The 71,062-nt window shown below is 35.5% G+C and overlaps 6 protein-coding genes and 1 long non-coding RNA gene across 17 annotated transcripts; 1 reads left to right on the top strand and 6 right to left on the bottom strand.

Annotated features, from left to right (window-relative positions):
• Positions 1-11,008: 11,008 nt before the first annotated feature.
• Positions 11,009-15,148, top strand: LOC110804191 (exocyst complex component EXO70A1). Of its 3 annotated transcripts, XM_056828819.1 has the most exons (3): positions 11,009-13,646; positions 14,146-14,190; positions 14,834-15,148. In XM_056828819.1, exon 1 carries the CDS (start codon positions 11,455-11,457, stop codon positions 13,429-13,431), a length of 1,977 nt encoding a protein of 658 aa, XP_056684797.1. In that variant the 5' UTR covers positions 11,009-11,454; the 3' UTR covers positions 13,432-13,646; positions 14,146-14,190; positions 14,834-15,148. The 3 variants fall into 3 exon arrangements, with proteins under 3 accessions (XP_056684797.1, XP_056684792.1, XP_056684795.1); XM_056828814.1 differs by lacking the exon at positions 14,146-14,190; XM_056828817.1 differs by lacking the exon at positions 14,146-14,190 and having other exon boundaries at positions 14,742-15,148.
• A 4,904-nt stretch (positions 15,149-20,052) lies between these two features.
• LOC110804183 (uncharacterized) lies at positions 20,053-25,026 on the bottom strand. The gene is made up of 5 exons (XM_022009748.2): positions 24,662-25,026; positions 22,866-23,781; positions 21,663-21,758; positions 21,401-21,537; positions 20,053-20,584 (listed from the first exon to the last, which is right to left on the bottom strand). The coding sequence occupies exons 1-5, from the start codon at positions 24,847-24,849 to the stop codon at positions 20,404-20,406; spliced, it is 1,518 nt and encodes a 505-aa protein (XP_021865440.2). The 5' UTR covers positions 24,850-25,026; the 3' UTR covers positions 20,053-20,403.
• Positions 25,027-26,557: 1,531 nt separating this feature from the next.
• On the bottom strand, positions 26,558-33,821 carry LOC110804175 (sm-like protein LSM1B). Its single transcript, XM_022009742.2, has 5 exons — positions 33,535-33,821; positions 28,181-28,249; positions 27,972-28,087; positions 27,816-27,878; positions 26,558-26,960 (listed from the first exon to the last, which is right to left on the bottom strand). The coding sequence occupies exons 1-5, from the start codon at positions 33,593-33,595 to the stop codon at positions 26,883-26,885; spliced, it is 387 nt and encodes a 128-aa protein (XP_021865434.1). The 5' UTR covers positions 33,596-33,821; the 3' UTR covers positions 26,558-26,882.
• On the bottom strand, positions 28,510-33,528 carry LOC130460968 (uncharacterized). Its single transcript, XR_008921216.1, has 2 exons — positions 32,727-33,528; positions 28,510-29,169 (listed from the first exon to the last, which is right to left on the bottom strand). It is a non-coding gene; the product is annotated as an uncharacterized lncRNA (long non-coding RNA).
• A 2,289-nt stretch (positions 33,822-36,110) lies between the features above and the next one.
• Positions 36,111-51,636, bottom strand: LOC110804132 (protein DEEPER ROOTING 1). 3 transcript variants are annotated; one of them, XM_022009700.2, is made up of 7 exons: positions 51,601-51,636; positions 47,166-47,238; positions 39,886-39,958; positions 37,237-37,790; positions 36,961-37,135; positions 36,808-36,866; positions 36,112-36,720 (listed from the first exon to the last, which is right to left on the bottom strand). In XM_022009700.2, the coding sequence occupies exons 2-6, from the start codon at positions 47,187-47,189 to the stop codon at positions 36,847-36,849; spliced, it is 846 nt and encodes a 281-aa protein (XP_021865392.1). In that variant the 5' UTR covers positions 47,190-47,238; positions 51,601-51,636; the 3' UTR covers positions 36,112-36,720; positions 36,808-36,846. The 3 variants fall into 3 exon arrangements, with proteins under 3 accessions (XP_021865398.1, XP_021865392.1, XP_056684773.1); XM_056828795.1 differs by lacking the exon at positions 51,601-51,636 and adding an exon at positions 48,728-48,887; XM_022009706.2 differs by lacking the exons at positions 47,166-47,238; positions 51,601-51,636 and adding an exon at positions 40,065-42,708 and having other exon boundaries at positions 36,111-36,720.
• LOC110804147 (probable nucleoside diphosphate kinase 5) lies at positions 42,858-55,716 on the bottom strand. 5 transcript variants are annotated; one of them, XM_056828807.1, is made up of 7 exons: positions 55,447-55,716; positions 53,428-53,652; positions 52,716-52,823; positions 52,431-52,525; positions 51,601-51,634; positions 50,054-50,099; positions 42,858-47,238 (listed from the first exon to the last, which is right to left on the bottom strand). In XM_056828807.1, the coding sequence occupies exons 1-5, from the start codon at positions 55,509-55,511 to the stop codon at positions 51,603-51,605; spliced, it is 525 nt and encodes a 174-aa protein (XP_056684785.1). In that variant the 5' UTR covers positions 55,512-55,716; the 3' UTR covers positions 42,858-47,238; positions 50,054-50,099; positions 51,601-51,602. The 5 variants fall into 5 exon arrangements, with proteins under 5 accessions (XP_056684785.1, XP_021865409.1, XP_021865422.1 ...); XM_022009717.2 differs by lacking the exon at positions 50,054-50,099 and having other exon boundaries at positions 46,759-47,238; positions 55,447-55,715; XM_022009730.2 differs by lacking the exon at positions 42,858-47,238 and having other exon boundaries at positions 49,628-50,099.
• Positions 55,717-58,808: 3,092 nt separating this feature from the next.
• LOC110804122 (uncharacterized) lies at positions 58,809-70,314 on the bottom strand. 3 transcript variants are annotated; one of them, XM_022009693.2, is made up of 13 exons: positions 69,764-70,314; positions 66,996-67,148; positions 65,990-66,199; positions 65,817-65,906; positions 65,557-65,673; positions 65,093-65,362; positions 64,350-64,509; positions 63,039-63,116; positions 61,805-61,905; positions 60,856-61,026; positions 60,505-60,579; positions 60,274-60,381; positions 58,809-59,635 (listed from the first exon to the last, which is right to left on the bottom strand). In XM_022009693.2, the coding sequence occupies exons 1-13, from the start codon at positions 70,157-70,159 to the stop codon at positions 59,297-59,299; spliced, it is 2,268 nt and encodes a 755-aa protein (XP_021865385.1). In that variant the 5' UTR covers positions 70,160-70,314; the 3' UTR covers positions 58,809-59,296. The 3 variants fall into 3 exon arrangements, with proteins under 3 accessions (XP_021865385.1, XP_056684766.1, XP_056684763.1); XM_056828788.1 differs by lacking the exon at positions 69,764-70,314 and adding an exon at positions 68,816-68,846 and having other exon boundaries at positions 66,996-67,135; XM_056828785.1 differs by lacking the exon at positions 69,764-70,314 and adding an exon at positions 68,047-68,101 and having other exon boundaries at positions 66,996-67,135.
• Positions 70,315-71,062: the final 748 nt, after the last annotated feature.

Below are 71,062 nucleotides of genomic sequence, written 5' to 3'. Positions count from 1 at the left end.
AGAAAAGTGAATAATTCGTAGAAAAGTGAATAATCAAGCAGTGTATGATATGATCAGAAGCAATAGAACAGAAAATAATCAAGGTAGCTAGTGTTCTTGCTTCCATTGTGAATATGTTGCTTCATTTTATGCAGTATGATAGATGTTTGATAATTAAGTGTATGGCTGGTAATGTCAAGAGTGCATATATGCTAAAATTGTATGCTACAGTTATCAGGAATATTTCTGAAATACTGAAGGTACAAACAACAATCATTTAGTTACGAGTGCTACGCGGAATCACAATTAATAAGGCTAAGAAAAAATATAGGTACATTACCACAATTAAGAGGTTGTACTAGGAAAAAGAGGTATAGTCCATAAATCAGAAACTCTAGTAGATTATTACCTACAAAAAGTTACAGGATACATATACTCATTTCACTATGGATTTAGGTAAAATAACATACGGAGTATTCGATTAAGACTTCGAAGAAAATATCATATACTAACTCAACCTATTTCTTTCTTTTAGTCTATAAATCGTCACATTAAGATTTACTTCATCTCCTATACTGTTAGTTTACTGGTCAATTCAATTTTATTTCCAGTGAAAATAATTACATGCGTAAAGGAGAGGAACTGGAGACATCTGACCATAGAGACCAAACACAAAAAGACGGTTAAAAGTGCCTCAAATGGCACAATGTGATACATACAAACATCATAAAACATACTTGTACCAGCTGGTGTGGTATAAAGACCTAAGCCACAAGCAAAAGCCACAAGCAAAAACCATATGAACAAGCAACTTTCAGCTAAACTTTGCAACAGAAACTTTTTTCAACAGAGTAATCAACTTTAGTTTGGATAAGATTAGCTGGTTAAGTTCACACCTGATTTGGATGGAGAGAGTAAATGAAGAAACCTTACAAGAGAAAAGTACCTTATTGCGAACGGACCTAATAACCCACAAACCTAAATCAAGTGAAGTATGTAATCAGTCAGATTCAGTAATTGACGGAATTGGTGGGACATAAGGCGTTACTGGAGTTTGGGAGGTGGTGGGAAAGGATGTGCGTTGTAGTCGGCAGTAAATGGAGGAGGCCGGTGAAACGCGGTTTTTCTTTCACGGGAGTTCTCGATCTCTTCAATTAATCTGCTCTTAGTTTTTTTACATTATTCAGCATCTTAAACTGCAAATCGGGCATTAATTTCACCAATTTTCATTCACATTTTCAACAAAAAACTTCACCATTACCACTCGAGCACACGGTATGACAATGTCAATATATTCAGACTCAGATAGCAACTCAGGGGACTGTCGATTAATAACCAGAGATATACAACGGAAAAACATACAGGATCACAGCCGACAAATTTAGGATCATAGACTTCTAAAATTCACACCAATTTCGGATGATATAATTAATCGTAAATATAAATTAAAACAAATTCAAGAGAAGAACATCAATCAAACATGATAAGTCACATGCAACACAAGAATCGGAAGGTAAATCTATTAAACATAGCTGAAAATTAGATACAGTACCTGCTTTAGTCCTGCCAATACCGCTGTCAATAATTGACAAGGTCTTGTTGGGACTGGAAACCCTAATGAACAACTCCGGTTGCGCATCAAACTTACTCTTATCTGTCAAACTATCAAACCTAATCTTATCCAACGCCTACGAAGATATTTGAACAAAAAATCATCAATCAAAATGCACAAATAAAAAATCAACAGAAAAATAAACCCGAAATGAATAGCAGAATCAGGACATAAATTTGAAGAATTGGGGATGAGTTCACGAAGGAAAATCTCTTTGTTAGAGTAGAAAGTGTTGATGATAAGGCTAAGAAGCTGGTTCATTTGTGCATGGAACTCGAAGGTCTCTGCATCACCCATTGCTATGTCTGCCATTGACGAACCTTCACCAAATAAAACCCTAGAAATATCGCAATTGAGAGAGTGGATAAATTTTGGGGAGTTATTTTGACTTTTGGAGTATATTGCCGCCTAACAAGTGTTTTTAATTGGTTTTTTTTTTTTTTGCATAATTAGGTTTTAATTGAGTGACACTACTAATTTAGGTTTTTTTTGATTATTTAAACATATTTAAGTCCGGATTAAAAAATTGTTATCATAGATAGAGCTTTCTATTTTATTAAGTATTTTAAATTTTATTTTTATTACTATTATTATTATTATTATTATTATTATTATTATTATTATTATTATTATTATTATTATTATTGTAAAGAATACAAGACGGTTATGAAAGTAACCGTACTCTATTATTTTTTCACACAACTGTTATATTAGAAATGCGTACTCTATACTTCTATAAAACGCTTAGAAAACTTAAGCGTTCTATATTCAGCGTTTCTTATTCCAACTTTTGTAGTAGTGAATGTCTTTAATTTGCATGATTCCACGGGAGTAGGTCTTGATTGCATATTAGGGAAGCCATTGATACTCGGGAGAGGTTTATGGTATTATTTAAGGTTAACCTTTCCTCGTGAACATTTATTTAATTAGTTTGGGGTAGGAATTTATCTTTACATTGATTATGCTAGTGGTGATGCTTAACTCTAGGTGTTTTTAATCCTTGATTTTAGTCTTATTATTAATTACGTCATTAGCTAGAATTAGTTTAATTATCTATTCTCAATCGTTGTTTGGTTACTTACTTAGTATTAATTCAAGTCAGTTTAACTAGTTTTTAATACATTAGTCTCTTGGGATTCGACCCTTACTTGCCCGACTACATAGTTAGGAGGTCTAGTTAGGTTATTTTTGATAGGCACGCGACAGCCTTGTCAGTTCTACCTTAGGACATTCTCCAAACTCCTCCTAAGAAGTGCTCTTCCCCACGGGAGAAGCTACGTGTGGGCCTAGGTAGGCCATAGCCCCCCCTAAAATTACAGAATATATAATAAAAGTTGCACTTATGAATAACTTCTTCTCCCTTAGCTGAGTTGGTATGAATTGCTAGCTGCCAAAATGCAGGTTGCATGTTCGATTGTAGTGACTTGTATTTTTTATTTTTTATTTGTAATACTTGATAAATCTATCATTCTTTGTTTACGAAATCCATTGTGAACTTATATTCGTTTCTCAAACTTCTTTTATTGTTTTCATTACATTTTATTGTTTTAGTGCTTTAGATTTCTTATAAAGTATTATTCAATGGAAATAGAGAATAAGTTATGTTTTAATACTTAATTTTAGGGAATTAGATAAGTATTCCCGTAATTTTTTTTAGCCCCCCTTGTAAAAAAGATATGGCTTCGCCAGTTCGCCCCTGCTCTTCCCCCTCCAAATGAACCACTAAATATAAGGTGCTTTCCATATCCTTTTTATACAATATGTACAAGGGGTTATGGACACTCTACACTTCCCTAATTAAAACTTTTTGCCCACAACGTACAAACAAATCCCCAAGACTACATAAGAGCACTCTAAAACATTCCGATGCGCTACTGAATAGAGGAAGTCCTTAATCATAATGGCTTGTGTCCAAAAGTGACACGAGTGAGGACATAGTAGTAATTTTAATAGAGTGGGTATACTATAAAGATGGAGAGAGAAAAAATGACGGAAGAAAAACAAAAAAAGTGACAAAAGTGGCAGAAAAGGGGGGCGGAAGAGAGAGAAGCGGTGCAGCAAGGAATTAGTATACCAACGAAGTTCAATTAGTATACCAGAAATGCAATAAGTATACCAACGAAGTGCAATGGGTACTATAGAGTACCAAGTATATAACCTGCAATACCAACCAGCGTATCCAACAAGTGTGTAATTACTATTATAAAGTGCTGACTATGTAATTTGTAGTACCAACGAAGTGCAATTGGTATACTAACGAAGCTCAATTGTTACCAAATACCCCTATAATGATACATAAAAATACCATTCATCATATATTCTCATTTCTCTCTTCTATGCATCTCTCCCTTCCTTCTCTTTCCTCACTTCGATCTGTTTAGCTACTTTTTCTACATCTCTTCCTTTCACTTTCTTCCCGTGTCCTATCTCTGTCCCAAATCATTTAATATACAAAGAATATATACTCCAACTTCCTATGTTTCTTAATAGATGTACTATATTAACTTTTTCACACTATTTATTTACTAATTTTGACCATCAATATATTTTCCTGCATGTTAATAAAAGTATAAAAAATTAGATATCCCAAGTGCTGGTTTGATGCGCTTAATGAGCTTAATTTCGCTTGCTTTTACCGTGGGCTGCATTTCTCTTTCATTCGTTGGGTTTACTGGCTTAGTTTTAGGCCTTTGGTTGAATTGAGCATATGGGCCGATGGGCTACTCACCAACTACCCTTTCCTTTTGACAACGGACCTACTACCCTTATTAAGCCTTTTGGGTTTTTTTTTACAACACTTTGATTTTCACACTATTCAAACACTCTACTTTGTTTATCTTTGATGTTGTACTTTAGAAAATATATGTTCATGTGCAATTTTGTTGTGCAATGTTGTTATATTCTTCATCAACTTTTATAATGATTACAGTTATGCATTTACAACCGTGAAAGTCAAAGTCCAACAAGCAAAAAGAAATAAAGAAAGTAATTGTCTTATCTGGAAGTAATTGTCTTATCTAGATCTGATTGGAGATAGTGAGAGTTTCTTTTAATTGATTGGGAAAGAGTGCAAGACCCTAATTTTTTATAATGAAAAGAAGGAGGTAACAAAATTAACGAGAGAGATGCGAATAAGATTGCTTATGGACTTGCTGAGATTGGGAGACAGATGAAGTCAGTGAAGGTGTATCATTTCCAGCCGCCCCCAAATTTGGTTAATGATTATGAGATGGAGATGGTTCTGGAGGAAGAAGCTACCACTTAGCTCTTCTGGCTGGTTCAGGAAGCAGTGTATAAAGCAGAATGTCAATGTATCCAACTTCCTTTATCTTGCTTGTCTATATATTAACTTTTGCAAGCCTAGTTCTAACCTGAGCTTTTGTGCCAGTATTAGTTTTTGTGATGGCACATCTGCTACTCTTAAGCTCTTTTGTAAGTTCCAAAACTCTAGAGGTCTAACCCTCACTTGGTTATATATTTCCTTTTCTGCATTAAAAAATAAAATAAAATTAACGAGTTTATATGTGATACAAATGAAGTGTAGCAATTAAGTTGGACAACCAAAATAAAGTAATGATTCTCTTCAATCATTATCCTTATAAGTTATAACTCTCTCACACCAAATAAAAGGATATAGTGTGCTTGGATTCCATTTGCTTCTCGAACACTATCATACACCAAACATTTCAATAAAAAATCAAATATTATACCATAACAAACATTAAAATGGTCGATAATATAAATAATTGTTCATTTGTGAGTTGTAAAATGCTTTAATGCTCAAAATGTTAATTACAATATAATAGAGTACAAGAATAAAACTAATTTCCTTGAATAGTTTTCTCCAAAATGTCAAGTTGTCTCTTGAAGATGAGCAACTAACAACAAACTCGTTGCTTATAATATAAGGTGCCAGAAATTATGATAGAGCATTTTTAGGGATAAACAATCTTTTAGATTCCAAATGTTGCTCACCTTCCCATAATCCACCCGTGCAACCTTGATTTTAAATTAAGCTAGCTAGCGCGCTATTACTACCACCTTCTAGATACATCTTCTTAATTAATTTTGTGTGACACCATTTGCCCGATTTTAAATTTTTAATACAGTAAATAACTACTCCGTAGCATTTAGCATATGTATCACTTAAACTTGAGAAAGCTAGATCGACCACTTATAAAATACAACTGTTATTATTGTCATACGCTCATACTATTTCTGGTGTGTGATCGATCCGATGATTATAGATATACCCAATAAAAGTTACAAAAACACAAATATATCTACTACTTAGTATACATATTTTTTAATTTATACTACCTCTATCTCTGAATTATATGTAGGGTAAGAAAACTGAAAACACACGTGTTCCATTTTGATGGTCGATATACAATTTTCCCCAAGATGTTCAAGTTTAACCAGTGTACTAGCATAATTTTATGTTTGAAACTTGCACCATTTTAGTATTTTACATGCTAGTACTTGTATATCATTATATATACATTGAAAATAAATTAATATTGGTTATAATTCAAAAAATTGGTTGTTCAAAATTAAATGTAATCAACCTATTAAGTAGATATGGGTGTAAAATATATATACATATTTGTATAATCTACGTCGTTTTAAAGAAAATTGTCATACTAAATTTAAAATTTGTACTAATTTTATTGGCTATCAATTTCTTGATATATATTATGAAAGTAAATTCACCGAATTATCTTTTTCTATTCCCTAAAAAAAAAGAAAAAAAAAAAACTTAACTTGTTTTATCGAGTAGTTTTTGTTACTGGGGTTGGGATAGTTCGAGGTTATAGCGTAGTTTCTTTGTACGTTTTGTTCTATAAGAAGTGTTTTACTAGTTTCGAATCCTTATAATTTACCCATTCGAAAGGATGGTGTTAGGTAGTCCGCATGAGGGTTTTTTCCTTATAAAAAAAAATCCAGTAGTTTTTGTTACTTACATAGTAGTACTAGTACTAAGTTAATTATCTGATCGGGAGAGAGAAATTATTGGGGTACGTGCAAAGCATGCATGCATGCACGTGGATGTGGGTATAATTAGGCTGGATATTAGTTGACTTCAATAAATTCATCATTTAGTTTTTGTCATTAAGCTAAGTTGAAGCTCTATATCTCTTCGAGGTAACATATACGTACGTAGTATAAGAAAGATAGAATCGCAACTTAACTCGGTCACATGAAAAATACAGGCTTAGTTAAATCCACATTAGTGGTGTATACATATATAGTAGCATAAGTAGTCAATCGATCGATCGATGCAAACTCGCATACTTCATAAATTTGTATATACTGTCACATGTACACTCACTCAGCAGCCACTCAGGTGCACTCCTACGTATTGTATCGCGTATGCACTATTTCATTATCTTTCTCGTAATAGATTGGTTGTTTGGTTGACATAATTTATAAACAAGCTAGGTCGAACCTGAAGATTTATATAACCATTAATGATTTCTGTATACATAATGTTATGTGTTTTTGTTTGTCAATAACATAACATTGTATACTTACGCACCTCCTACTTATTTGATTGAAACTTATATGAACTTGGAACTTGTTGGACCCAATTAAACCTGATTGAAACTGATAAGATCGACCTTATATATGTTGCAAGAGAATAAATTTATTGGAACTTATTAGCTAGATTTGATTGAAACGTATCTGAACTTAATAATAAGACTCGAAACAAACTTATTTTTTAAGGTAAGAACCCCCTCTTTCTTCTTCAAGGGGGCGTTATCTTCACCTTAAGAAAACTTGGTTTATGTCAAATAAGTTAAATAAGTTGCAATTAGGTCAATAAATTTTATTCAAGTCCAACAAATTTACTTTCTTGCAATCATATTCGATTAAGTCCAATAAATTTCAATCAGAACCACCAAATTCTATTCAGATTTACTCAGTTCGTATAAGTCCAGGTGTCATCTAACGAAAAAAATGCACCATTATACTGCTGTATAATTAAAGCAGTCCCTATACAATACTTCGTATGTAGTATCATGTAATTGTAAATTCATACGGAGTAAAAGCTACTTGGTATATTTCTGCAATAATATTTAGTTTTATACATGTATTATCTAACAACTAGGCAAAGCTAGAATCTTTTCTCATAATTGGAGGGAGATAAATATAATGTTTAAGCACCAAACAGGCCCATAATAAAAATTGATTTGAGCTAGCTTAGGGCTAGCTAGTGTGTAGTGATGAAGTTGTATTTTCTAAATAATGGAGCTTGGGAAATGGCTGGCTCCACAGCAAAATGTAGCTGTCTCAACCCAAATAACCAATGTCGAGGATTTTATATTCTATACTTTAATTATTATTAAATTAACTTGCAATATAGACATTTAGTACATTTTATCATAATTCATACACGCACTACAACATCGATTTGCACCATTATTTGTAGAATGCCCACTATTTTCCCGGTGGATAATATAGTGCATCCCCAAATTTTTGGCTGCATAGCTATGCATGCAATTTTGCATGCATATGAGCTCCAACTGCTTTGTTTTAGCAGTTTCAGCCTTCATTTTTTAGTGCATTTCCTTTTTAAAAAAAATAAAATAAATTTAATTAAAAAATTTAATTAAATTTTTTTTTTCTAAATTTTGTATAACGCTTGTTTTCCCCCAAAAAATCTCATTATTTGAGTAAGCTGCAAGCACACATAAGGAACAAACAAATGGACATTTAAAGTAACTTAATGAACATTCATGTTCAAAAAATGAACTTTATCATCTATTTTTCTATATGCTTTTTCTATTTTAGTTCAATTTCTATATTCTATATGCTTCTAAATTTTCTGCTTCTTTCCTTTCGGGTTCCACTTTTTTCGCTACACCGGTCTTTTTTCTCTTTCTATCTGATTCCTTATTTGCATATTCTTTTCTTGTTTTTTCCTTCAATTCTTGCAGCCTCTCTTAATACCACATCTTCAATTTCGGGTTTTTTCTTTTGTTGGCGCATTCATATTAACCCTTTTCTTCCTGCATGAAAATCATAATGTTATTGAACATAAGACTTGAGAAACTGAACATCACACAAAGTGTTCTTATTCATGAAAATATGATAGTTTTATAAGTTGAATTTAGTTGAACATGATTCGTTATAAGTTGAACACGAGACTTGAGAAACTGAACATCACACAAAACTTTTCTTATTTGTGAACATCATCTTTTATAAATTGAACATCGCCTTTTATAAGTTGAACATGATGAGTTATAAACTGAACATGACAATATTTAGAAAGTGCCAATTTTGATATTTTAGAAAAGAATAATGAACATCTGCTTATTACTGTTGCTACTTGCCTTTTAGTTGAACATGATTTTGTTCATAATTCTTTATAAGTTGAACATGAGATTGAGAAATTGAACATCACACAAAAGTAATTGAACATATTTTAGTTTTATATAAGTTGAATTTAGTTGAACATGAATTTGTATAAGTTGAACATAAGATTTGAAAAATTGAACATCACTCAAAAGTGTTCTTATTTGTGAACAGCATCTTTTATAAATTTAACACCATCTTTTATAAGTTGAACATGATGAGTTATAAACTGAACATGACAATATTTAGAAGGTGCCAATTTTGATATTTTAGTAAAGAATAATGAACACCTGCTTATAAAATATGAACATGATCTTTTAGTAAAGAATAATGAACATCTGTTTTAAAGAATGCTTTTGGCTCGTTGTTTGATGTTGATGCTTTTTTATTATTGTTGATGCTTGCCTTTTAGTTGAACATGATTCTGTATAAGTTGAACATAAGACTAGAGAAACTGGACATCACACAAAGTGTTGAAGATGTCATAGTTTTATAGGTTAAACTTAGTTGTACATAATTCTTTATAAGTTGAACATGAGACTTGAGAAACTGAACATCACACAAAAGTATTGAACATATATTATTTTTATAAGTTAAATTTTATTGAACAACATCACACCAAAGTGTTGAACATATCAGTTTTATAAGTTAAATTTAGTTGAACATGATTATTTAGAAGTTTAACACGAGAGTTGAAAAACTGAACATCATACAAAAGTGTTATTATTTGTGAACATCATCTTTTATAAGTTGAACATGATAAATTATAAACTGAACATAACAAAATCAAAATTAATATTTCACCAATAACTACCACAACCACCACGAACAACAATCCCAACAACAATACCAACAACAACAACAACAACAACACCAACACCAACACAATACTAAGTTACCAAATGTAGTTCATTCTACAATTCTGAACATCGAACTTTATAAATTAAACATGAACAGTGATAGATCTAAAATCGCAGCATAAAATTGTTGTTCAAAAAAAATGAACACCTACATATATTAATTTGAACATCTACATATATTAATTTGAACATCTCCAACCACGAAATTAATTAAACACGAATATGTAAATTAAAGTCACAATCAAATTTGGTGACGAAACTAACAAATTATTAAACACGAATTCGCTGAAAATGAACCTTGAATAAATGCATATTAAAGATCAATTTACAAAGGAAACTCACGAATTTCATACAAATAAACATAGATTGACATAAAGAGAGGAGAGAGATATTCGACAGATCTGATAAAAAATTCACCGGAATCGATGAGATATTCGACATATTCGACCAGAAAATCGACAGATCTGACCAAATTTTGACATATCCGACCAAAAATTCGACAGATCTTACCAGAAATTCGACGAATCCGACTAGAAATTCGCCGGAATCGCATGAGTTACCGTCACTGTGGAATCCATCGGAGTCAAATTGGAGGTTTAAAGAGAGATAAATATGTAATTTGATGAGAGAAAATAGTAGTTTGATGAGAGAGAATGTGGAGGTTTTGATGAAAGAGAAAATGGTGAGAGAAAAATAAAATGGGGTTTGATGAGAGAGAAAATGGGGAAAAGTTAGAGGAGAGAGAAAAATGGGTATGTATAATGTAGTGTGTCAGCTCATATGCATCTAGAGATAGATGCATACCTATGCAACCATTAATTATTAATAGTGCATCCATAACTAATTCACATAAGATATGTAAATATGTAACGTGACACGCAAAATTCAGTTTTGTGTATAATATATAATCTTTTAATGTTTTTCCATATATATTGGTCCGAGAATATAGTTTTTCGAATTTCTCATCATTCTACTTTATCAAATGTTATAAATTGAAAACTAAACTCAAAACGTGAAAGCTGCAGTAGTTATATTCACCATGTATGTTATCACTCCACATAAGTGTTATTTGGATCAAACAAAGCGATTGTTCATTTGCACCATCGATTTAAAAACCCTTATTTAATATCTCAAGTAAGATCTATTCCTCTTGCTACAATTATAAATTCGACCAGCTCCCTTATCATAAAATGACTATATGTCTGGTGCGTTCAAAGTTCACAATAAGCAATTTATTTTACAGACAAATAGAAGATTAAATATCTTGATCGGTAATCTCTAATAAAGATTAAAATAATACAATTAAGGCAGTATAGTGTACTACTCCACCATGAAAACAACAAAATAATAATCCTACCACCCAATTAGAAATATTGGCCGTCAACTTCGCCGGAATATCCTCCCACAAAACTTGTTTATTACCAAAACATTCACTCCTATTATTTCTTGTCAAACTTATTTCCTTTTTCATTTTTTTAAACATTGAAATAATTTGTAGACACCCCATTTTCAACTTCAGACAGAAAACCAACATATCACCATTACTCCATCACACTCCATCTCTCTCCAACTTTCCAAAAATTATTTTGTTTTGTTTTCATCATTTTTATTCAATATTTGATTTGTAGTTGAAGTTTGATAACAATGGACTCTCCGCGGCGAAGCGGGGCTGAAGACGGCGGCAACGGCGAAGAGAGAGTGGTTGAGACGGCGGAGAAAATTATATTGCGATGGGATTCTACCGTGTCTGAAGAAGCTAGAGATAAGATGATATTCTCCGGCGACCGCCACGAAGTTGACCGGTACCTCCGTGCAGTAGATGAGATCCAACGCTCACTTCATTCACTTGCTATTGCATCTCCGTCTTCCGGAAACAGTGACCGAAATCCTAACACTATCCAAATCGCTATGGCGCGGTTGGAGGATGAGTTTCGGAATATACTGATTTCTCACTCTTCTGCTGTGGACTCTGAAACTTTACTGGTTGACACACCTCGGTCTAACTCCTCTTCTTCCCGTGACCAATTCGATCACTTTTCCGCCGCCACTGCTGCCGCCGAAGGTGAGGTGGATGAAGAGGTGGAAGGAGAGATTTTGAGGTTAGATAGTGGTGGCGGCAGCAGCCACGGTAGAAGAGGGTCCACATCCTCGAGAAGGAGTATGAGATCGTCAACCAGTATCCGAGAGGTTGATCTGATACCTTCGGATGCGATCGCCGATCTCCGGAGTATAGCCGAACGGATGATCGCCGCCGGTTATCTCCGGGAGTGTATCCAGGTGTATGGAAGTGTTAGAAAATCCAGTGTTGATGCGAGCTTCCGAAACCTCGGAATCGAGAAGCTCAGCATCGGCGACATCCAACGCCTGGAGTGGGACGCCCTGGAGAATAAGATCCGGCGTTGGATTAAAGCTGCTAAAGTTTGTATTCGCACTCTTTTTGCTTCTGAGAAGCGCCTTAGTGAGCAGATCTTTGAGGGTTTGAGTTCAGCTACTGCTACTTGTTCATCATCATCACCACCTTCTTCAGCAGCTTCGTCTTCGTATTCCGAAGCTTGTTTTCTGGAAACTGTAAAAGGTCCTGCAATGCAATTGTTCAACTTCGCGGAGGCGATTAGTATAAGCAGGAGATCACCGGAGAAGCTGTTTAAAATCCTTGATTTACATGATGCATTGGCTGAACTTCTTCCTGATATTGATGTCGTCTTTGAGTCTAAGACGGCGGAATCAATTAGGGTTCAGGCAGCTGAGATCCTCTCCAGGTTGGCGGAGGCGGCAAGGGGGATTTTATCGGAGTTTGAGAATGCCGTTCTTCGGGAACCTTCCAGGGTTCCGGTTCCGGGTGGGACAATTCATCCATTAACTAGGTATGTGATGAATTACATTAGCTTGATATCTGATTATAAGCAAACTTTGATTGAGTTGATTGTATCAAGACCTTCCTCGAGTGTATCGAGGTATCCCGGAGAATTATCCGTGCCTGAATTCGATTTTTCCGAGTTAGAGGAAGAGAGAACTACTTTAGCCTTGCATTTGATATGGATAATTGTTATTTTGGAATTTAATTTAGAAGGGAAATCACAACATTATAGAGATACATCCTTGGCTCATTTGTTTATGATGAATAATGTTCATTATATTGTGCAAAAGATTAAAGGATCACCTGAATTGAGGGAGTTGATTGGGGATGAATACTTGAAGAAGTTAACTGGTAAATTTAGGCTTGCTGCTACTAGTTATCAAAGGGCTACTTGGGTCAAAGTGTTGCATTGTTTGAGAGATGAAGGTTTACATGTGAGTGGGAGCTTCTCTTCCGGGGTGTCCAAGAGTGTGTTGAGAGACCGGTTTAAGTCATTTAATGCAATATTTGAAGAGGTTCATCGGACTCAAGCCACGTGGTTGGTGCCCGATACACAGCTCCGAGAGGAGCTTAGGATATCGATAGCGGAGAAGGTGCTCCCCGCTTATCGATCTTTTCTTGGTCGGTTTAGGAGCCATATTGAGAGTGGCAGGCATCCGGAGCAGTACATCAGATTTTCATGGGAAGATTTAGATTCAGCTGTGTTGGATTTGTTTGAGGGTAACCCAGTTACACAACATTTAAGAAAAAGGTCACAGGGATAATAATCATTGTTCAACTATGACAATAGAAAGACTAGGAACTCATTCTTTAAATTTTTTTGAGGAGGCCTTTTGGGTGATGGCATTCCTTAATCTTGGGTCGATTCCTGAAGACTCTTTTCCCCTGAAGCAGCGTCTGTTGATTCATCAAGGATCGTAGTAGGAAAAGATCAAAGATTCTTCTCTCCAGGATGCCAGAGTCTGAATGCTTCTATCCTGTAAGCATTTCTGCTGTTTGTATCACCACAATCTAGATTTTTGGTTCATTTTTGTTCATATGGAAACTGTTCAATGTGTGATTTTGTTTTTAATACCTTAATATCTATAAGCATTATTCTTTTATATGTGCTCTATCATCCCTTGGAAATGAAATTGTCTGCTATCCCGTTTTTACAAATCAGAAAAGATTGTTAATCTTTCAGAGATCATCACTAATTCAATATGATTGTAGCTTTGAAGCATTCATAAGATATTGGTGTTTTCCATTTGATAGCATAACTTCAAATTACATACCTAAGGGGACCATCACATGAGTGCATGAGGCCCTGCAGGAAATTGCCGTGATTTGGATGTACTTGAATGTCATATGAGTCATATTTCTTCTAGATTGTTTCAAAGATCATCACTATGATTTATGGTAGCTTTGGAAGCATTCTTAAGTTTTGTTTTTTTCATTCTTTAGCTTGTTTGTAACTATAAATTTTTTGCATCCCTTAGGGGACCATCACACAGAATCTCGCACGAAGTTTCCTCGAAATAATGGTACATAATCTGAATTGTATTCCCTGCCTTTTAAAGTTCAATGCTATATAGATCTCATTAGTGGCTGGTGTGTTCTCCCAAGACAAATAATAACGAAGTAGGATAGCGCGAGTGCAATTGAAGGTACATATTCCCTCCGCCCCCAAATAATAGCCCACATTTCTATCATTGACCACCCCAAATCAAGAAGCCACCTTTTATATAGATCCCAGAACTTGAAGTTTTCCATAATACTCATGATTTACCTTTCACTATAAATTCCAAAGAATGACTTCAGTTGTAAGTTGCAAGTGTAAACATCAGAATAGTGAAGGATATTTGTTTGGTATTTTGATTCAGTCCCTTAAACATGAGGTTACATGACCCTCAACTAATTATTTAGGGACCGAGGAAGTATTACCTTTGACCTTTGTTAAGGTTATAATCCACATGTGAGTATTGTACTAGTTATCCCACATTGAATAAACATAGAGAGATTGAGTAACATATAAGATTGATTGGTTTTAAGATGGAATCCCGTCAGACTTATATGTGGTCAATCTCTTGTCTAGGCTCAGTGAGTTTATCAACCTGTGCTGATTGCCGAGCTACGGGGACTGGGGTTTTATCCATCTTTTTGACTGGTGTTTTTCATCCCTTCCAGATGACTTACCTGGTTGTATATTCTACATTGAAATCCTCTTCGAGTTCTCAGCAGTTGGAAAATAAACATGCTTATGGCACTTCTACAGGTGCTATTAACATCTTTTCGAAACGTCTTGGACTGAAATCTGAAATGGTGTTTGTATATGGTTTCATGTTAACTTCAGAACAGTCTATACTCTATACTCTATACTCTATACATTACACACCTGAATATATAAATTCTTTTCTGTCTGTTTTTATTTGTAATTTGTAAACAGGTTTGATTGCATTCTATCTTGCAGAGTTGTATTTTCATTTTTTATAGATTTCATTACTATGATTGTGTTATCATCCCCCAATTCAGACCGTTACAGTGAATATTGTTGGACAATCGAATTGTTTGTTGGTTCAGTGGTGATTGAGGCCTGAATTTGGTAGGAAGGGCCCGTGTTCGATCCCCCACAACAACAGTTGGGAGGGGACTGAAACTTATCCACCCAGAACTTGCCCCGAATCCGGATTGACCTGACCTTAAGGGTGAACCGGATGCTAACACCAAAAAAAAAAATTGTAGTAACATTCATGGAGTGAGACGTTTTATTGGATGCTCTTTTTTCTCTTCTTGTTTCAATTGCCCATTCCTTGTTAAGGTGTGAAAAAAGCTTAATTGTGATGGTTGGTGATTTGATTTGTGGTGGACTGCCTTGCATTATTGTATGGGTTCCCCTGTTTTTCTTTAACATAATCTATTGGTTGTTGGTTTCTTTTACATCGCTTTCGTTGCTCTACATGATTGCTTTGCCATGCCACCTTTCCATAATTGTATTATGGTTAGGCTTTGTCACTCCGTTTATGAAAACAAATTCGGAATGTGGTTTGCCAGATAAAAAGTAGTAACAGAAATACCCCCCTATGATCATATTTTCATGAATTTTCAATAAATCAATACTCAATTTTCATCCCAAGGGTGAGTAGTGGAGTATGGAGTCAGATTCTTACGATAATATCGTAAAAGACTATAACATGAGGTGAGTTCTAAATTCCAATACTCACAATTCATGTCAAATTCACTTCACTTTTTTTTTTCCAATCAAATCAAATCATGTCAGATCATCACACTTTATCCTACTTAATTATGTTTTTCAGGAGTATAGTAGAGAGAGTTTGTGGATAATATGAGGCGAGTCTGTGGATAATATGTAAAAATAGGGAGAGTTTTATGAGTATGAATAATAATAATAATAAACTAGGTAAAAGATAATAAAAAAGCTGACGTGATACAATCTGGAGTTAGGGGTTGAGTATGAGGGATAAATTCACCGCATACCAAACACTCACTTAAGGAAAAAATAAATCCCGGAGTATATTTTCTGTTTGTTTTATATTCCGGATTAAGTAACACGAGGATAAATTTGGGACATAAAAAATACACACACAAGATATTACGGGATGGTTGGAGTTATGTAATTTTCACTTGATTGAGGAAATTGTGTTACACACTTACACTGCCTGCCTGCCTGCCGTATCTTTTGCCATAAATCATAATGTAATGAATTTAACCTTTGTCGAGTTTGGAGTTTTGAGAAAGAGAAATTTGTCATGTGGGTGGGGTCACCAACTTGATATGAACTTCATGGATTTCAACTCCAATTAAGCAATTAATCATTCATATCCAACATCGCACGCAAATAAAACATTCATATCCAACTTATCTTTCATATCAACTTCATCAAATTTATTATCCCAATTTAACGGCAAAACCTAACTGATTGGAATTTGAATTGCATAAAACTCAATACTTATTCCGGTTTCAATAGAAGCCGATATGGTATCTATGTCTATTGAAAATCACTGAGTCAACTGTCAAGTCGAGTCCAACGTCGGATTTTGTTATAAACCCAATTTGTAATACATGGATTTTTCTACTGTTAGACTCTGTTCTATTGGACTTATTTTGACTGAAGTTATATTATGTGAATTTAAATAAATTTATCTGAACTTATTTTACATGAAAAAAACTTATTTTGTCTGAAATAAACTTATTTGTGTGTGAAAATGTCTGAAAAAACTTATTTTTGCTGAACTTATATTATCTGAACTTAACTGGACTTATTTTGTTTAAAATAAATCAAAATAAGTCGAACAGATAAGAGCCTTAGTCATCTCTTCTCTCCTTTCCCCGTTGGATAATGAGTCCTAACTCACCTGAGATCATTATTCTTACTAGTATCTTGATTTAAAATTTATTGTCCATTTTGTCTAAAAATGAAAGCAGAAGCAAAGAAGTAAAAAAGAAAAAAACTTGTTGGGTTATTCGGGTGCAAAATAAGAAATTGCCACTCGACTTTGGCATTGTCTGGAATCATTTCAACATGGATAATATATTCATATGCAACCGATGATGGGTCAATTTCAAATTATTAATTTTATTTTGTATTATCTACTCCGTATCTTAAATTCTTAACCTTTCTTTTGTTTCAACAGAAATTATTTGTCGTAGAGAATAATTCAAGGAGAAATCGCAATTGCAAAATACGGAGTAGTTTTTGTTTGTTTATTTTCTTACAAAAGTTGTAGAGAAAGGAAATGGAAGTTGTAGAAATGCAAGAAAGTAGGACGAAAAAAGTGACATTTCTCTTTACAAAAGGAAAATATTTTCACCTTTGAATTATTTTTTTTTCTACCTTTGAGAAAATTGTTTTCGTGATGAAAGAAGCAAGAAAGCGTTAACAACTTGTATTTGTGTTGCTTAATGCTTCATGAGTCAGCATTAAACAGCCTAATTGACATGGTGTACTAAGTACCAAAAGCATTGCCAAGAATATGCTCGGACTTTTCACTGGGCTTTACCACTATGAATCAGAGTCTATACACAACCGAGTGTAAAATTATCTTCGTTAGTACACATGGTTAGAACGAGCGATTATAATCCGTACATAGAGTGATGGAGGTATCGTCGGATGAATATTGTGGAACGAATGAGATGAAACTCATATTTGCAACATTTAATTTTGGATGATTGAATTGAATCTCGTATACATTACTGATTCTTTACTTATTAGTGTGAAAAAAAAAATCAGGTCTATTTTTGAATTTTGTGCAATAGTATAAGCAACTAAGCATAACTCAAATTTGTTACGTTAATACACATTTTACATCTTTCATTATATTATTGGTTACTCTTTTTCTGAGGGGTATCATTGGCTAATCTTGTGGTTAGAGTCATAATCTGATTAATTTATTAGGAAGTAAAAAGGATAAGCCAGCTATGCTAGTTAGGCTGCCATCATCAGTGACGTGGATCAACCATTGGCAATACCACTGTACCAGAGAGATACAACTCAGCTTATATGCATGAAGTCTTTAAATTTTAATTTAATATTTTTTTAATTTAATATTCTAAATCTAATATATTATATATATAAAGGAGGCATATTTGCTGAATTATTAGAGCGCCACATAGGATTACTAATGGTTTCGGCCAATGAAAAATAAGATTTCTAATTTATTTTTGAATTAAAAAAATCGATTGCCACGTAGATAATTAATTAGGTGCCACATAGATATTTTAATTAATTAATTACTAATATATACAATTTCATCTAAAATCAAACACTATAATAATTAAAAAAATAAATCTAAAATAAAATTGATCCAAAATTAAACACTAATCTAAAATAAAATAAATAAAATTCAATTTAAAAATCAAACATTAATCCAATAAGCATATTTGCTGAATTGTTAGAGCGCCACGTAGGATTACTAATGGTTTTGGCCAATGAAAAATAAGTTCTACTTTATTTTTGAATTAAAAAAAATCGATTGTCGCGTAGATAATTAAATAGGTGCCACATAGATATTTTAATTAATTAATTACTAATATATACAACTCCATCAAACACTCTAATAATTAAAAAGTAAATCTAAAATAAAATTCGTCAAAAATCAAACACTAATCAGAAATAAAAAATAATTTAAAATCAAATATTAATCCAATATTAGAGCGCCACGTAGGAAATCTAATGGGTTCGATCAATGAAAAATAAAATTTCAAAATTAATTTTGAATTAAAAAAGTCGAGTTCCACGTAGATAAATAATTAAGTGCCACGTAGATATTTTAATTAATTAATTATTAATATTATGCATATACAATTTCATCCAAAAACAAACACTCTCATAATTAAAAAAATAAATCTAAAATAAAATTCAATGCAAAATCAAAAAATATTCTAATCTAATACCAAATATATAAAATTGGTTTTACCAAAAAAAAATAATATGTAAAATTGGTATATAGTTACATAAGACTTTTATTTAAACTTAACCATTTAATAGAAACCGTGCATCGCACGGGCTAAAATCTAGTATTTAATATTTATGAGCCGTAAAATAATCAAAATTAGGACACGAGAATTGCTAATCTTATTTTGGATACCGCCAATGTCAGATGCCTCTTGAATTAAATAAAACTAGTACTAGTTGATAATTATTAGTCTGATTGAGCAATTAATTTGATGCCTTACAAGATAATTAATTGATGATGCTAATTGCTCAGTGGGGAGAATAACAAAAAGGATGAGTAAATATGAAGAAATTGTATGATAGAGATATACTCCTCATATTTTATGTGATTTGTTGTGTTGTGAAATCTTGGTCATTACTGACTCCTCCATTCTAGTCTCCACTCTTGATAACATAGAAATTGCAGATATCTCAATGCTTTGGATGGTTAGTAAGATCCGAAGACTAGCTACAACTTTCAATATTTGTTCTTTTCTTAAGGTTGATCGAGAACAAGTTCAAGAGGCTCACGAGATTGCGAACAAGTGCAGGAAAAATGGAGTGACTTTTAATTCTGTAATTTAATTTATTTGTTTCCTCTTAGCTTTTGTCAAAAAAAAAACCAAGTGGTACTCTCATATATACAGTATACTCGTACACTTTATCCCTTGATTGATATGTGTATAAGTTCGTATTTCCCCTTTAGAAAAAAAAAATCAAGTTAAGTTCTAGCTAATCGGTTTAAAATTTGCAAAAATAATTTTTTCTTCGATTTTGTTTATGATAAAGGTTAAGAAACGAACTATTGAGGCATTTCTCGCAATCAAAATCATAGCTTTCAGTGCTGTTTTTGCCGCTGCAGCCAAACATCCAGTTCGTGCTTAAACTAAAACATCGACAAATTCACACGTTATTCGAGAAAATACAATAGGTTATGAACTGAGACACAATCAAATAAAAGTTGTTAAAATGGAGAAAGAAGGAAAGTCATGAATGGTCACAAAATTTATATGCATAAAAAAGAACAAAGAACTATAACTATAATTAGTAACTACAGACTAAACAAATGCTAAAGTTGACCCTTTATGAATTTTATAGTGGAACAAATAACTACTACTACTATTATAACAGAATAACCCAACAAAAAGGTTGTTTTCCCCTTGCTTCCTTTCAAGGCTTCAATGTCCTCTTGTGTAATTCATTTCTTTTGAGGGCAAACAAGCATCAAGAGGTTAATTGGTATCTTCGAATGTCGAGATGCTGGAAAATGAAGATTTTGTAGTGAAATCTTTGTGGAGTACACAAATTAGGCAGTCTTCTCTTCCTCTGATTCATCGTTAGACATTCCTTTGCTGTCTTGCAACGATCTGTCTTGCAATGGGCGGGAATCAGAGGGGCTTCGGATATCACTTGAAGGGATCGAGGCTGGCTTTATGAGCGTTAAAGTGTCATCTTTATCAAATTCTTCATCTCCTGAGTAAGCATACCTGTGTGGAAGATGCAACTTTTCTATGAGTCCTAAGAGCATGGTCTTTAATACAAGTAGGTGACTTTAACAACTGAAGCAAACTGGTTTTTCATCATGTTCTTCACGAAATAATAGATCCCATGCCACTAAGACACTAATAAGCTAAACAGCTCACTTAACAAGCTAATCAACTAGTTTAATGCACATCTGTTTGACAGAATTCACACAATTTCCTACAATAGAACCGACACAAATCTAGAGAATTACTGCTTTTTTTTAATCACAGAAACAATTCACAACCTCGATAATCTTAGTGCATGTTTGGTATGAATCTAGGAATGGAAATGGATTGGAAACATTAAGAAGGAGAAATGGTAATGTTAAGTGTTATCATTATTCGTTGTTTGGTATACCTAAGGAAAGCAATCCCCTGTATCAAATTAGGGATTGAGGAGGGTAAATTTTGTTACCACAAGGTTAGGAGAGGTAACAAAGTGGTGGTAATGGTTGCCCTTTGGAAATGGAGTGTGTTACCATCTCTCATACCAAACAATAGATAATGGAATTAGTTAATTGATTCCATTTCCAACACTTGTAAAGTTGCTATACCAAACATGCTCTTAATCCTCAAGCAGAATTCAAACTAGAACCACTCAGTAAACTACAAGAGCCTCAAATGGTATAGAACTCCAGGTAGTATCTAGATTAGAATTGCAGGGAATCAAAAGTTCCAGAAACTAACTTGTTTAAACATCAAAGGGAAGCAAGTAAAGCAGTGAAAAAATGGCAGAGGTAGAAGAAATGATAAAGCAAAGCAATAAAAACCATATTTTACCTTGTCGAGTTTTGGGAAGGCGCCCAGAGGATGCAGATCACAGATAGTAAAGAGAAGGAAAGAACTTGCCAGAATGCTGGAACAATCCAAGCATTATGCCAATGCTCATTGTGTGTATCATTTGCCTTGAAATATAACTGCATACAAAATATTAAGGACTTATTTGAAATTTAAACGTAAAAGAAGCAGATAATTTGTGAGAACAGGAAAAGTAACAAAAACATCCAATTTAGCATATATAAAAGTTGCAATTTCTCTGTACCTCATAGCCTATCCAACCAACAGACACAATAACAGCTACTACCAAAGCATTAGTGAACTTCCGGTAGATATCCAATTTAGCCATCATCCGACGAGCCTGAATGAAACACAGCAAAATCATAGACAAATATGATTCAGAGTATCTTACATTATACGGAGTAGATTGCTGAATAAGGAAAACATGTTTAACCCCAAATTCATACAATAAACTTCACAAGGTTCAAACAGGCTATTTGCAATTGCAAGTCATTATTTGGCCATGCATACTCCTAAGACAAGAAAATGTGGCCCCAGATATAATTTTGAAGTTACATTTCTATGTTGTGCAATGATTTCTACTGTTTTGTGTAAGATGTCATCACACAGAAACATATACTTTCGAAGTTGCATTTTTCTGTTGTGCATCTAATACTAATCATTCCCCAAACCAGTATTCATTTTGTGAGCACCTACATAGGAACCGAGCAAATTTTCCGGACAGATTAGTGGTTCTGTTCACTTGTAGTCTGTTTCTCTGTTTGATCTCAAAGCCTTTTGAAAACTGGAAGAAGATTACACTTCAAAGATTACACATACTCCTTTGGTACCTTGTGATCTCACTATCACATACCATGCCAACAGCACTTACAAACCCACAGGTACATAGGGTGAAAGAGCCTAGCTTGATTTGATATTTCAGAGGAGATGGGGACTGGCTTAGGTCATGTAACTTAGAGTCTTTCATCCAGGAGGCAGAATTAGGGAAGGTATTTGTTGTGAAAAAAGTGTGCCTTAAACTTGTCTACTTTGGCAGTGACTTGTGAGGATTGGCAGTGACTTGTGAGGATAGTTGATGACAATATGATTGATATGTACTTGAAAAAACCAAGTTTTCTCTAAAATAGTACTAGGACCACTAACACATGCATCTACTACACTTCAAGTAGAATCAATATTCTATACCCAGATATAAGGTGCATAAAATATGTTATGTAGATTAGACTAAATTACACCATGGTTTCTTTCATCCTTTAAGAATTGAACCATCACATGAAATTAAAAGGACATAGTTTCCAGTGTACACATGTCTAAGATGGGTCTTGATTCTTAAAAAAACCATGCCTTGATCATTTTACTCATCTGGTTAGCGTGTACTTAGTATAGATTAGACCAAACAACGAAATTAACATAAAGTTCAACTACAAACTAAAATAGTAACAAGTACCTGAAGCTTATTTAATGTGGCAGAAAGAGAGTTGAATATCCATAAAATGAAGAAAGCATCCAACAAAGCTACTGGTAGAACCAAAAATAGTCTAGCTTTTCCTGAAAGATCGCTGATGGTACCAACATTTTCCACCAATTCAAGGACCTCAGATGCGAGAAAGAAAGTCGCTCCAAGCATAGTAACTTTGGATGAGATACCACCAAGAGTAGGTCTAACAACTCCGTAGCCCATCGAAACCATTAGGATGAGTAATCGTGAAACAGTACGTTTGATAGTGCCGAACGTTACAGCCCACACAGTGATCCCTATTGGCCGTATCCCACTTTTATTAAACTCAGCATAGTCATAGTACCAGAAGGTCATCTCAAACATGCCCAATGTTATGACTAGTGTTATGCAATTCTGCAAGGGAATAATTTCTTTCCAAGATCTTGCATATTGACTGAACCAATAAATCCCAAGCATCACAAATGCAAGAGACATATACCCGTAGAATTTCATGAATGGAGCCATTCGACCTGGTAGATAACCGGTAGGGTTTTTCCATACGGTTTTCCCCTCTACAACCACATCCAGCAGGCTTGGATCACAATGGATAAAGTATAAGTTGTACATCCCAGGTTTTGTAATCTGAATTGATCTTGATGCAAATGTTGCTTCTAATTCATCAACCTCAAACGAGACACCAAAAACTTGTGGCCAGTCAGGATTTTTGGCAGATTGTCGGTGAATTAAATCACCCTGTTTACAAACACCAAGTTTTGCAAGGTCCAGGGTGCAGCACACAGCTCTTTGGCCTCCATATGCTGAACCACCAATTGTTTCTCTGTCATCTACCTCAAAAACTATGGCATGTACCCTTGAGCTAAAGTTAGAGGACGACTTGGGCCTTTCAAGTGTAATCTTCTCAAATCTGAATCCAGAAACCATTATATCAGTCACTATCTGTCCATGGACACAGACAAAAATGTACCACTAGTCCTCTGAACTCTACTATCAACAAAGAGACAATGTATACACATATTACAACAAAACAGGGGTATATCATGAATTTGCACCAGATACAAGTGAAATTACAGTTCAGTACGAATATTGACGCAGACTCTTAGAAATCCTCGAAGTACTACTTCATTATAATCAATTGAGTCCACTGCTCGAAAAGTGACAGAGTAGTTCGTTTATTCCTAGAAGTTGACATAAGACTGCCTACGGGGGTTCTAGATGGTTAGATCTTACACGGCCGTAACCCCTAACATTGCAGTGAGATAATGTCTAGTTCATCCACAAGATTACCAATCATATAATAACCAGTAATCAATCGTTACTCTACAAAAGCCTTCCCATAATTCTCATATACAATCATACAAAACTTAAACTTCTAATCTAGTATTCTATCTTGGATTATGAATCAAATTTCACAACTCAACAACATAACCTGCATAAAATTACACAATCTCCTCCAGTTTGACTTCCTCAAAACGGTATATACCGACATTTCCATCAAACACGAATTTCTCTCCTCCTAAATGTACTTCATTCACAGCAAAATTACTAATTAAAGAGAAGTAGCTTAAGATTTCGGCAATTCCAAAACCTATTTTGTAGATTTAGAATTAGAACTAGCATATTCTACACCACCAGATCCCACAGTTTTGACAAGTTACACAGCATCGAACTATCATCAATTTGAACAAAAATCAACCAAATCAACAACTAAAGCCGACAAATTCCACATAAATCAGAAGCTAAATTGAGTAAATGAAGAACGCTAAGAAATGAAACGAATTACACACCGAATAAAGGAATCGGTATTGGAAGTAGCGTAGATTCCTTCACTTCCACCATGAACGACGAAGGCATTACCCTTGGAAACGAATTTCTGGCTTCTGTAATCGTGCACCGACGCTTGAATGTCGGTGACCAAACACAAAATGAGCAGAATCGCCATTGATGAAGCTGCCATGAACTTCATCGTCTCCATTGTCGAAGAGAGGAGAGAGAAATTCGAGAAGAAGACAGTAGAAGCCAAGAAGGTGGTGTGGATCTACAGGAGAAGAAGAAGGAAGAAGAGAGCTGTGACAGTAGTAGTACGACTAGTGTCCTCTGAGATTTTTAATTAACAGATACAATTAATTATTGGAAGACATAAAAGAAATTAATTTGGTTTTTAAGGAAGAAAATGAAAAGGAAGGTTTCACGTGGTCAATGAATACCTAATATTATACGCTCTCACTATCACTGGCTCACTGCCCTGGCTGTTTGGCAATAATCCAGAATTTTGTTGATTATATTTTGCAAATTTAATTTGAAACATACGAGTATTTTAAGAAAATACGAAATCAATGACCAAAAAATCTATATATGAATTTTTTAGATTTTTCAGGCATCAATGAGACAATGAGTACTATTTGATAATTTTAAGAAACATGTATGGCTAATCAAACCTCATCTCTAGTGTGACAGTATGTGTGATAAAAAGTTATTTTTATTGGCTTTTGGATTGCCCGACCAACAAGTTGGATTTTAAGCCTAAATGAAAAGACAACTTTTGTGTAAGGCCGCCTTATCGGAAAGATCACTTTAGCTTAACTAATTGATTTCATTGTTAGTTTTAGTGCTTAACTAACTAGTTCTAGTGTTTAACTAAATAGTTTAAGTGTTTAACTAATTAGTTCCAATGTTTAACTAATTGATTTCATTGCTTAACTTATAGGAGAACAATGTGATTTTTTTTGTAAGACCGCCTTATGTAAAAGTTTGTAAAATAAAAAAGCAACTTGGATTAGATTTTGGATCGTGCCTTCTGTCTTTTATAGCTGTTATTAACATTCAACAACTGATTTTACCAAACATGTTTTTTTTTTTTTTTTACTATGTAAAAAATAAAAAGTCAAACAACCAACAAAAAACCAATACAATCAGTCAAACCGGCAAGGTAAATTAGCCAACATCTAACAACAGACTGCCAACGACCAATTGCCAAACAAAGCTAATAACGTTCTAAACCAAACGGCCAAACCCATTTCATTACCTAAAAAAACGATTTAGGGATGAAAAAGTAATGAGAAAAGTCAAATTTATGAAAGGGAGTGTTTGACTTTGGCATTAATTAACCCAACAGTTCATTCATATAATTATCGGACTGTCGTCTGTCGGTGCTATTGCATCTTTCAATATTATTAGCTCATCATTTACTTATCGGTTATCACTACGGAGTTATATAATGTTAAAGGTAACTAGTGTAAACTTCACAGATTTGACTACTATTCAAGATTCAAAATAGACATCAAAAGTTTAAGATAATAAAAACCTACTATTCATGATCACAAATTCTTATTTACAAGGGGTGCACAATAAATATTGTACACCAAAATTAAAGTTGACGTAAAATTCTTAAAAGTTACCCTTATATAGGTAAAACTTATTTATTTTTTATTGATAAATTTTTTCATTTTAATTTAAAATATTTCTTCGAAATCCGATAATGTATAAAATTAATCATTTAACACTTTAAAATGTTTATATATCAACTTTTTTTAATAAAATAAAAATTAGAGAAAACTAAATAAAAGTTTAGAAAACTGGGTAAAAGTTATATTGGTGTATAATAAATTTATCGTACACCTTGTGCATACAAGACCTTGTGATTCATGATTCAAATCAACCAAAACGAGAAAGAAGAGCTTCAATCATCAAAGGTCTTATTATATTAAAGAACGAGAGATCAACACTGGAAAATAAAAGAGATTAAACCCCCTGGGATGTTGTCTAGGACCATAAAAAAACAGGCATCAACTAATAATAGTTAAATCTACACAATCTTGTACAAATTAATCAGCGTCTTAACTTAACGATAATGCTTGACAATACTGTGGCCTGTGGGCACATCATCCATTGCAAAATCTTGGTCTTTAGAATATTCAGACCGACTAGCAGACGATGTGGGCATAAGTATGGTGTTGATAAGGAAAAATAACTCTCTGAACACCAACAACAAACACAATGCATATGTTTTCAGTCCATATCAAGGAACTCCATCCTCTTTCTTATTAACCCTTTAAGATCGGTGGCATCCCTCTCGGCCTTTTGAGCCTGCATGAACAGAAGTCATCACATTCAACATGTTCTTCCACAAGATACAAATTGTTGCACACACTAAGGATCTGTTTGGTGTGGTGTAAAATGTTTTCAGTGATAAATGATTTTACATGAAAAACATTTTCCAAGGGAAAACATAATTTCAAACTAGTTTTCCTTTGTTTGGTTCCTTAAAAGAAAAAGGAAAACGGGAGAAGATGGGTGAAGATTGAGCGAAAGAAGGAAGAGGAAGAAAGGTGGGAAGTGTTTTCCCTTCCTTTCAAATGGAAAAAAAGGTTTTTCACCTTTGAGGGAGTTATGGATCCCCCGTCAAACCAAACAACTAAAATGATTGAAAAGGGGAAAACTGGATGAAAGGGCGATAATAGAATGACCACTTAGCATCTCAAATATGCACATTTTTTTGACATTAAGACTGAATGAGCATTTTGCTAAGGGACTTCAGAAAACTCTGCAGAAAAAACTTCAGTTGTCTGCTTAATCCAAAGTTCCCAATGAAACGAGTAATGTCGATATTTTACAGTCAACAATGTGAGTGGTGTTCTGCAAAAATGTGGTTCGTTCTTGTATGAAGTGAAAAAAGATGTTTGAAACTTTTCAATAGCTATTCAGTTCTATCAATGTTTCAATGGTGATTACACTTTTGTAACCCGTTCCAGAAACGTCGATTCATGTAGAAATTTCAAAGCACCAAAGCTATGAAGTTTACATGAAATTGGAATATGTGGACAGAAAAAGGTAAGATGAAGGGAAAGCAGGATGTAAAGTTCAGGAAAATGCTAGACATGCACAAAAACAAGTTTATTTAGAGAAGAACAACCAGTAAAGTACTTCCCCACCAGCACTCACCTTTCTTATCTCGGCGACTGATACACGTGACATGTGAGGAGGGAGATCCTCTTTTTCCGAATCCTACAAATTCATATACAATATTACAACAAACAGGAAATCGGGTAATAAAAGAGAACACGAGAAGGCATAATGACGGCCAATTGTACAACATACCAGCTCACCAATCAAGACCACGTTCTCCCCACGGATTACGTATAAACCTAATGGGATGTCACAATAAAGGTCACCAACAATGACTCTTTCACATGCACCTTCAAGAACAGCATTCGCTGCAATCAAGTTATAGCACAGTAATCAGCTAGATATCAGGGAATTAACCTGAACTTATTCAGCAATAGAATAAAACTTGGGATGAAAGGTACCGAATTGATCAAATGAACAAAGTGTCCCCAAGAGTTTCCGCCCATCTCGTAGTAAAACAAGAATTTTTCCTGTATAACAAGCAAGAAAAATTAAAAACTAATGCAAAAGCAACTGTAAACAAGGGGTGTACAACCCAAAGAGGCTGATAATTAAAAAGGCAACTAACAATATGTACCAGAGATTTACATTCGATCTGGATAACAAAACTTATTTGAAGGATAACAAAACTTATTCTTGAAAATTGACCAACATTACATAGTGGGCATGGCCAATATCTCTATAGCCCGTACATTTTTTTAAGATAGAATACCAAATGGTAGCCTGGAAGTAAAAATCAGTAGCGTGGACGGCGCATCACCAGATAGGGGTGCAACCGTCTACAGTCCCTGTATTACCCAATTCCTGAAAAAACAAAAATAATACAACAAATGTATCCTCCAAGGTAGGGTACAACGCGAGAATAGCATCAAACGATATTACACCACAAAGAGGAGTTCAGTCCTTGGATAGAGATTGAATAAGGTAAGCCAGAAATCAGAAATAAGAGGGAAGAGTAGTTAATAGCGTCATTCATTCATTCCTTTAGTGGAACTAACAACTAACAACTACGATCAAATCACTGATGGGTACAAAATCTTAATTATGAAACTAAAGATTATCTAGATTTAATTCTACTGATGTGTTGTGTACTTATATGTGCTTAAGAGCAAAGGGTGGTTTTCTTCCTGGTCCTATAAAGGCTAGCAATTCTTGAATATGCAGCAGATTTGACCGAGTTTTTGGAGAAGGTAGTTACAAGTTACAACAGGGAAAACAAGTCACATGATCAGTAATGCCACTTATGCCAGTTGCCAACCGGCGGTTCGGTCTTAAAGAGAGCAATCACAGACCAGGGAAGAACAGGAACACTCATGCTCTATCTAGATTTGCATAACCCACTAAGAAAAAAGATGACTCAGTTCTAACAAATTCAGAATATACCCATGTCCTTCTGTGCAATGCACCAGGGGGACGCTCCTACATTCCAAGTGTATACAAGGAGGAAGAAGAAACAGTCAGCGCTACAGGACAAGGTTGGAGCAGACACTGCAGCTACCACGTCAGAAGGAAGGCACCACCCCACTTAGTGGAGGCACCCCAATTGCAGTCTCTGTCCTGATACTTTTTGTTAATGAGTTTTGTCTTATTATAGTAGTTATCAATTAAATAGGGAGGGGAGGAAATGAGCAGGGTATGTTGAATGTATTTGGTTGAATAGGGAGAGTAGAGGGCCTCTCGAAAGTTCTCAGAATACTTGTAAAATTGCAAGCTTGAAGCTTTATCCTTTAATATAACAACCTTCCTTTATCCTAACTTGAGTGAGTGACTGAGTTCATTACAAACTTACCACCACCACGTAGCCATGAACACTCGATTGTTTTGAAGGAGGGAAGCAATCCGGTCGGGGTCAGACCGTATAGGTACCCCCAGTTTCAAAAGGATGAAATCGAGCGCTTGATCAAAGAAATGCTGACTGCCGGTATCATCAAGCCCTCAACTAGCCCTTTTTCGAGCCCAGTACTTCTCGTGAAGAAAAAAGACGGCTCGTGGCGTTTTTGTGTTGATTACCGAGCTTTGAACCGAGAAACCATTCCAGACAAGTACCCCATCCCAATTATCGATGAGCTTTTGGATGAATTACATGGCGCAACAATATTCTCTAAGCTTGATCTCAAGGCAGGTTACCATCAGATCCGGGTCAGACCCGAAGACACCCCGAAAACGGCATTCCGGACACACGAAGGGCATTATGAATTTTTGGTGATGCCTTTCGGATTGACTAACGCTCCGGCAACTTTTCAATCCCTCATGAATGAAGTCTTTAAACCATATCTACGCAAGTTTGTTTTGGTGTTTTTTGATGATATTTTAATTTACAGTGCAAGTTGGGAGGAGCATGTGGAGCATTTGCGCTTGGTCTTGGGCGTACTCAAAACCCATCAGCTATATGCCAACTATAAGAAATGCGAATTCGGCAGGGATAGAGTGGCCTATTTGGGACATGTTGTATCCGATCAAGGGGTGGAGGCCGATATGGAAAAGGTTAGGGCCATGCTCGACTGGCCTCAACCCAAAAATCTGAAGGAACTTCGAGGGTTCTTGGGATTAACGGGTTACTACCGGAAGTTCATTGCTCGTTACGCACAACTCGCGCAACCCTTAACCGAGCAACTGAAAAAAGACGCATTTGGGTGGTCCACCAGAGCCACCGAAGCTTTTGAGGCTCTCAAGAAGGCCATGAGTGCTGCTCCTGTGCTCACAATGCCGGATTTCAGAAAAGAGTTTGTGGTAGAGACGGACGCCTCGGGTTATGGCCTTGGGGCCGTACTGATGCAGGGAGGGCGACCAGTGGCATTCTTTAGCCGCCTGTTGGGACCAAGAGCACAGACCAAGTCGGTCTACGAGAAGGAACTTATGGCTGTGTGCTTGTCCGTATTGAAATGGAAGCATTACCTTTTGGGTCGGCGTTTCATAGTGCGTAGTGATCAACAGAGCTTGAGATTCATCACACAACAAAGGGAGGTCGGCGCCGATTATCAGAAATGGGTGAGTAAGCTGATGGGGTTTGATTTTGAAATTCAGTACAAACCGGGCTCCTCTAATCGAGTGGCCGATGCACTGTCACGCAAAACAGAAGGGGAGTTTGCCTTGAGTACACTTGAGTCGCATAAAGGGGTGGACTGGACAGCCCTAGAGAGAGAGGTGGAACGAGATGTAACACTCCAAGGGGTGAAACAGGAGGTATTATCAGGGGTAGGGAGAGCGGGTTTCGAATTGATAGATGGGAAACTCGTCTATAAGCAGAGGTATGTGATTCCTAAGACATCCACTTTCATTCCCAAGTTGTTAAAAGAGTATCATGATTCAGCAGTGGGAGGACATACAGGGGAGGTGAAGACTTACTTGAGAATAGCACAAGAATGGTTTTGGGCTGGCATGCGAAGGGACGTGACTGAGTATGTGAGGAAATGTGAGATTTGTCAGAGAAACAAGCTGTCTCAGTTGAGCCCAGCCGGATTGCTCCAACCACTGCCGGCACCGTCACTCATTTGGGATGAAGTATCCATGGACTTCATTGAGGGTCTCCCACTGTCTAAAGGGGTGGACACCATCTTAGTAGTGGTTGATCGCCTGTCGAAATACGGCCATTTCATTGGCCTACGCCATCCTTTTACAGCGGTAACCGTAGCTGATGCGTTTGTCAAAGAGATAGTCAGGCTACATGGGTTCCCATCCTCCATCCTCTCTGATCGTGATCGGATTTTCTTAAGTATATTTTGGAGGGAACTTTTTCGCCTACAGGGCACATCACTCAAGCGAAGCACGGCTTACCACCCTCAAACGGACGGCCAAACTGAGGTAGTTAACAAGAAGTTGGAGACCTACCTTCGTTGTTTTGCTTCCAGCCAGCCGAGAGCTTGGGCTAAATGGCTTCCATGGGCAGAGTTTTCGTACAACACCACCCCGCACAGCTCAACTAAAGTATGTCCATTCAAGGTGGTGTACGGGAGAGAACCCCCCAGACTTATGAAGTTAAGCCAGCAGCACACTGTCGTGGGGAGCCTGGAGGAGAGGTTGCAAGAACGAGATTTTATGTTGGATGAGCTCCAGTTGAATTTGATCAGAGCCCAACAGAGAATGAAGGAGTATGCAGATCGCAAAAGAAGAGAGGATGAGTTCGAGGTGGGGGACATGGTCTATCTGAAACTGCAGCCGTACCGACAAAAGTCCTTAGCCAAGAGGCCCTTCGAGAAGCTTGCTGCAAGGTACTATGGTCCGTTCCAAGTCACTCAAAGGATGGGCAAGGTGGCCTATAAACTCCTGTTACCTGCCACATGCAAGCTGCACCCAGTGTTTCACATATCACAGCTCAAGCGGGCTGTTGGCACTACCACCGTGGCCCCAAACATTCCAGAGCAACTCAATTCAGAGTTAGAGCTACTCACCGTGCCAGAAGAGTTGCTGGAAATTCGAAAGGGAAGTACCGGAGGAACAGAAGTCTTAGTGAAGTGGAAGGGACTGCCTACATTTGAGGCCACCTGGGAAGAGGCAATCATGATCACACAGCGATTTCCTGACTTCCACCTTGAGGACAAGGTGCATAATTTGGGAGGGAGTATTGCAATGCACCAGGGGGACGCTCCTACATTCCAAGTGTATACAAGGAGGAAGAAGAAACAGTCAGCGCTACAGGACAAGGTTGGAGCAGACACTGCAGCTACCACGTCAGAAGGAAGGCACCACCCCACTTAGTGGAGGCACCCCAATTGCAGTCTCTGTCCTGATACTTTTTGTTAATGAGTTTTGTCTTATTATAGTAGTTATCAATTAAATAGGGAGGGGAGGAAATGAGCAGGGTATGTTGAATGTATTTGGTTGAATAGGGAGAGTAGAGGGCCTCTCGAAAGTTCTCAGAATACTTGTAAAATTGCAAGCTTGAAGCTTTATCCTTTAATATAACAACCTTCCTTTATCCTAACTTGAGTGAGTGACTGAGTTCATTACATTCTGCAGCTTAAGCACACTCACACTAGTACGCGAACTCAATCATGATAATGAGATTTTCATTATCTATTTCAAATCCACAACCTAGCACAAATATGCACTCCCATCTAAACACCACAAAGACGATAGTTAATAGGCACGGACAAGAAATCTAGTGAAAACCCTAGTTTTATCAAATGTATGCTATGAATCAAAGGGTCCAAAGTCCAAATATGACCATATCCTAGACAACCATGTATTTGATACAGGAACTTAGCCCTGAACTGAAAAATGCTATCAGCATTACAATTCGCCAGCAACAAGACGAAAACCTTGTAAATAATGAATTCATTTCCTTGGAAAATCTATTGATTATCCCCTTGAGTGATAAACCCTATTTCCCTCCATTATATTCCTCTACTCGCACCTCCACTCTTCGAATTTTCAATCGAACCTCAGATGTTAAATTACCTCAAGAATCATCAACACAACCTCAAATTCAACCTCAAAAACTCATAACCCCACTAACAAGGTCTAAAATACATTTACAAAGTATAGTCAACACCGCTCCCCCACTCCCCACCAAAAAAAAATGAAAATTGATGCCCAAAGATTCAACTAAAATCAAACATACTCAAGTATCATCATCAACAAACAAAATATAAACCCTGAATTCCAATGTAACAGAAACTGAAGTATTATAGAATCAAAGACCTATTTTATGAATCAAAACGCAAAATGATTGAAAATTTTGACAGAAACTACAAAAAAAGAAAGAGATCTTTTGCAATAACAGAAACTATAGTAAAGAGAGAGAAAGTGAACAGACTGTCAAGATAGCTGGCGAGAGAAGTTGACAGATACAGATCTTCAGGACCGGACCACGACATTTGAATCTTGATTGAATTAAATCCAGAAATCAAAATCTACCCAGAAATTCAGTGTTCCTCTTTGAGAACAATACAATTAGAATCGAGAATTGGCAGCTCAATTATTTTCTTCTACCCCTCTCTGTTTTTTTTGGGAGAGGAGTGAGGTTGGGGGGAGTCGGGGTGGGGTGATTGAGGGTTTTGGTAAATTTGTTTACGGAAGATCAATTCATTGAAGTATTGAACCACGGAATAGAAACATATTGGAAAAATAAATAAAATACTCTGAATAAAGAGGTTTAGAATTTAACTTAATTCTATAAATTAAATAAATTAGAATGTACTCTACTTGGTTGATTTTTTTTTGATTTTTTTATTTTTTATTTTTTTGACATAAGATAAAGTTATACAATAGGAACAAAAGACAACAAAAAGCTAATTAAACATGAGGCATAACACCAAATGGTGAAGAGAATTGCAATCCTTCCTTAGCTGCCCTTCTTACCAGGTCGTGAGCAGACTGTATATCACGTCGATCAACCTTATTAATCATACAAGTCTTGAAAGTTTTCCTATCTCGAGAATCGCATTAACCGTCCAATGAACATAGATATGAGACTTAACCTTCCCCTGCAAGAAATCAACTAAAGTTGATGAGTCAGTATATACTGCTATGTCAATTATTGATGAACCCGAAGCCCATTGTAACGCACGCAGACACGCCATAGCTTCCACATGTAAAGCTGAATTCCCTAGACCATAGTCACAACCACCAATGATTCCTGTTTCTACTGGTTGTGGTTGTTGAAGCACCCAACCCATTCCAGCTCTTGAAGTTATTTTGTTCCACGCTCCATCAATGTAAATAACTGTACATGGCATATAAGCAATCTCCTTACCTATGTTTGCAAAATAAAACCCTGGTGGGTAGGATTGCATGTACTCTGGTGGGTGTAAAAAAGCTAGATTTTCACAATCTTTCTGCCTGTAAATTGCATTTTGCTTCAAAGCTAAAGAAATGTGGATTTGAACTGCTTGAATGTCTCCAGTCTCAGAACGGAATAGTCTTGCATTTCGTGTAACCCATAATGCCCACAAGATCCCTACAAAAGTAACTGCTCGATCACTTTTCTTGCCATCCTCGCTAATAAAAAACTGGATATATTTGAGAATCCATTGTTGGAGCGAATGATTCTCATTAAAATTTGAGTATATGCCTAGCACACTACTCATCCACACTTGTTGGGCCAAATTACAATGGCGAAACACGTGTTGCCCATCTTCAGAAATGTCACTGCATAAATCACACGAAACATCTAACGTAATTCCTCTCTGCTGCAGACTAGCTTTCACAGGCAGCCCTTCAACCATAATCTTCCAAATAAAAAGCTTCCACTTAGGCAGAACTTTAAGAGCCTAAAGTAACTTAAAAAACGGAATCAACCTATCTTGCCTAATACCTAGACTAGCATCCTGTTCAATTAGTTGTTTCTGTAAAAAAGCATAACCAGTTTTGACTATGAAATTCTCAGCATTGGTTTTAGGCCATTAAAGAAGATTTGGAACTGAAGCTGATTCTGAACCAAGAGGGAGCTCAACCGACAAAATAGAAATTGCTTCAGAATTAACAAAGGAGTTTCTGATTTGTTTTCTTGTAATAACTATGAATTTGATTTTTATGGAAGTAACTTTTTTTTTTTAGAAAGAAGACTTTTATAAAATTATTTTAATGATATTATTGAAACTTTTTGTGGTCACAAGTCTAAATAACTTAAAGTTTCTTTTAATTATTTTTATTGTGGAATTTTTTTAACTTAAAGTTACTCAAGTAATGCGTGTCAAGAAAGTAGGTTACTTGTAACTCGGATCATGTAATACACTTTACACACATGAACTTAAAACTAGTTTTTACTCTGTACAATGCACGAGTATCTTAATCTAAAATCCGGTTAAATCGTTTATGTAATAAAATTTTTGAAATAATAAAATGGGAAGCATTTGGAGTATAATGAAATCAAATTTAGAAAGTGAAATAAATAAAAGTAATTTTGAAATAAAATGAATATCTAATTAAGGAGGAGAAGTGAAAAGGATGGATATAAATGATGATTTAACAATATATATATATATATATATATATGAAAGAGAGACATATGGCGGAACTTTATGCAAACATTGTGTTTTAAAATATTACTCCATAGTATAGATTGGCACAAAACTTGTGTGAAGTTCTTCAATGACAAACATTGACATGCATATGTTTTTCATGCTTGTTAGACATTACTGTCATGAGAGCAATAAAGTGCATAGTAGACTTGGAAATACCTCCTTCGAAAGATGAACTTGGTATTTCCATTTGTACATTTTTTTTGGAAAAACCACTTTTATTTGATTTGCTCTACGCTATGTAGTATTTAAAGGCATAACCTTTTTTCCACAAGGATCATAATATAGGCATAATAGAATTTGCAAAGAAATATTTTCACCTTGTCCACAAACATTATAGTGTAGCAAAACACACATGCAATGATACAATAAGTAGAATTGGTACTACCACACCAAAAACAGTATTCCAACCTCTTTTCTTTTGGGCTACAATATTTGCATATATAATAACAATGCTTCACATGCTTAAATAAGCATGTTAAAAAGTGAATCCACATGGAAAAAAAAGGAAGATACATTCCTTACAGGCCTAGTAATCTACTCACCTATTCTTAATTAGTATGAAGTACACATTGTTTTATGTGTAGAACTCCCATCCTATGCAAATCTTAACAATCATGAACATAAAAAAGAAGAGAGGAAAAGTGGTTTCCATTTGGAATATGGAAGAAGAATATAAGAGGAAGGAGAAGAAATACAAAAAAGAGGAGAGAAAAATTCAATTATCCGCCTCGACAGCTCGAACTAGAGACTGTTACATAACATGAGTTGATCTGCACATCAGCAGAGACAACCATGAAAAAATACGGGCAAGTTTCCCCGTTTCACAAAAGAAAGACTGCTTCTTCAACTAGAGGTTGATTAATTTCAGGTCCCTTAGAAACGCCAATTATTTCTTCCTTTTCTTCTCCTCTTTCAGTTTTATGAACTCATTCCTCTGACTAATCCAAATTATTGAACACAAAGACATGTACTTAAATCTGCAAAGGAAGAATGGAACAGCAAGTTAGACAAACCAATTGAAGCGATATAACCCTTGTTAATTTAACGAGAAGAAGTTTCCATACCTCGGTATATAATATGATCTGTATAAGGGTGACACGCTGTTAAATCTCTAGAACAATATCTGCAGTAATAAAGAACTTAAAATGATCAATGTCATGCTCATCACATAATAGTTATTGATTTAATATTGTAATTCTTATCACAAATAAACTCACAATCTGAATCCGTCTTGTCCCATTTACATCCCTCACTTGGCCTTGGTTTTTCAATTGTTTCCTCTTCGTCATTTTTGTTTTCTACAATGTGTTTATCTTCAATGCATCTCTTCATTGATGCTGCCCGAGAAGAATTTTTAGGGTACATCTTCTTATGAATAATGGTTCGCAGTAACTGTGTATAGGCAAATCAGAAAACATAAGCCAATCAATCACTCTACATATAGAAAACCAGTAGCAGATATTAGAGGATTGATTGAAAACTGAAAAGTGTACCTTCTCCATTCTGGACTCTTGTAGAGTGTCCCTCAAACTAGGAGCAGGCGAGAACCCATTTGCGCAAACAAACATCTTTTTTAGGAGGAAAGAGATAGACTTCTTCCCAATCGCGTTCTTAGTTTTTTCTGCTCGGACCTCTTTGCATTTACCAATTATTACACTGATGGTGCGTTCAATATCATCTTCCTTATTATTATCAGGATCAATGCAAATTGCATTTGAAATCCTCCGGCTGACTTCCAAGCTTGAAGGGCAGTTAAGAAATCTGTCCAGAGGAAGATCGGAGTTTTCCTCTTGTTTAGCTGATTTTCGTTTTAAGAGCTTTGTCAATTCCTTTTGCAATTGGCCAAACTCTTCTGGGGTAAACTCTGATAAGTCTGGGGATGAAGCAGAGGTTGGATTCTGCTCTTGTTCTTGTTCATGGGTGGCAGTTTGAATCTCAGAACTAACGGCTTTGTCTTTGAGCTCCTTGTTACCAAATGTCCCAATTGTTAGCAGTCCATGAGGCCAGTCATTGAACTCTTCTCTCTGAGAAGATTGCTTTGGAAGATCTGTTAAAAATGACGACCAAGAAATAAAGAAGAAGAGTTAGGATCCAGTTTAACACGAAACCATGAGATATGCAGGAAATTTAAAAGGTTCAAGGCAACACAGTAATCCATTAAGTTTATTAATAAAAGGCTAGTCCCGGATACCTAGGTATCAAACCTTGGTCTGAACTCTGAAGAAGCTGCTTACACAATAATTTTTTATCAACAATTTCAAGGATCAAAACCAAATTCGCCATTTAATAAGGTAATCAACTTATGTATTTTATGGAAAACTGTTGAAAATAACTCAGAAATTTTCATGTAAGTTTGTGGTTTTTCTATGATCCAAGCGTCCTTGATCTGTCTAAGCATATGGATGACAAAGAAATTGAAGCATTTTGAGGTAAAATAAAAATCTAGGGCCTTAAGCTAGGGGTTTGCTTCTCCTGATCACATCTAGAGCTTCATGAAGGGAATTATCTTGTCTGGACAACATTGATTAAGGCATATTGCTTGGTCTCTAGAAAATAAGAGAAGTTAAAAAATCTCCATCAGAAAATTTACAACAGGAGAAAATATTGATAATATGCAGACAATACTGAAATTCGAGTTTGGCAACAGAACCGATCTAAAATATACTGCAAGCAAATCCTCTCCAAGTTAAAGAACTGGCTTGTAATTCTAGAAAATATACACAAGAAGCTAAACCAGTTTCATAAAAGAGAAGGTGACAATTAGCCAATGAAAGCCATGGTGTAGAATCTAAAGGTAGATCTTAACACCTGATGCATTAGCTCGGGTAGCAAGGCTAGACAATTATTCGTACTTGTGGTCCTGATGGGCCAATTTCCCCAGTAAATTGGAATTGTCCCTTGCACTATCTAAATAATATTTAGGACAAAGGAAAAAAAAATCTAAGCATAAAATACACATCTCCAGATATTCATGTAGGGCTAAGCTCCCTACACAATCAAGCAAGTGTGCCACCTTGCCTGTAACCATAAAAAGAAAGATACCAGTTTTCTAGTCAGGGAAAGGTCTTGAAATTGAGGACTGAGACTTCCAGCATAAGATTAAACATATGCAGTACACAACTCAAGTGACTTGATTAAACAAATGCAACTATGCAAGTACTTTCATACAGATATGTTGAATCTTTTATTTGGCCAGCCTCAAAAGTCAAAACTAGATACGTACTACTAGTACCGGTGAGTTTATAACAACAATTATCCCAATGTCTGTAAAAATATGGCTGGGTTAGGGATGTAATAACAAAGAGTAAATGAAGGCAAGTCTAAAAAATCTACATTTTAATAATTGATATGTGATCAATATAGTGAAAACAATTTGGACGACTTCAAGATAGACTAAGAAGCACGGATCTGAATGTCTGGTCCACACCAGAACCACCTTTTATAGCTCAAGGAACTAAATTTCTTCTTGCTTAAACGTAGTTAGGAAATGCAATCTAGATTAAACAGAATACAAAGGATGCCTACGTTATAAGAAGAGAGATCATAGTTATGGAATAAAATTACAGATATTATAACATCAGAAAACATGAGAGGAGACAAATACAATATCTCTGACAGAGTAAATATGCTTGTTGAAAATCCTTGCAGAACAATACATAAAAATGATTGAAAATGGAGATTAGCTAGGCAGTTAAAGATATAAATGCACGTGCATGTCAAATAGTTTTTGAGTTCCTTTTATAATTTTATTTCCTCTTTCTTTTCAAGTGCTGTGATAGATTCAAAACCAGAACTCCACAGACTATAAAAACATGGATGATTTAAACCTCTCCGTCTCAAGAATCTTACAAGAAAAAGGTAGCCCCAAACACCATATTATGACCTTAGAGGGGAAACACAAACCTCCAAAACTTGAATAATATAGGAAGAACCAAAGAGGATCATAAAAGTAGGAAGAAACTAGGAGCCAATTCAGGTCAGGGGAAGTTATGGAACTCTGTTACTTCACACATAAAATAATTTCTCATGCAAGTTGCATGTAAGTATATGAATTCTGCAAGCATCTTTTATGGTACTTATGTAGTTGCATCACCAGGAAATCATTAATAAAGAAAGTCAAATGACAAAGAAGAGAAGCTTACTTTGAAGTGGGACTGTAGTCAGGTTTTGACTCCCTGGTCTTCCGTTCAACTTGTTCTGCATCCAGTTGAAGAACTGCAATATTTACAAACCAAATAGAGCCCTTGCTTAGCAAACAATAACATAACTTCAATGACAAAGTTTACTACAACTACAACATGCATTTCTGTCACTCTCTCACCTTCATTGTCACCTAAGTATTGTTCTCTGAACTAAGAACTTCCTGATAACGTCGACTAGGGGAGAGAGAAACCCTTTTCCAGAGTGAGTTTTTATGAGCCAATAAGCTTTGAGCAGTAACGAAAGAGTGAAAGACAATGCAAATGAGTAAATTTAAGGTCAGCGCTACAGCTTAAGAGCTCTCTATTGGTGCAAGTTCCTAAACAAGGGGCCTCTTTTCTCAATTAGCTTTTCCTAACAACCGTTCTTACTCTCTCTCTTCCTCTCCCTTTCACATGGATCTCAACCTTTTCTTCTATGTTCTCTTAACCTTGTTTTCAGCTATTATACTCCCATACCTCTCCAACTGGCTAGCATATCTATGCTAAGGAACATTCTCTTTTAATATTGTTTAATAGCAAAGTGTGTACTGTAATATTTTAATATTGGTCTGTGTGAGTGTGAGGATTTGTCGCAGGCATGCTTCCCTAGCAATACTTACAGAGGCTTCGTGTCTAAACATCGGTCCTTAGATCACTATAATAACCTATCCCCAAAAAACCTTGCTTTCAGCAAAAAATGTTCAAGCACAATCCCCACAAGATTTACCATTTAAAGATAGAAATCATGCATGACATCAGTGATTAAGCTCATTTTACAGAGATAGATTAATTTTTCAGTCAGTTTATGGAACTTTGATTATAAAGTATTTGATTTGAGGACTGCAGAGATTGTTTACATAAACGAGAATGTGAGATCATTTGCCAAAAGTTCACCATGTGAATTACCCCAAATAACTAGCTAATCAACAAAATAATACAGAGTACTTTTAGAAGGTAGCCAATGCCAGTGTGAGAAATTTCACCGAAGTCAAATATAAAAGGTCTTGCACGCACAAGGTGTATAATAAATTCATTATACACCAAGATAACTTTTACCCCGATTTTTATAACTTTTATCTCATTTTCTGTAAACTTTAATATATTCTAATTCACTTTTATATTATAAAAACAAATTGATAGATAAACATTTTAAAATGGTAAATGATTAACTTTATACATTATTAATGATTTTTGAAGAAATATTTTTTATCAAAATGAAAATATTTATCACTAAAAAAAAATAGATAACTTTTACATATATAAAGATAACTTTTAAGCATTTGTGAGTAAAATAATAAGCTACATTTCTATTTAACAAGTCATTCAAAATATCAAGCTCCATTTTTTATACAAATGTTCAACCCTCGCTCCATTTTGTATGTATTTTTCATTCTATACTCTTGCATTTTTCCACATAATTTGCGACTCCAATAGCCTCACAAACCTCCTTTTTATGTGTATGTGTGTGCGCTGGGGGGTAGAACGCATATAAAACTCCAAAGAATTTTAGCAAGAGATTACTCAAATAGTGAAGGATAATTATATAAATGCAACTCTTTCTTTAAGCTAGATACAAGACTCAATTTCTAACTCTTTCTCTTGTAGTTTCCTTCCGCCCTTTCATCACCCAAAACCTAAGGGCCAACTACGCCAGAACATATTCAAATCCTTAGCCTTTAAACTTCATTAACAGCAGCAATGGAAACAACACAAACAAAATCCTACAATTACATGACCCATATTAAAGCCGCTGTATATAAACAATCACATGTAAACAGAGCTAAATGTGCATGGAACTAGTATATAGGAAAAATTATTAGAAAAGACCATAGAAAAAAGGACAATGCAGTAGGTGACATGGGAGTATAAAATTATACACTGTAATTGCTGAATAAAGCAGTTTACTAGCCCTTGTTTGACCGATATAATTGATTGATTGTATACACCTTTGTATAAACACAACACAAGCCACATACACAAATAAATAGGACATAACATTTTGCCTTGGTGAGCGTTGCACCTGATCTTTAAATACCATGAAGATTAGTGAATGCTAGAATATACCATAAAAGTTACTCCTTTCAATTTGTATTTTTTCCTCAAATTATTGCTAGAATTTTCCCAACATGACTATTAATTTTGGACAGAGAAATATGGTGGCTAAACGTATAACTCTTGCTAATTTAGAGTTATTCAATTTGTATTTCATCCTCAACTTGTTGCTAGATTTTGAACGGAGAAATACGAATTACGGAGTACTTGAACAAGTATAACTACGGAGCAGCTGCCGATTTTTGATGGCTAAACCCATTACTCACGCTAATTTAGAGTTTTTCGTACTAACACCATCTTTCCAGAACAGGACCCAGAAGCCGGGGTCCACTGTTCACGTGACTGACAAAATAGTGGGACCACTTGCTAGAAGAGCACGAGCTATTGGCTGTATCTTCGGACATTGTGTTAACAGCAAATCAAATCCATCTAATTATGAGAGTCAACACGTGTCTGACACTTGTCGCATAGACTCCTTATTGCGCAGCCAAGGCGTTGACTTATTATTTGGAATACTTAATTTTTCCCATTATTTGTTATTTTATAAGGAGTATTTTAGCACTCCGTATATTAACTCCATTTTTATTTAAAGGTGGTATACAATAAATATTGTAAATCGGAGTAAAATTTTTGCTAAAAAATTACTCTGGTATATATAAACGTTATCTATCTTTTAGTGATAATCATGTATAAAGGTAACCATTTAACGTAAATTATTTTAGCAATTTTTTGACCATACATATGGATCACAGATTTATTTATTTTGGACGTTTAATATCTTTTTTTTTTTTTGACATAGGATAAATTTGCATTATGAAAGAAAGTACAACAAACTAAACTAGAACACTAGGGTCTTTAGAAACTAATACAACATTAGTACAACAAAAATACAAAGCATTGATCGCCGAGAGGATAGTAGGCTCTTTCGGTGTCGGCCCTTTGTTTGTCGAGATGAACTTGCTTGCACAACCCAGCGACCCACTGGAAATTAGCGTGCCAAATCCACCGTTGGCTGTAGTTTTTGTTTTATAGGAGATATAGCGAATATTGGAATGGTAACCACTGTGAGGCATCCTTGCTAACCTGTTAACCTTGGAGGACAAAGAAAGAAGTGGAAGTTTGACAATACCACAAGCTAGTTGGAAAGACCTTGTGATCGATTCACAAGCATCTTGAGCCACAAAATGAGACTCGAAAAGCATGCTATAAATCCCAAAAAATGGGAAAGCAGCGTTTGAATTGAAGATTTTGAAAGCATAGAGTACAAAGCTCCACACTAACCTAAATTGAAAATTAACAAAAGTTAATCCCAATAACCAACTGACAACTAGAACCTGAGAACATTGACCCTTCCTTACCCAAACTCCTTCCCCTGCCAAACTACGTAACAACTTGTCTCCAAAGAAACTAACAAAGACCAGAGTGACTTGCAACACATACAACCTTCCTCTCCTTTCAAACTTCAGCATCCCTACTTCAGAAAAGGAAAGAACATCACTCCCCCCTACCCCCCAGAGGCTATAAACTAAACCCAATTTCTTCACTATCATACCATCTCCAATTTCAAACCACAACAACAAAAACCACAATTGCTTACCAATAACATCAACAAACTTCAAAAGGTACACACCAAAACCACAAAGAGACCAAACAACTATCCATACTACACTACAATCACATAACATAACTAAAAGAGAAACACATAAAAGCCAAACAACACTAACAACTAAGCTAACCTCCATAATCAAAAGCGAGGAGACAACAATTAAAGAGATCAAATCCAAACCAACAACGAATTTAAGACCAAAAACAGAAACCCTAGCCCAATGATTACCTTTATCATCAAGGTCGGCGTTTTCCGACACTACAAGACGACGGCGACACGGCTAATTTAGGAATCCCTACCCTAATCTTTACCTTTACCGTCAAGATCGGCGTTTTCCGACACAACGAGACGGCGGCGACTAGGCTAGATTCGGACTTAAAGACAATCACAGCCCAAAGAAACGAGCGATTCTTACCCCAAATGAGAAACCCTAATTCTTAATTTTACCTTTACCGGCGTTTTAACGGCGGCGGCAATTAGGATGATCTCGGAATAACCGCCAAGGGTGAAGTGGATCTGCTCCCACAAACTCCTCCCCACGAAACCTGGAATTAGCCTTAGCTTCTCCAACTACCTTTCCAGCAGTAAGAAGAGCAAATAAGAGTAGATCGAAGCCTCTTATTATGGAAAAACTTTGCTCCTTCGAATTTGCCGGAAATTTACACCTACTAATTTTTAGTTGTCGATCTACAATTGACAAACAACAGAAATCGAAAAGAAACCGCGACTCGCCGGCGACTTTTAGCAAGCAAGGATGCTCCAGCCACCAGCGAGCCGTCGGTGGAGGCGGCGCTAAGGTTTGAGTTTTTCTTAGAGAGAAGGGAGAGGGTTTTATTTTTCTTACTCTTTGTCTATTTGTGATGGATGTCACTTCGGACGTTTAATATCAATAGTCCAACATATTTTCCAAATCATTGCCGATCCGCATTTCTTATATTTATTATCCATTCTAGAAATTTAACAGAGGAGTTAGCTTTGTATGGATGGATATGTCTAAAATGATGCAACTAATAAACCGTAGGTACCAAAATATACAGCATTGTGATCAACTAAAGATAATTTTGCCTAATCCCATTAGGGTTTTCTTACAAACAAATGAAAAATTACAACCAAAGATTTCTAGTTTGTATCAAGAAAAAAAGTAGGATATTTAGATTATAATGATCGGCAAAGTCTAGTAGAAGATGGTCAACAATGATTGAATGACCTAATTCTGCAGAGGATATTTCTTATCTTTTGGTTGGAGAGGGTAACTTTCAACGTCTCACAACAAGGTAGAAATGGCATCACTAAAATTTATATTTATTTACGCAAATGTAATTTTAAGTAAATGGAAAGTGAAAATTATGATCGGAGAATCGGAGATAGTAGCTCATTTCTTCCACCTTCCGGTTTTCAAAGCCGGGTGTTATATTTTCTCCATGGAAAGGTATTTTACGAGGATATCAACATCAATAGAAGAGAGCCGCCCTAAAATCGAGTATATATGAGTCGGTAGAGAGGACCAGAGAGGGTAGTATAAGATGAAAAGGTTGCAATTAGTAAGCTTCAATGTAGTAATTCAACCACATTTAAATACTAACAATGTGGAGATTGGAGTCTCAGCAGCATACTATGATTGAATCTAAAACACAAAAAAAAAAAGAACGATGAAATGGCTTCCTTTGGAAGCTTTGCTTTAGCACTGAACTCTAATTTTACAAGGCAAACAAGACGAAAACTAGAAGGTACGAACTAGGAAGAGGTGTTCACTAATCACTATGATTCGAAATATTATACTCATACTACGTATTATACATCGAATGTATATAGGAAATCACAAACGGCACAAAGAGCAATTATGCAAGCACTTCTGAGACTTAAACATATAAAGGGTTAAAGGTACAACATTTCACCTCAGACCTCTTGACTTTATCATAACGGCAACTTTTGTGTAAGACCACCTTACCGGAAAGACCACTTTGGTTGCTTAACTAATTGGTTCAATTTCTTAACTAAGTGGTTACATTGCTTAACTAATTAATTCATTTGCTTAACTAATTAATTCTTTTGCTTAACTAATTGGTTTCAATGCTTAACTAATTAGTTCAAGTGCTTAACTAATTGGTTCCATTGCTTAACTTATATGATACCAAAGTGGTCTTTTGTGTAAGACCGCCTTATAGAAAAGTTTGTATTATCATAATCAAACCACAATCTGAACTAATCCAAACTAAAAACCCCCCAACCTCACTTTTTTTTCTTCAAGATAAAAAAATTGAAGATCAGAGCCTCTTACAATCTACACTGTTTTCCCTCTATAATACAATCTAAAGTTTATGCTGTAAACCCTCAAAGTTTTCCATGTAACATGCTCAAACACATAAAAAAGCATTTGTAACCCCCAAATTTGTGATTAACCTTTACCTCCTTTGAAAGGCCACTAATCAGAACAGACATATCATTTGTTCCGCTCACCATTAGCCTTCTGATAATTATCTCATTTAAGCTAATCAGGCTATAGTAAAAGTTCTTAAGTTCTACCCTCACAATATCTAATTGACTAGCTCAGAATGCAAACTATTGTTGTTAGAAGATGTTCAAAGTTCTGACCCTCTACCTTAAGTTTATCAACCAATCAGAAGAATAGAAGAAAATGCATCAATGATAGCCAACCCTGGGTTTTACAGAGCTGTGCCCAACTAGATTATCTAATTGGCAGACATAAATCTCAGCTGCACGAGGGACCCCGAGGACATGAAACACGTGTCGCGACTGAGAAAATTTGTCAACTCTAAAAAAATTCAGGAAAGGAAAAATCACTCAAGTTTAGAATTGTCACGTCTATAACACCAATTAATAATGTTAAAACCCACCAGTAAGCTATGTGTAAGACATTCTGTGGTTCACAGAAAGGTTTTAAAAACTGAGCTTAATCACAGATTAATTAGAACATAACCAATCAGATTAAGAAAGAAGAGAACCAAGTAATAAAAATATCTCTGATTATTTTGTAAAACTATGGGTTGTTACGCAAATCGAGACCCGTTTTCCCTGGGACTTCCCTTCAAAACTCTGAAAACTCGATCTCGAGATGGAAAGTGCAAGAAAAAGGAAGAAAAATTTAAAAACAAAAATTGCACCCACCAAGAAAGAAATATGTAGACTTTTCTTAGGCAAACGGGAGATCAAATGCATGTGAAAACTACTAGATATACGTATGAATAACTGTATAAGGAATTTTGGAAACCCAACTTATAACTAAAAACAGCAAATAATGAGCAAAACTTTCCTGAAACGGAAAATCCACTAGCACCATGAAAGACCATGATGTGGAACTTTATCCTCCACAAAACCATGAAAGTGGCTGTAATTATAAGCCTAAAAACTTTGACCATACTTCCAAAGTTCCATTGGATCTTTCGCAGTTAAAAAAATAACAAAAAATTACTGCCACTAGTTTGCTAATCAAGAATTAATTAAAGTAAATCGACTTACGTGGCAATCAGTACATCATGTAGACAAAAGTTTAGAATATGTTGTTAACTTCCACTTTGCCAAGAGAGTCCTAAAAAGGAGTAATATCAAGAGATAAGGCGGTCACCTTGTGGGGGCCTTTGATGATCATGGCCCGGATTTGGTGGGAAACGTAGTTCCATATTTAGTACTGATAAGAGCTGTAAAATTAGGAAATTCAGCATCAGAACATTTCTTACAGGAATTGGGGGAGTGGTTTTAGCAATTTATACATTTATATCAAACCGTAAATGTTTAATTTCCATAAGAACCAACGGAAGCTTATAAATTTTAGAATAAGAGGAATTTATTTATTAAATTATCAGTGTTTTATTCTTTTTTATCAGATGTCAACCCATTCTCTCTATATATATTACACTCAAAAGAAACACTTAAAAAAAACTACTTCTGTTATTATACACAAATCATGCATATTAAAATAAGTTCATCATATTATAGCCTCCTTACTTTCTAGCTTTTCTAGAGCATAAGGCCTAACTTAGTGTAATCTCCCAGAGATGGGGGATTGTTTGTTCTAGAGAAGCCCTCTTCTTTAAAGAAAAGTAGCCACAAGATAAGCCAAACAAACTTGATATGCTTTAACTCTAATAAATATATTAAAACAAAACCATTCATCTCTTCAAAAAATTATACAAATACTAAAAACCATTAAAGTTGAAAGACTTGGCCGTAACGTTAGGCTTGATCTGACATGCTTGAGGTAACTAATCTCAAACACAAACTCAACTAATGACTACCAGGAAAATGGGCCAATCTGCAAGTAAAAACTTGAAGAGACTCAAGGAAATTACTACTAAGAGACTCTCGTAAATAACAAATCTTTTATCCTGGAATATCACTTGAGAACAAAGAAGTGTGGGGAATGATTCATCGACCCTTAAGGTTGACAACCCTCATGAGAGAGCTGCAAAAATATAAATAGTAGCATTTTCTCTCTTATCATTGTCGCTTTTATCAAGGTTTTCTCTCTATCTCTCTCATACGGGTTGTCAACCTTAAAAGCCAACCAAACATTTTCCAAAGAATACATCACTATGTAAGACCTAACAATTAGGTTCAACAAACTATTTTCTGAGAGCACAGTCACAGCACACCTACAATAAACTCATCACCTCTATCCACAAGTGTTACTAAGTATTAAAACCTACGGAGTATAACAATAAGAGTTGGGATACTACCAGTAACATATTTTCCTACATTCAACCGATAGATTTCTAAACTAGGACATTTTTTACAATCTATCGACCAGCTCATAACAAATCGCTGCAAGGACCAGCGTAGTAACCACCTTCAGAAAACATATGCACCAACTACAGCAAACATAAGCGACAAAAACTGTTGGTTCCTTAACTTCATCCGTCTCTAAACAATAGCGTAAACAAGTTGAACATAGTAAGGCAACCAATTAAACTCGGTTTAACTCTAAATGCTAGACATACTTCACCTAAATTCAAACTCTCTGTCATTAGATAATTAAAACAAGTTATACACTTTTACACAAGGCATTAGCACACCTAAGCTGATCAATTAGTCCTTTCAATTATGAAGATTAAAACACAAGAAAGCGAATATTTTCCATATTTAAGTAACAAGCCTTATTTTCTTTACCCTAGGATCAACCAGACTTACCTCTCTTCTTTTAAAAAGCTTTAATACTTGCTTCTTCTGCTCCATCCAAACATGCTACAAAACTGCCGGACAGGGTTAGCCTAAAGTCCTAAAGGAGGTAAATGCATTTGCACGGTTGCACCACTAGCATCAATGCATCATAAACCTCTGAGTTCTCTACCTGATCACACAGAGAGATTTGGTTTTCTTAGGTTCATAAAAACTATCCTTTGAAGGCAGACTGTTCACATTACCATCACTGCACCAGAACCAGAGTAAAACATTACTTGTCAAGAACAATGTACTTTACAAGTCTAAGAAGAGTAAAGTTCTTAAAGTTAAAAGTCTGCAGATGAATTCAGACACATCTCCATCACTCCATGAGCTCTAAACTTACCAAGAATAATCCTTCACCATCAGTCCTCAATTCTGAAGCTGAATGATATTAGATTCCCATGTCCAAAAACTACATTCGTTTAAAATCTAACAAGACTTTTCTAAAGAAAATAGGATTTGTCTATAAAGTCTAACTCTTGAATCTTGTAATTCTTTAAGTCCCAAACTTACAAGGGTATGATTAAGTAATGTAAAAAAATAAACCTTCTAGGGCTAGTTCTACGACTCTCTATGGGTGACAAGTCTAACAACAGGCGAACGAAGAGATGGCCCTTAACGAACAACTCCAGATACAAATTTTCTTGGCCATCCTCAACAGACTTATATTTCACTGTGAGATCCTCCTATGCCACTGCACTAGAAGGCTTCTGTTTGATACAGAGATCACCATTTTACTCCAAAATTCATATGTTAGTGTTTGGAGGGATATTAAGCACTCTGAGGCTCCTTATAATGACTTCGGCTTGGAAACATTAAAAAGAAACACCCCCTAATATCATTTATGTTAACTGCGAAGGAACGAAGTTGATAATGAGTGTTATCTCTAGGCATGCCACAAAATGCATCTGCGTTTTACAGGATATTCTAGGTGGTTATCACCTAACAACCTTGTTGATTGCGAGCCTATGAAATGAGAGAAAATATAGCAGTTACATACGAATACACTAATAAAAAAAATTAAAAATAAACAGCATGTCGGTCTCATTGGGTATCAGCGGATAGATTTTGGGAAACACCATCACAGATATACATCAGATAGAGGCAAGAATTACTATAGTTACCCCCATGAACCCACCTAAGTGACCTAATAGTAGCTCTGCCCCACAAAAAATTATCATTCCTCTCCAACCATAACACCCAACTCGAAGGGGTTGTGGACAGGAAAGCAAGTCTCCAAAGTTCCAATCATAAACTTCCTTCCCTCATTCCTCCAAAAGTAAACCGTTATACCTGCAAACGCTGCAAATGCTCCATGAGAGATTGCAAACACAACCAACTGCCACAATAGAAAACAACCCATTCTTCAGAAAGAAAGTCATCCTATAACGGAAAAAATATGGCGTTCAAGCACTCCAGCTATTCATTTCCAAGACGCATGACACACAAACTTAGTTTCTGTTTCTACATATTATTAATAATGTTGAACCTATTCCACAAAAAGAAAAGTCAACCTAAATGTAATAAAATGTAACTCTCAGACTCTTCACATCCCAGAAAAAAGGCACATACATTAGAAGATGAAGGCATGACGCTAATTGATATCCACTTTTACAATAGTGTTGAGCTAATACAAACATGCTGTAAACAATACATAAATGTCTTAATTCTCTTTTAGGAACCTTGGAATCTTAAATACTTAGACAATGGATGAAGCAATCGCAGGCATGATTACTAGGTATTTGTTGAAGTAAACAACAACAATTATACTAAAAGAGTCTCCCAAGCAAACTCTAATATACATATTGTCCAACTCTCCGAAGTCCTAACTAGTCTATCAGCCAGCCACCCTAACTCCCAGATCCTAGCTAAAGTAAAATTTCCATGAAAACCCTGACCCTTCCTTACTCCAGAAATCAGAAAGTGGGACACTATGATGAGTAAAAAGAAGGAAAAAGTGAGGGATATAAATGAATATAGCCACTTCCACTACCTAAGGTTTCTCCCAAAACTTAAACTCATTGGCATAGTTGGTTTAAGAAAGAAAAGGAGCGACACCCTAGGAGAGGGCTGGAAGAGGAGGCATGAATACAGTATACTCAAGAGGCTAAGAGAAACCATCCATTGCCCAAAAAATTATATCTGCTATTAATACTTACTACCAAAGAGAATTAAAAAAGAACCATGTAAGAGTTTGAGCATTGAATTCCAAACATCATATTGATGAGACGTAGACCAGCCTCCTCCCAAAGCATGCATACAGTTTGCTTCACACAAGAGATGCCTTTTTATCCTCCCTCATCCTGAACCAAAAAGGTATCTCATGGCCAAGATATCACAGGGAAACCTAAAACTCTCAATCGAGACAAGTACTACAAAGAAAAAATTGAACAAAAATAATTAACGCCCGCTCAAAGAATAAGCCCAATTTCACCCATAGATTATCTTAGGGAGTGTTCGAAAAAGTTTCCTCTAGGGGTTTCACCTGACAAGAGACCAAGATAGGTGAGAGGAAATCTGTGAGTCACAAACCTAGCAAGACAAAGAGAAACAAGGGTCCAAACTAATTCCACTAAACGAGTACTTTCCTCGATAAACTTTGAGGCTCATCTCCACCTAAATAATATTTGAATTTTCTTTAACCTAAGCCAGATCATCATCAAGAGGAAAAAAAAAAGGATACCTTTCATTTGCAAATTGTAAATGATAAATTTATAAGGTAGTTTCTCTTTTTATGGTAGTTATTGACAAAAAAAATCATAAATATATTACATCGGATTTCATGAACACACAGGAAATTTCCATATAATGAAGAGGTTAATAATTTGATTTTAGTGTACCTTCACAACTCATCATGCCTTGTATCCTGTACATCTGTAAAGGGAACAAAGGATAAAGAAATGAGTTAATAAAAATGATTTACCATCAGGTTTTGTTAAGACAAAATTTACTAGCACATAACTTATAAGCCTATAGAATTCTATCAACATTTTCTTTTTTTTACTGATATAACATATTTCTGGAAGTATTTCATACCATGGAGTATCTAAAACTTAGATTTTAAAGATGGTTCTGGGCTTATGCATCCTGAACTGCAGCTAAAACATTTTCTTTTCTAGTACTAGCACATAACTTATGAGCCAAAACTGAGAAGACATTGATCAAAATTTACCTTTCTTTCACTAATATTATAACATATCTCCAGAAGTATATTACAGTTCACCCAAGGTCAATCATTTGGATATTACCAAGTATCTTAAACTGGAGATTTGCAAGATAGCTCTGGTTTTATAGTGGTATCCTGAATAGCAGCTTTAGGTGGTGTCTAAAGTCTTAAGTCTCCATCCACTAGTTAGAGGAGTATATCTAACTGTTAATGTATCTAGCTGGAAATACATGGATTGGTGCTCACCTATTACCCTCCAGATAATTTAAACTAATCATGCATTTATAATTTTTCCAACTTTTGTTTCCTTCCGCCCCCTACTGCAACCAAACAGGAATACTGGATAATATATTATGTTTGTTTTTTCCAACCTAAATATCTTCCAAAAATCTAATCGATAGAGATGATGTTAGCGTAAGTCTCAAAACCTAAACCCAACATTTTGGTTTGCATCACTAAATGATAGATATGTAAACCAAAAGATCATCAAGACATTAACCATACCAAAGAAAAATGATATCTCCCTTGAAGCAGATTGAGTAGAATCAGAACCGTGGACACAATTCCTCTCCATGTTGAAGCCACACATCGCTCTAATACTGAAAAGGATAGAGGAACCAAAAGGTTTAACAAGACAAACAAATTTTGGTGATTTAAAGTGTTTTCTCATTCAAATAAGTGTTTAAGTGAACCATCACATAGCAAGTCTTCTTCTAGCCTAAAAGGAGACCATGGATCCAAATAGTAAAATTGATGAATAAATCAAAGGAAGGATTAGATGGTAACAACCTTTGAGGATGAGTGACCTTAGCCTTCTCAGCATCAGTGGGTCCAATCAACTTACGCCAATCAGCAACAGCATTGTCCTTCTCCAGAATCATTACCAAGATTGGACCACTGGATAAAGAATGGACAAATTGGTTAGAGATATACAAGACTTTTAGTGGATGTATTTCAAGCTAGATTGATGAACTGGATCATTCAGTAACCATAGAGCCCAGGCCCAACCTATAATATTTGAACTCTATGACATTTGCTAGGAAGTAAAAACAGAATCGGAATCCATAAATCGCATTAAAAGAAAGTTTAACAGAAGAAGCAATATGATACCCCCTCCGTTTTTTTAAATGCATCACTTGCCTTTTATGGGATGTTTTTTTTATGCTTCACTTTACATTTGGTAACTTCTACCATATTTTATTATTTCTCTCTTCCATTAATCCCCACTCAAAATGTTTTAGTGTTTCTTTTCTCATGGTCCCCACTTAAATAAAAATAAAAAAAATCCACTATGTCTCACATGCTATCTCTTTCATGGTCCTCGTTGTTTATTAGAATAAACAAATCAGCACATACGAAGGAGTTGTTGCTGTAAAATTATTACTTCAAATAGGCAAGCATGATAAGTGAACAGATAACAAGGAACAAAGAAAGTATAGTTGTTCAATTCTATGAACCGTAATTATTAACTAAGGGAAAGTTAAAATGCTTAGTCACATACCTTGTCATATATTTGACAAGACTAAGGAAAAAGCTTTTAGAGGAATGTTCAGCATAGAAGCTCCTCACAGCATCCTCATCAAGCTGGATCCTCATCTCCCTCGTAATACTAAACCCATAACCTGTAATTATATTTTTAATTTTATCACTGTAGTTGCCCAAAATTCCATCTGGCTTGATAATAGCTAATGTTTTTTCCTTCTCCCTTTCTCCGCGGCATAAAGGCCTGCATAAAATCAGGTGTTTAAAATAGTAAAACAAATTTTTTAAAAACAGACGTACACAGACAACTTAATGGTTCAGGAGTGCTTATCTCAAAAGTCAATGTACTGCACACATAGGAAAAGAATGATTCTGATTCAGTAATTACTATGAGTAAGTCTACCAGAGATCAAAATGCAGAAATGTAAACTTAAAACATAGCTCAACAAACGAATCCTCTCCTTTGAGGTGGTGAATCATTTAATTGAAAATAAGGGCTTTCCACGATCCAGATTTATGCCCATCCCGAAATCCATAGGTCAAGCAAAATCAGACACTAAGGGATTAAAATGATTCAGTTTATTAATGCTCCGTGAAACATACAATGATATCAGAATATCAGCACAAAAACTTGTAGAATCGAATGATAAACAATCAGTGAATCAGCTAGATAGATGCAAGTAGCATCCACTCATTCCTGTGCTTTAGAGCACGTATGTCCTCATTTTACATCAAGTGCTATTCTACATTAGGAAATTCAGTCATAACTTTTGAACTCACAACTGAATCACTATGCCACTATCCAAAAATAAATGTCATCCAGATGACCGGCGCTGAGAAAAACCTTCCAGCAAGAGTGGCACAAGAAATTCGACGTAAAAATCTAAGAAATATATCAAATCTGGGACAATAGGGAGAATATGAACACAAAACGACAACTAGACACTCATCTAAACAAAGGTACCTCTTAGTTCTTATCATGTATTCTATCCATCTCAAGAATTATATATGACTTTCAGTAGAGGCATCCAAATATTCACTCATTCGTTTTCCCAAGTTCGTTTCAATCAGAAAAAAACAAAAAATCTATTGCCATTCTACAGCGTAAGATTTATTTTTTCTTGAATTCCGCCACATTTATAAATGAAACATTCAAGATAACTCTTTTTCTGGGGTGATTCTATCATTCTAAATCAATAAATGTTATGTATAAGTAGTACAAACCACATGGCATAATTGTAATTAAATTGACTTTCAAGTGGCACCAAATTATTCATTTAAATGCAATTTTTATTCAGTTAAGTTGTACTCTTATTCATTTGAGCTCAAATGTTACAAACTTAATCTCAAATTTTATCCATTTAATTGACGTTTTTTTTTTTAATTTCCGCCATTTTTTGCTTTTCTTACTGACTTAATTACGAAAATACCATGTTATTTGCACTATTCACAGATCACAGTTATTATTTTTCAATTTCCCCTTTTTCTGTAAAGAAATATTACAATTCGATCTGAAATTAGAATTTCAAATTGATGGACTACTAGTCTACTATGGATAAAATCAACATCAGAACTTCTTGTGCCTAAAATAACCGAATGTAGTATTAGCAACACTAAATCATCAACAAATCGTAATATCATCATCGAAAGTGTGAGAGAAACAACATCAACCAGAATTCCAAACATGGTTCTCGCCGCCACGCTGAAATGCAATCGCAAGAACGCTAAACCCTATGCTTGATTTTAATGCCTACATCAAGAAATTACTAACAACAAAAGGCGCCATACGAGAATTTCTAGCTATCTCAGCTATACAAATAATCACAGAAATCTCAGCATATTCAACATAAAAATCACAATCCCCGCACAAAATTGCGGCGAAAAACATTTTCAATTTCAGCGGATTTTGACTAACATTAAATTAAACGACTAAATATCAAATTCACTGAACAGATTGAAGGAAATGAAACATGAATTGCAGAAATAATTTAGCGTTAATTAGAGAAAACAGGAGAGAGAAATCAAAGAAATAGTTTACCTGTTCAGACAAAAGGCGACTAAAATGACGAAAACGGTGATAAATCTGTGAAAATGTGAAGCCATTGTTGAAATTAATTGGAGAATTGGGGATAAATTTGGGAGAATTAGGTCAACTGTGCGGAATTTGGAAAGATTGGAGGTATATAGTGTTTGAAATGGCTGATATACAAAGAGGAGAGAGAATGGAAGAGCGGGAAAAAGGAGAGGAACAAAGTGGCCACACTTTTTGGAACCAAATGCAGTCGTTTGGATTGAGTCATTGAGCCACTAAACAAAGCTAGTTTATGTCCAAAATACACAAAAAAAACAATACAATGGTGTACAAAATGATGTCACAGGATGTCCTTGATTTCTGATGGCAGTGGGGCGGGTTTTATAGGAGATCCGCCTCAAGTAGGCGGGGATGGAGGGAGATTTGGCGGGTGATGGAGCGGGGATGGGTAGAAAAATCATACCTGTCATGGGTGATGGGGCGGTGTGGATTTTGTGTTGGACCCGCCCCATTCCCGCCCGCCCCGCCCAATCCCCACCTGCCCCGCTTGATACTCGCCAACCCTACCCGAATATCATTCCTAGTGAATTGAAAAATTTAAAGAACATAAAAAGTTGAACACATTTTTTTATGCGTTTGGATTGGTTTGTAGTATTTGATATTATGAATTAAGGCAAGACTTCTAATTTTATGTGTTTGAATTTTTTTGTTATGGAAGTTACTTTTTTCCATAATGTTGGCGAAATAAGAAAAACAAGGTGGGCATTGACGCGGATATGGGGCGGGGATGAGACGGGGATGGATATCCAGGCGGGTGGTGGGGCGAGGATGGATTTTAGTTTGTACCCGTTGGGGCGGGGATGGGGATGAATTTTGTACCCGCCATGGGTGATAGGGCGGGGATGGGGATGGAAATTTTAGGTGGGGATGGGGATGGAGGGACATACATCCGCATCCGTCCCGCCCCATTGACATCCCTAGTTGATCTACGGAGTATTTAAAGCGGTAAACATAAGGTTCATCATCTCTACAAAAATTACTCTCAGTTACTTCTAATTCTTTATGAATTTTTTCTCTTCTCATCGTCTTAACCTCTTAAATTTTATCACACAAGCATGGTCGGTCACACGATGTAAGGAGAAAGAGAGCAACACCTTAAGCTCACTCCATAAAAATCTTTCTTCATTTTGTCTTTTATATTTAAACTAGTGTGTGGCTCGGGCGATGCCCCGATTGCTACATTAAATAGTTAAAATTTTAGATTTTTCTTGAGCAAAAAATTGGATAAGATACATGTATAGCATTAAGTGAAAGCATTCATCAAGTTCGTCAACTACACAAACACACTAAGTCATTTATCATGAGAAATAATTTTTCAATTGCATCATCTTACAATTTATAATTTGTTTTCTAGTGGAAATAAGTGATTCAAAATTAACAAACACCAAATTAGATATATGCAGTAATGCAAGTCATTTATGTAGTTGATGCTTATGCAAGGTAAGGAGTGATTTTAGGGCAGTATTTAAGTTCACACTTTTAAAGAAGTGATCATCTTGTTAAAATGAGTGAAAAGTTGTTCACTTGGTTTTTATATATAAAAAAAATATTAAAGGTGTTCCTATAATATAAACCCTACTTCTATCTCATATTTGATGGCTATAAAAAGCTCGAAATTCCCCTTTCTAAGCAACTGGAAATGGATCAATTGCTCCCCAATCCTTTTTCTAGTTTTTTGGCATTGTACATACAATAATAGTTTCACAACTTCTAGTTGTTACTAGTCTTTTTTTCATTTTAGTGCGCAAAGCCCTTGAGAAGATGAAAAGAACAGCAACCCACATGAAAAGAAACACCAAATAACTAGGGGTGAAAGTTTGGTAGCAAAAAATCGAAAATCGAATCGAATCAAACCGAATAAGAAATTCGGTTCGTTTTTTTTCTATTCGGTTCGGTTTGGACTGAGATTTTTAAAACAAATTGGTTTTATGGTTTGGATTGAACTGAAAAGTCTGAAACCGAATAAACCGAACTAAAACCAAATAAACCGAACTTGGCTAAAAAGTATAATAAGGGCCCAAAAATTGGCTAAAAACATGTATAATATAGGCCCAAATAAAAGGCCCATGAAAATTCGGTTTTATGATTTGTATTAGATTGAAAAATAAAAATCCGGTTTGGTTTGGTTTGGATTAAAAGGTTATTTGGTTTGGATTCGATTTCAAAAAATGATAACCGAATTAGTTCGGTTTGAATTCGGTTTTGGCCTTAATCCAAACTGAAAACCGAACTTTCACCCCTACAAATAACAAAAGCAAAGCACAAATAGCAAAATTAACAAAGGCAAGCTTAGTTTAAGCCGCTACAGCCGAAACTATTCTAGCCAAGCTTACACCAGTCAATTCTCCAATAAAATAGCACAAGTACTTTAGGCCATGTGCATCTTTGACTCTCAGTCAAATGTAAAACAATTTACCTATCATGCTTCTCCTTCTTCCATCTCATTTTCCATTAACTTGATATATCTCTTATTTTAACCCTTTCTCTTCACCTACAATCTTGACCTTAGGTCACCACTTTTTCTTACCTACATTTTACATTTCTCACATCAAATTTTCTCTCCTTCAAAATTGATAATTTTTAACAACTACCGTAATAATATTATGATTGGTAACTTTTATCAACTTCTTTTTATTATTGCTATTATTCATCATAATTATTTATTTATTATTGGTATAAAATATATTTTTTGACAAAAATATAAAATAACTATTAATAAAAATCAATTACAGTATATGAATAAATAAGGCTATTTGTATAGTTGGATCAACAAGTTTATCAGAAGAAGTTATAGAAACAATTTAAATGTTTTGTTCTTTAAGCCAGTGAATAACAAAATAGAATATTAAAAAAAATTACCCACTCCACCAAAATTTCATTGCTTGAAGCCTTGACCTGGGGACAGCTTTGTGACCCATGTCAAGTGAACTAAGAACTTAACAGCAATTAACAGTCACCATTAAAGGATTTGACTTGGGTTAAGTTGTACTTGACATTGGTGTAATGTCAAGGTTGCTCATGCTCTTATAGAGTCGCCTCAAGAATAATCAGTTTTGGGGTTAATCCAGTACCATATTATCCTCTCTTTAACAACAATCTAATCTCCCAACCCGATTCTTCTATCATCGACTTGCACTTTTAATGATAAGATAATGAGAGGAGGAGATTATATTCTCCACCAAGATACTTGCCAACCGTGACTTGCAACTTCAAGTTCAATCCCTAGCCCTCTATGTATTTACTTCTCACTTACAAAGGAAGTACTTCTAAATTTAGAACTACTCAAGTACAATAGGCTACAAACTCAATCACAATAAGTATGAATGATATAGATTATTAATGCACAAGGTCATCTTTTGACCAGAATCACAAACAATGTTCTCTTCACAATCATCCAATTTCTTGTCGTTCAATTCCCTTTCAAGAAATGCACATCTTTGCACCTCATTAACCCATCTTTTACACTTCACTCGGATCATAACATATCAATGTAATTAAACTTAACTAGGAATATTTTTTGGGATTTTAACAGAGTACTATTTACTTTTCTTTTTCCTTTCAATAGCTGAGCTCTTTTTCTTTCTTTTCTTTGTAACTAAGGTACTAGAATTAACTATGCACCAAAGTAGCAATTCTAAATCAGCTTGTGGAGCTTCATAGTCCACCCTTTAATTGGCTGAGCTCAGAATCCCAAGGCTGGCACTCTTGAATTTATAGTCATTCGCGAACGAAGTCACAACATACACGTACTCATACATATTTGTTACACATACATTATGCTTAATTTGGTCTAGAGCTAGCAACAACTGTCGCAGAGATCATAGCAACAATCGAGGCACTGAAAACATGCGAGAGCAGCACATATCTGTGAGAAGGTAATTACACACCGATCACTCAACGTAGACATTGCCCGTATAAAACACATGCAACAGAACCGATCAAGCAGCTTGCCACAGTAGCCAGTAGCTGCGTTAACTATAAACTCCGCTGCATCAGGTACTTTTATTATCACTCCTGGAGGCAAATTTTCACCAGTTTTTTCCAAATCCCCAAAGCCAACGCCCAAAATCTGCAATAGTATTATTTTCTGACTTTTTATCATCTTCTGCAGACTACTCTTGTCATATGCTTCCTTCTGTTTAGATGTCAAAAGGAACCAGGAGTTGTATGAGAAAATACAGATCATGGTTTAAATTGGAGTAAAACATGTTTGGCATTAATGAGCTTTACATTTCCAATGGCCAATAGGATTCGCTGTAAACACCATGAGACAATCCTCCCAGTAAAAAGGTAAGAAAAGCAAAAGAGAGCAGTAAAACGAAGACTTATCAAGTTGAAGTTGATCAAGTGATGTGTTAATTTAAACTTTAAAGTCATATGCTTCAGCTTTTATGAGTGTGTGAATGAATGTGTATCTGTGACAGTATCAAAAACAAAAAGGGTTTAATTGAGGTCAACTTAGAATGGTAGGTGTTTGACTCATACCAGAGACAAATCCAGCAAAATTATGCCTTGCAATACTTGCATTATGATTTATATAGAATTGCACAGGGGTGTGAAAGGCATATTAAGTCATAAATCCATTGAAAATAGACTAAAATCTGTATAGCATGGGAAAAAAAATCTGCAAGAGTGATCCGTAATTGCACTGTGAAAAAAATATACTTTAGGTGGCTTATCCAAAGTGCCTGATAAATTAGGTGATAATTTATCACAAATAATCATTGTAAATGTGAGAAGTTTAAAAACACAAAATCTCTTCCAAATACATACCCCTTGTATTGTGATAGCATCTAGTCCTTGATTCCACTCATCTGTCTGGAAAAGAATCATACGAGTGTATTCAGATGGGACTCCTGTTTGCATACTAATCTCTGCAACCTACAGGAAAGCTCAGAGAGAAACCCAGAACTAAATGAGTTAACATTTAGCTATGATAAATTGATAAGGTAACCATAGATATATCAATAAATAATAAATAATCAGATAGATAAATATTCTAACCTGCTTCTGCACTTCCTTGCTTTCCGTAAACCATGCTTTTGCAGTTAGTGCATCAATCTGTGCCTTTGCAAATACCTACCATGAGAACAACAACAAAAACAGATTTAGAAGGAGATACACCCAAAAAAATACCTTGTATTGCCGGGTCACAAACTGAAAGGTCGCATGACATCATGAATATATGGTTCCTTAGTCCCTAACTTTGGTTCACCAAGGCACAAAGTGGGAGAAAACAATCAAGGACATGAAAATTGCTATCTACCAGAAGGGGACAGACTGGGATAGGCAACATGAATGTGAAAATGAAACCAAAGATCTTTTTGCTTGAGAATTAAGTAAAAATGAAATTACCTTGTGTAAAGGTATATCTTTTTCCTTCCTTATTTTGAGGTCTGTCACAAAGTTACTCATATCTGCCAAGGTGCCACGAACCGTAAGAGACTCTGGTAGCTTACCTTCGTATCTTCCTGATATAATTATTGGAGATCCACGTGAAAGGTCTTGAATCGTAGACGGATATAACTGCACAAAGTAAGCACAAGAAATTGTAAAAAAGAAACAAGCCATTCTGTCTAATAAACTATTACCGTCGTTCATCAACCAGTATCTATAATTGGTTTACACATGAATATGAAGACAAATTTAAATCAACATGACTATCATCTCTATTATCAATGATACTGATACGTTTTATTATAGATTTCCTGCATCCTCATCAATGTCCAGCTACACAAAACATCTTTGGAGAAGGATCATTGAGCAATTCAGTATGATAAACAAGAATATACATAAAGAAGATTCTAACATTAACATCAATTGATGGATTTTAATTATTTTAAAAGTTTTGTAACTGCTAAACGTAAAGCAGAACGTAATGAATGCACATAACGTAGCAAGCCAGGGAAGGGCACTTCTGATGTAAGGTCCTTGAGAGTACAAAACTGGCAAATAGGGCTTCACAGATAGTACCAACAATTAAAAAATTTACATATCCTGAATCACCAACATAAGTAGGACCAGCTTACGCAGTAACAGACATGATGGTCAATCCCTCCCACATAAGTGCAGCAGACTGCATTTGTGTACTAATTTCAGGACAGTCAAGCAGCAGAATTATTTTCAACATAAATATTCCAGACAAAATCACTACAATATAACTATACAATAAATGGAAAGACCTATAACGCAGTGTTGACAACGACTTCAGCTGAAATCTTTGCCGTTTCCTATGAGGCATATTATGCATCCCAAATTCCAAATTTTAGCTGTCGCAACTATAAACGTAAAGTATATATCTTACCGTGGGTAACTGATCATGGCTTAAGGCATCAACTTCAACATTTGAAAGAATTACTTGTGAAGACATTGTGAAAAGCCTCTGCAGTCGAGCAGCAATAGATTCTGCCATAACGCAACAAGGATTTCAGTTATACATATTTTCCATCAGTTTTTACTGGGAAATGCTATACAGTAGATGAATTTTCATTGCTTTAATGCTCCCAGTGTAATGATAATATTCACTCGCAAACTTTCCACAATAACACAGGGTAAAGCTTCAAAATGGAAATGGCCGATATAAACTCAATTCAATTTAGAACCTGGAGTGCTAGAAGAAAAAACCATTCCTAGGATTTCCTACTCAGAGTTGTCCTATGTTACTCCGACTCTTCATTTTACCTCAAGTACCCGTGTCGGATCTTCGACACTCCGATACTTCATTTTCGACTTAAATCCTTGAAATTTTTCACAATTTAGGCGAGTCCGACACTTGGACACGTACCCGTGTCTGACACTAGTACCCGAGTCCAAGTAACATAAGTGTTGTCAGTGGAGGATATATTTTTTGCAGTTACTTAAAAAAATAAAAGGAGAAGAAATGATGGAAAATAACATTGAGCTGTTGATGAATTAGCAGAAGGTTTAGATACTAATGGTAGGCAGAAGGCTAAACATTGCCTCATCTCTTCTTAGGAACCTAACACAGGAATGCACCAAAAAGAATATATTCCCTGTTTTGATATATCTAAACAGCCTGTTCACTTTGGTAGAACTGATAAAATTATGCATATGCTCTTTCCTCTCTTTTTCTCCCCTCGCTTACATCATGAATTTTTACCATTACACAATTTTTTGTTCACTCACCAAAGTCCTAGATTGCTGCATGGTGAAGAGAGAACAGAATGATACATATGTGGCACTTATTTCAAATTGCAAGTAGTGATGCCGTGATGGATATTTGTCAATTTGCTCAATCTGGGTTTTCTTCCGTTAGTTATTTACTCATCAGTGTCACAAAAGAACAAAGAAACTGTATTTCTAGTGGTTTTTTTTTTCAATTGACACATGCTTTTCGCACTCCAGCAAACATGGACATTCTGAAAAGTTACAAAATCAATATATGGTTCAGAGGTAAAAATGGACAGACACAAATACACAATTGTATATTCATGTAGAACTGTAATTTATGAAAAAATATAACAGAGAACTTCACACAACAAAGAAGCAAAGCCTGAATAAAAGTTACAAGAATTTACCAGCATCATAAGCAGCGTCATAATGGCCTTTAGCTATTTGTGCCAACATTCGTAGGAAGTAGTGATTACAATATGATCCTGAAAAGTAACACCCCAAATGAATATGAACCTGAAATATATTTTAGAATGCTAAAGCTATCATCTGAGAGACTAAACCTACATTGAAACTAAGTAACAAAATTGGAAAATAGGTTATTAATTGGATATACAGTGAACAAGAAACCACAGCCGATCACAAATTTTAAACATGGCAAGGGACACTCAGGGGTTGGGATATCTCGGCTCATGAAACAAGCACTTCATTAGGGATGTCAGTGGGGCGGGTTTCGCGGGAGACGGCGTCCGCCCCAAGTAGGCGGAGATGGAGGTAGATTTGGCGGGTGATGGGGCGGGGATGGGTATAAAATTTGTACCCGCCATGGGTGATGGGGCGGGTGTGGATTTTGTGTTGAACCCGCCCCATCCCCGCCCGCTCCGCCCCATCCCCACTCGCCCCGCCCCATCCCCACTCGCCCCGCTTTATACCCGCCATGGGTGATGGGGTGAATTTGGATTTATTCGCATCTTTAGGTGATAATATAAATTTAGGTGAGATTTTTATGTTTTTTGTTTGGATTTTTTTTGTTATGACGAGTATTTTTTTCGATTATATAGTTTACTTTAGTCATAAGGTATTTTTTTCTATAGTTAACTTTAATTACTCCGTATATATGGCAAATGTTTGCTAAATAAGAAAAATTAGGCGGGTATTAGCGCGGGTATGAAGCGGGGATAAGACGGGGATGGATACCCAGTTGGGTGGCGGGGCGGGGATGGATTTTAGCTTACACCCGTTGGGGCGGGGATGGGGATGAATTTTGTACCCGCCATGGGTGATGGGGCGGGGATGGGGATGAAAATTTTAGGTGGGGATGGGGATGGAGGGACCTACATCCGCATCCGCCCCGCCCCATTGACATCCCTACACTTCATAGTTCATATAGGTGTGAAACTGCATATCATCAGAACAGATCTCCAATACATAGAAGTAGAACAAAGTTGCTCATGTTCAAACTTCAGATACGGGAACTGGAGATCATGCATGCATAGTTTTTTATTTATTTTTTACTAATAAACTTTATCAAAACTACAGAACAAAAACCAAAACAATTCTTCATTGAACCCCTAGAGCTAATACCAAACAATCCCTGTAATTTCCATCTCAATTCCCCCCCCCCCCCCCCCCCCCCCAACACCTGAAAAGGAGAAAACAAAAAAAATATCCTATACACTGCACCGCTTTCAACAATATTACAAAAAGTAAACACTTACCTATTCCAAAGGTAGAAATTCGAAGAAAAGGTAATTTTCCTTTTGATCCACAAGAATCTTGCACAACATTGCAAATATCTCTTTCATTTTCTACAGCGCCATCAGTAATAAGAAATATATGAGCCATTGAGTTGCTTTCATGTGACACCATTTTTAGAGCCTGTATAAGCCAACAGGTGAGACAGTAAGAATACAAATAAGTAGAATCGCATCCATACATTAGGACACATATGCATAAAAAACTTACAAAATACCATCGGGTTTGTCGTAAATCAACCAGGCATAGCAGGAATATAATAAAAGAAACAACACCACCTTCATTCAGAAACTACAGTACAACATTGTAACCAAAGGCCTGTTACTTTTCAAGTTTTCAGCAGGTCAGATTAAGAGACATAACTGGGTTTTTTGCTATAAGAAAGATTGTTTTGCTGGTTATGGACAACATTAAATGATCATTCTAATTCATGTATGATGTATGAACATCATCACCATAGTGTATTGTAAATAGTGATACAAGCTAGGCTGGGATACTGCAGAAACAGTGTTTGTAGACAATCAAATTTGTAACACGGAAAATTATGAAGCTGCTTCACAGGGAGAAAATATGTATCTACATTCTACAATCACTTATATGTATGGACACATTGTCAGCGAATGCAAAGAATATAAATAACAATCCATGCTGAAAATAAATAGGCTACTTTTAGTCAATAAAAAATGTCAAGAGAAAAACTACGAACCTGCTTCATAGGAAGCAGAATGTTTGTGTCTCCCTCTGGAATTAACTTAATATTGATCCACTCACTGACTTGTTGTAATGCTCCATGGGTTGCCAGTTCCATTGATGAAGAAAATGAGTGACTATTCCCATTAAAAGCTATGATGTTGAAGAGATCGTCTTCATTTAACTTTGACAGGAATGCCATGATTTCTTTCTTGACATTTTCAATAGGAGCTCCTTTCATGCTACCACTTATATCAACAAGGAATACTACTCTCTTCCTAAAGACCTAATAGATGTAAGAAAAAATGCATAAATACATGACACAATCATTTGTTCTTCAAATATTAGTGAGATCAGACATTGTAAAGGTGGAAGGCAACCAACATGGTAACGTCTGTAAGAGATTAACAAAATCGAAAATGAGATTGACCAGAAAATACAAAACGAGGGGATCATGTGCGATGAACAGTGAAAACAGACCTCTCTATTTTGGGCTTCTCCAGGGAACAGATAAAAGGAAAACATTTCCCTTTGATCAATATCATTTGAAGAAGGAGAATGCAAAAGAAATCCACCATGTATATCACTGGAAAGGACCTGGAGTGAAAGAAATCCACAGCTTGAACAAGCATGAAACTCGGGTGTCCTATCATTCAAGATATGTACAACACCGTAAAATCTGTACGGTTGTACACTAGAAACAGGATTTTATACAAGAATGTGAGAGTATAATGCCTTACTGAATATGAAAATTCAAAGTCTGTCTGTGACCAGGTATCGACTTTTTCTTCATACAAGAAACCAAATTTGCCAACCTGACGCTTCAGTACCTGGAATCAAATAACCATAAAAGATACAAAAAATTAAAAATTGTCAAGAAATACAATGAAAATGTTGGGCTAGACAAGCATACCTTCAACGGGTGAGTGGCAGCTTTGCACTGAACTTCCGCACTAGTACCAGAATTGACATTCAAAAGTATCTTCTGCTTTTTTGTAAATTTCCCACCTGGAGTGACATACAATGGAAAACTAAATGGCAAATTCAGCACGAACCAACCATTCTCGTATAATAACCTCTGGTACCACCTTGCTTTCACCAAAATCTTAGATCCTCCTTCCACCTTGCATAACAAATAAAATCTGTCATTTACTAATAGACACTAAAATTTATATTTTTCTTTTTGGTGAAAAGATAAATTAATGTAATATACACATAATAAATACGTATACATCAACTGATCTTTTTACTTCAGTTTTCCTTCCTAAAAAGTGGAACAGGTTTTTCTTCTAGTCACCTTTATATAGAATGTAGAATTCCTCCTAACAAATGCCTCTAGTATTCAGAATAACTTGACTCGTGGTACTTTGCATTGCCAAGATAAATGAGATTTTGCAGATATATAAGCGTACTTTTGAATGAGACTCTTTCAATATATGTCAACTCCTTTTGTAACTGCTTACAGCATTATCTCAGTTAATGCCAATATTGGTTGACCTCTCACCAAAGTTCTTGCCTGATGTTTGCACTGTGAAAACTTAAATGTTTTAATAGAGAATTGTGATTGTCTTAAAGCATTACAATTAACAAGCTCAATACTCCTTTTATTATAGCTGTATCCAAGAAAACTATCAAAGAATTGCTATCTTTCAGAGGACAACTAGCATACAGTCCAATTCTTTCTTTTCCATTACTTTTACACCTCCTTTTCATAACTTAAGTTGAGGAACTTTAACCCCTGCCACAGAAACAAAGCTAAAGCTTTTTAGCAGACACAGTTTTCACCGACTTCTCTTAAGCAGGCATCCAGTATTCCAGCCCTTAGAGAAGAATCATTTTTACTATTCAGTACAAAATTAAAAAGGAGAGGATATATTATCAGCCACATTAAAACCACTAGAAGCAAAGAAAGTAAAAACCTTAGGGATCTTCAAAGTGAAAACATTGGGCTTCAGGAAGCCTCCATATTCATCTTTGTATGGTCCATTCAAATCTGCTGCATCTTCTACTTTGACTAACTGAGAAAGATACGAACCTCCAGTAGCCTCGATTTCAAAACCTAGAACTGAACCCTGTTAGCCAAATTATGGTTTGCTTGAGAGATCCAAAACAAATACTATTGAATCTTGAAATATAACATAACAACGATTGCAAGGAAATGCAACAAAAGTTTAACAAGGGCTTTAACAAAACACAGATACAACCACCCAATAATAGTTCCTCTATGGTAAGGAGTACAAAGATCCAAATTTGAACAATGTGATATATCCAGTATATACAGTATAATTTAGAACTAGACTACGTGTGTGTATTCCAGATAACTAAGGGGAAAAGCTGTCATATAATGTTGCAACGGTGCAGCTGCTAACAGTCATTCTATCAAATAATCTAAGGAGGAAAAAGCTGTATGTCAAAACGAAGCATCAACACTGTCGCAAATACATATGATTGTTTTGAACCTGAATGGCCACAAAATTTAACTCATTCAGTCAGATGCATGGCCAGGCATGGCATGATCTACTCAAGAACCAGAACCATTAGTTAAGTGAAGTCTAATTTCAAAACTCATATTATATTAAGATAGAACAAATTTCACTTAGAGCTATGAAAGATTTTTAACAGAAAACAGAAGAACCACAGAAGGAATTGTTCCTGAGAAATTGTGTCACAAAAATGTTCACTAGCCGTCTAGCCACAAAGTCTGACAACTGTACCTAAACATCCGGAGCATGGACAACTGACAAAACAAATCCTGGATCTCTGACATATCGGTATTGGAAGGCCCACATAGCCTGATTGGCAGTAAGATACCCACATACTAGGCTCCAGTCAAGAAATTCAGGTCCCATTATGGATACAAATGGAACAAAATGAAAATCTTAATTCCTAAATATAAATGTTCAGCTACCTTCTGCCTAAAATTACTATAGTAAGTGGATGTTTGCAAGTTGATAATAGTTCACACTGTACCTTCCAAGGTAAAAACCCGACTAAGATCGCCTTGTGCCATGTCGAATCAACAAAAAAGCTAATACTACAGCATCCTAGATTCCTACGAGTAGATAAGAATGACAGTACTTTTTATAGTTTTGTTCTTGTCCATACCAGCGATATTATCAATCTATCAATTTTAATACAGTATGGAGTATAAAGCAACTACCAAATCGGCCCAACTTTGTGTTCACTAGAAAAAATGTGCCACAAACATCTTCATCAGCCATAAAGTTTGAAAACTTTGCTTCACCTAATTATCCTTAGCGGGGACCATTTGAATAAATAACTGTACTGAACTACTGCCTATACAAGAAGGCCTAAATATGCCAAAATTGTTAGGTACTAATACTATAAGGACCACATTCAAATATCTAGGTTTAGACGATAAATTTCTGTCTCAAATCGGATCAAAATCCTATCAACAGCAAAAGGGGCAACCCAAAATACTGTATGAATATTCCGCTCTTTGCTAAATTCTTTCTTCTTTTCTTATTTTTAATGAAAAGATTTTACATCCTTCTATCTTACCTACTTAAATTACTACTATGGCAGATATCAGATAGATTTTCTGATAAAATCATAAAATCTACTAATAATTGCATCTTCAGCTAGAAACGCAGCGATCCACAGAAAATCAAACTTGTCCATACAAACAAAATACATAAGTATTTGACACCTAATAATATGATATGATAGAGAAGTTTCGTGATGGTAACGATTCCCATATTACCATCAAGGGGCTCACCTAGACCTCTTTCCATTGACACAATGATAACACTTCTTACTCAATGACCTCTTTTGAGAACTTTCACTTCTCTGTACACTATTCCAAAAGAAGTACTCCATCTTTCTTCTTGTTCGAAAATAAAAAGTTCTACAATCATTCAAACCCTATCACTATTGTACAGTGTCACCATTAATACATAGACATGAAATTAATTTTTCCAAATGTAGGACCCAATAATCTTCTAAGGACCAATAATTTCTTAGATTAATGGACGTTATGAGCAATATGATAAATGATCCACCACAATAATAGACCTCACTCAAGGGCCACAGTGCCACACCATTCAAGAATCTGGTAACTATTTATTCAATGGGTAGATCAAAATATCTATTATGCTATTTACTCAATTACTCCACAAGACGTTCCTAAGGCCCAAGCCATAGCCGGCTAGCCGCTACACGTTCGTCCCTCGCCGGAAGACCGTACACCGCCGTCCCCATAAATTTTGAGTATAATTGTGTAAAAAAGAAGTGTGGTCTTTATAAAATCGGCATAAAATATACTCACGTAACAAACTTTTTTATAAAATTATAACATCTCCGTCTCATTTTACTTAATCTATTTAATCCAAAAACTCTTATAAAAATGATCAAATAATATAAATAAAACGTGACAAGGGGAGTACAATACCCATTCGTTTAACCTGGACACACATGAACAAATTAAAAACACTGCTCATACAGTACCTACGAAGTACTAAACTTATTAGCAATATTAAATAAAATCACCTAGATCAATGTCCCTCTTATAAAGTTTATGATGATTAGTATTTCTATTTTTAGCTTTTATGCGATGAATATTGAATATGGATGCGTATGTCATTTTCCTTAAACCAAACAACAATTCATAGCATGAAAAATTAAAAATTCCAAACGGAAAAAAACAAAAGGCAAGAGAGTAAACTACCTGCTCCCCCATGGGAATAGCGAGTTGACAATCACACTTCTTATTTCCATCAACACAGTGTAACCGCCAAGTTCCAGTCATACTAACAAACGCCGTATCCAAATAGCAATCAACTTCAACTTCAATTCCGTACATATGAAGCGGAATTAACGCCGGAGGTTTACAGCGGCCATGAACGTACGGCTGATAGCTCCTAATGTCGGGATTATCGATCACCGCAGGGTTAGAAACCACCGCGTAAACCATCGGAGACGTCGGGAGAAATTGATCTTCCGACGACGACTTATCCATCGACAGCGGAGGTTGCGGCGGCTTCATCGACGGGTCTTTGCCGTAGAATAAGCGCTTTGAGAGCTTCAAGCCGAGTTGTACTGATTTCTGGAAATCATCCGCCATTTTTTGAGGAGAGAGAAAATTGGAGACGAGAAGGTAGACAGGTAGTAGTGATTGTTGAAATGAAGGGAAAAGAATGGATTCTATTTGAAAGAGAGGTAGTGAATTTATGCGAGTGAGCGGGACCGTTTTTTCTACTATTCTTGACTATTGTGTTTTTGAGGATGTGTTGCATGTTTAGAGAGGAGTGTATGTTGCAAGATTTATTTTTGGTTAGGGAATTGGCCTATTAATTACTGACATGTGTCCGATGTGTGACTTTTTTTTTTGATAAAAAAAATGTGCCCGATGTGTGACATTGTGAGAGATGTGGATGTGGTCATTAACTCATATAGAATGGGAAGTTCACCGGCCAAACTGGATTTATTAATTTAACTAGTGTGTAGTCCGGGCGATGCCCTGATTGCTACATTGAATATCTAAAGTTTTAGATTTTTCTTGAGCTCAATATTTGACCAAAATACTTGTATTCTATATAGAATGAAAAATATTCGTTAAGTTCGTCAAATACACAGACAGGCTAAGTCATTTATCATGATAAGTAAGTTTTCAATCATATCATCTTACAATTTGTATAATTTGTTTTCTCGTGGAACTAAGTGCGTCAAATTAATAAACACTAAATTAGATATATATGCAGATATGTAAGGCAATCCTATAGTTTATTCTTATTAGATTTATGACATCATGTTTCTTCATGGTTGTCATAATGCATTATTTTTTTTCTCTTTTCAAAATAGTCCATAGAAATTAAAAAGTCACATAAAATTTATTTGTTTTAGACTTCATGGCAATATTTATTTATAAATTAATGTGAAGAGATAAACCACAATTGGTGGTTGGTTAAGATGGTAATGAGAATTATCATCCACACTTGAGGTATGTTGTTCGAACCTCGTTGTATTG

The sequence above is a fragment of the Spinacia oleracea genome, chromosome 1 (genome assembly GCF_020520425.1).
Source record: "Spinacia oleracea cultivar Varoflay chromosome 1, BTI_SOV_V1, whole genome shotgun sequence".
Taxonomy (NCBI): Eukaryota; Viridiplantae; Streptophyta; class Magnoliopsida; order Caryophyllales; family Amaranthaceae; genus Spinacia; species Spinacia oleracea.
This window is presented reverse-complemented; position numbering and strand designations above follow the sequence as displayed.

Coding starts and splice junctions, on each gene's coding strand:
- LOC110804175 (XM_022009742.2), bottom strand. CDS start 33,595: ATGTCGTGGTCCGGTCCTGAAGATCTGTATCTGTCAACTTCTCTCGCC. Junction 28,250..33,534: donor TCTCGCCAGCTATCTTGACA/GTCTGTTCACTT, acceptor CTTGTTATACAG/GAAAAATTCTTGTTTTACTA. Junction 27,879..27,971: donor TGGTCTTGATTGGTGAGCTG/GTATGTTGTACA, acceptor ATGAATTTGTAG/GATTCGGAAAAAGAGGATCT.
- LOC110804132 (XM_022009700.2), bottom strand. CDS start 47,189: ATGATCATCAAAGGCCCCCACAAG. Junction 37,136..37,236: donor AAGAGTCCAGAATGGAGAAG/GTACACTTTTCA, acceptor GCCTATACACAG/TTACTGCGAACCATTATTCA. Junction 36,867..36,960: donor GGACAAGACGGATTCAGATT/GTGAGTTTATTT, acceptor TTATTACTGCAG/ATATTGTTCTAGAGATTTAA.
- LOC110804147 (XM_056828807.1), bottom strand. CDS start 55,511: ATGGCTTCACATTTTCACAGATTTATCACCGTTTTCGTCATTTTAGTC. Junction 53,653..55,446: donor GTCGCCTTTTGTCTGAACAG/GTAAACTATTTC, acceptor GATTTTATGCAG/GCCTTTATGCCGCGGAGAAA. Junction 52,824..53,427: donor CTTGTCAAATATATGACAAG/GTATGTGACTAA, acceptor TTCTTTATCCAG/TGGTCCAATCTTGGTAATGA.
- LOC110804191 (XM_056828814.1), top strand. CDS start 11,455: ATGGACTCTCCGCGGCGAAGCGGGGCTGAAGACGGCGGCAACGGCGAA.
- LOC110804183 (XM_022009748.2), bottom strand. CDS start 24,849: ATGGAGACGATGAAGTTCATGGCAGCTTCATCAATGGCGATTCTGCTC. Junction 21,759..22,865: donor CCACATTAAATAAGCTTCAG/GTACTTGTTACT, acceptor TGTTTCATTCAG/GCTCGTCGGATGATGGCTAA. Junction 21,538..21,662: donor TTGGTTGGATAGGCTATGAG/GTACAGAGAAAT, acceptor TTTTGTATGCAG/TTATATTTCAAGGCAAATGA.
- LOC110804122 (XM_022009693.2), bottom strand. CDS start 70,159: ATGGCGGATGATTTCCAGAAATCAGTACAACTCGGCTTGAAGCTCTCA. Junction 65,907..65,989: donor CTGCCACTCACCCGTTGAAG/GTATGCTTGTCT, acceptor ATTTGATTCCAG/GTACTGAAGCGTCAGGTTGG. Junction 63,117..64,349: donor AATTTCTACCTTTGGAATAG/GTAAGTGTTTAC, acceptor GTTACTTTTCAG/GATCATATTGTAATCACTAC.